Here is a 72,089-nt window from a genome sequence, read left to right as displayed (position 1 = left end):
CGAGAATCATGGGTATGTACATTCATATTGGAAGGATTAATTGAGCTATGTGTGTGAATTTGATACGAATCCTATATAGTATTATAAATAGGAGAGATTGTTATCATTTTAATCAATCAATGGAGAACGTCCGTGAAACAGTACCTTCGAGCACGCGAAGGTTCGATCACCTTATCACTCCGAGAAGTTAGTTAACCAGCCTTGTTACGGAGAACTCTCCGTCCGTAACAGAATTGGAAATGAATTGAAGGGTTTAATTATGCAGGAAGAAGAGTGGAAAGCAGGCAAGGCTGAGGCTGTGGACGATGCCGATTCTGGTGGATGGGGCGTTTGGAGTGGTGTCGGCGGGGGAGGTGATCGGAATCGCGGTGTTTACGACTTACGTAGTGTGGGCGATTTATGCAGAATTTGTGAAGAATTTTGAGGTGCTGCCCTTATTTCATCTGCCTAATCATGAAGAGAGGTAACCAATCTTCGATTTTTATGCAAAATTTTCAGAATAAAGTATGGCAAAAAAAGGTAAGTGAGTATGTTTTTATCAAAAGAAAAGATAAATCATTAAACGGTCCAACAATAAATATATGACTCAATACTATTGGAACAGATAAAGTATGAAATGTCAATATATGTTTCCAAATATAGTTCAAATACTATCAAATAATAAACGAAATATTTATTAAAATAATCAAACATAACAATATATTGAAAATTATCAACTTACAGTATGATATGCACTAATAATATATTACTTTTATTTCCAACTTGAAGATTACTGGAGCTCAAATCATCATTGTTATTTTAAAAAATTAAAAAACTTAAAAGGAACTCAAAAATTCAAAAACCTAACTGCTTAGCCATTTCACGATTGAACTGGCCAATTTTTTGGTTCATAATAGTCCATATGGTGAGCGGTCAGTTTGATTCGATTTTCAAAATATTGTTCCTCTGTTCCTTCATAAATACGCCATATTTTTTAATTAATTCCTTAATTTTTAAATACTTCATCCGTCGCAAAAAAAAGTAAAAAATTTGAAATTGACATATATTTCAATACGAAATTGGTAAAATACATAAAAATAAAAAAAGTGATTAGAGTAACAAAAAATAAAGTGCATCCCATAAAAAAGTTACTTTTAAAATTGGAATTGAACTAATTCCTAAAATAACAAAAATGGACTATATTTTAGGAATTCGAGTATAATGGAGAATAGTCGCCAATCTTACAATTGGATACCAACGTAGAATTAGAGTTTGCCTAAATAATGCTGTGGTTTTTATCATTTTAGTGCGTTTACCATGATTCTTTATAGATTTGCAATTTTTGAATGCAACTATTTCGTAACAAAAAAGTGTTTTAAGTGTTTATGGTCTAATTTTTTTTTTAAAAGAATGATAGAATATGAGGGACTATTATTTTATTATAAGAAATGTGATCTATTTTTAAAAATATACCCTTCGTCCATTATTAAATGTTCCACTTTTTCTTTTTAGTTCGTTCGCCAATATATGTCTCATTTTACTTTTACTATATTTAGCAAGTGACCCCCATATTTCACTAAATAATTCCATTATACTAAAGTAAGACTCTTAGTACTTTGTTGATGTATTCTATGCATATTAATTTGTTGATGCAAATCTGATATGGTTTTGTAGGATATTCATGATAGAACTAATGGGCCTAAGGTTGGGTGTGATCGGATTATTCTGCGTCGCCCTTCTGTTTCTGCCAGTTGCTCGAGGCTCACTTCTTCTCCGCCTCATCGACATCCCCTTCGAGCATGCTGCCCGATATCACGTCTGGCTCGGCCATCTCACTATGATCCTCTTCACTCTCCATGGCCTTTTCTACGCCATCGCATGGACCATCGAAGGCCGCCTTCTCGATCAAGTCAGTTTCTTCATTCCTTACAAAGTAGTGTAGTTGCAATTTTGGGCCAACTCACATATTTGATTTGATGCAGCTAATGGAATGGAAAAACATAGGCGTGGCGAATCTTCCTGGTGTGATCAGCCTTGCAGCTGGTTTGCTCATGTGGGTCACATCTCTTCCTGGTGTTAGGAGAGTCAACTTCGAGCTCTTCTTCTACACCCACCAATTATACGTCGTCTTTGTCGTCTTCATGGCCTTACACATCGGCAGCCTCAGCTTCTGCTACGTTGCAGCCGGAATATTCCTCTTCATGCTCGACCGTTTCCTCCGTTTCTGCCAGTCCCGGAGGACTGTCGACGTCCTCTCCGCCCGATCCTTCCCTTGCGGCACTCTCGAACTAGTCCTCTCCAAACCACCAAGTATGTATTTACAATGTCTGCGTTTACTGATACAGTAAAATATCAGTTGGCGTCACAAAACATATATGAGTCAGAAACTGATATTCATGAGTGAGGAAGTGATATGTTTTGTGATGTATTTGCAAACTGTTATGGTTCTGTGTTCTGACTTTAAGAAGAGTTCTGAAATTAACCGTCTCCGTGTACAAGATGTTTAATTATATATGCATGTGCAGATTTGCACTACAACGCGCTTGGTTGGATATTTCTCCAAGTCCGGGAGCTCTCTTGGCTTCAATGGCATCCCTTCAGCGTGTCGTCGAGCCCTCTCGACGGTGATCATCATCTGGCGGTGCTGATAAAGGTTTTGGGAGACTGGACTCAGAAATTAGAACAACGCATCTCTGAGAAAGATTCCAAGCTGAAGGTGTCTGTAGAGGGGCCTTACGGCCATGAATCCGCGTATCATTTGAAGTACGAGAATCTGATACTTGTGGCAGGCGGCATTGGGATATCACCTTTCTTGGCTATGTTGAGTGATATTCTGCAGAGGATGAATGACGGCAAGCCTTGCCTACCCACAAACGTGCTCATCGTTTGGGCCGTCAAGCAGACGGATGAGCTTCCTCTCCTGCAAACAGTTGTGGGCATGGACAACTTCAACCTATCCTTAAATCTTGAAATCCAGACTTATGTCACTCGCCAGTCGCAGCCTTCACTCGTAAGTGTTTTCAAGTGTGATTGTGCATTACAAAATGAGTATCTAGATAATTGCATTTTGATTGCAGGAAGAGGGTAAGCCACCATCATTAGAGGCAATTCATCCTGACTCCTTCTCCCCTGCTTCCGAGTCCAAGGGGTGTGGAATGTCGGTGCTGGTAGGAACCGGAAACATTTTATGGTCGGGGATGTACGTGTCGGTCTCGACAGTTGGTCTAGTAGCGACGGTGGCATTGGTGAACACCTTCTACGTCAATCCCTACAATGTGGAGTATACTTGGTATAAAGGCCTTCTATTGCTCCTCTGCATGACCCTAAGCGTCCTTGTTTTCGGTGGCGTGCTTATCATTTTCTGGCATTTTTGGGAGATGAAAACTCGCAGCCTTCAAAATGTGTCCGACAATAAGACAAATACAAAGACAAAGACGAAGAGAGAGGTGCTGCACAAGGCTTCGTCCAAGGAGCAACAATACCTCAGCACTATTCGTTATGGTCAGAGACCCGACTTTCCAGGAATATTTGGAGCAATGAGAGATCGATGGGGGTGTGTTGACATAGGTGTGGTTGTTTGCGGGCCTTCGACTCTTCAAACCAGTGTTGCTAAGGAGTGTAGGACGCAGAATCTCGGTCGACGATCTAACCAGCCCGTCTTCCATTTCAACAGCCATAGTTTCGACCTTTAAACCATCACTAACTATATGAAAAATACTGCTACATGTGTACTAGGTGATGTGGTGCTTTCCCTTGGTAAACATATTTCAATTTTAAATATGTATATCGGCTGCTAGCCTACAAGTACATGTAAACTAGAAGAAATATATTCATATTCATATATTTGTACAAAAGAAAAAAATATTTTTATCGTTGTCATGTACTAGTAGCAAAAGGATATCTGGCTTCAATAAATTGATTTCAATATGTGCAAAAATCTGACCGGCTATTCTCGAATCAAAGCCAACCTCCCATTCATAATTAAAATTTTAGAATGACATGAATATTATTCCCAAAACCATTCATCAAAAACGTTTAAAACAAAACAGCAAATTGGCAGTTCATGTTCAAACTCTATTGTTCAAAGAATACATGTTGGTGTTGATACATACATATACATACACACTATCACAATTTCCAAGTAAATTGAGTTGGCAAAGATTCTTCTTTTTAGATTTGGACAATTTTCCAAATAGCCAGCTATGTTCCAACTCCGATCTTCAGCCTACTTGTTCCTTCCTTCAAAGTTGAAGATTCTTCCCCAAAATTAGCAAAAACTTCGAGTATCCGAATCGTCCAGTCACACAGCAGAAAGAAAAAGATAGAAGTAGGATCTATGGCTTCCAAGGTGCTGGTGGTGGTGGTGGCGTCGGAAACATGGGTGGCACGGCCGAGAAAATCGTGTTTTTGTCAATGCCGGCAGTCTTTTCTCCAGACAGGGCCACAAGGGCTGCAACTAACCCAGCATTTCCTGCGAGCGTTGGCTCTGTGTAGTTGTAGTTAGAGCGAACATCACGGAAACCATCGTGTTTGTCAGGACCAGCAACCATAGCTCCAACAATAGTATTAGGGTTCGGCTTGGACGTGTCCCTCCATTTCCATCCTCCCTTGCAGCTATACTTAACCTTGTTCTTTGGAATGGAGGCACCTCTGTGGTGGACATGCTTCGGATAGTGATTGCCGAAACCCACAACATAACTCATCTTTCTAGGATTCTTACCAAGGATATAATTTATCTGGAGAAATGGGAGCAAAGATATGTACTAGTTGTTAAACCATCACCAATATTAAAGTCAAAACAGCACTCTTTGTATATGAAGTGAATCGTACCTGGGTCTCTGCAAAGTTACGGAGGATATCTGTTGAGTAAAATCGAGGCCCACAATACCAGCCAGGTGTATCAGCAGCTTTCATGTAGTCACTAAACAAGGTAGCCAGGAAAGCTGCATTGACTGCGTACTGAAGAGGCTGAGGGTTCCCGTGATTTAACTGGATCAAGCCACCTGCTCATGATTATCAGAAAAATCACTAAAGCATCCAACAGAAATAAACCACTTACTAGTTACTATGGATGAGATGCTATGTAGAAAATTAGATTACCTCTTGTTCTGTTAAAGGACGTATAATATGGCAGGAATGAGCACATGAATATGCTGGTCTGGTTGTGGTATGTTTTCAAAATCTCTTCGTAAGGATAGCCAGGGCTCAGGAATAACCTTAGACGACTCAGAAGCACCTGCCAGGGAAACAAAAGATGGTTGTGCAATTGATTAGCACAAATCCCACACGCAAGAAGTAGACACTAAACAGCAACACTGCAGAAAAGAGACAATAGTTTCCCATGTGACAATGGCCGATAAGAAAAAAAAAGCAAGTTAAAATGAAAAGCAAGACGGCTTTGGCATTTTGGGAGTACCCCTTAAGATCAATTAGGATAAAACACAAACTGATATTTGCTAATGTCAATCTAAGTAATACTCCATAAACTAGCAAACATAAACTTAAGTTGTAGCTAAGTCCGACGTCAGATAGAATATGTTAGCATTTATGTTGCTTACCTGGGCACCGGCAAGCTTGTTTTCCCAACTAAGCACACCATAGTAGGGGCCTCCCCAGAATGCACCTGCATTCTTGGCAATACCAGGATGTGTAGCAAGCTGAAGATATGAATTGTTGCCCGTGGCATAGTACAACCAAGCAGCTCCCCAAACAAACTCGTCATAGTAGCCAGTAGAGTTATAGAACTTAGCTGCCTCATTACCATTACTATATCTACCACGCTGATCCCTAGAAAACTTAAAGAGAGTCTTAGCGCCATGGACAAGCTTCTGTGAGTATGCCTTGTTGTCCTTGAAAACTATAGATGCAGAAGCCAACGAAGCAGCCATCTCTGCGGCCAGATCTGAGCAACTGTGACATTCCTCGACAGGTCTATCATAATCAATGTCCTCTGGCCGCATCCAACAGTAGTGATCATTTTCTGTCTCTGATGTTGTATCCCCTTTTCCTACCTGCATATAAGGAACTATAGATGCTCAATATTTTACTTAAGCCTATGACAATTCAAGGTATCTGGTGAAATCTATCGAGAAGTCTTTTAAACAACAGAAGCTGTGTAAGGGTGATCGAATGATGAGAATAACCAAAGCAAAAGAATAACTCGTGCCCCTTTCGACAGAAAGCTAAAGAGATGCAAGACATTAACGGAAGCACAGGATTATCCTAGCATGATATAAGTGAAGATTCATGGGATTGGATTTCCACAGTTCCGAGTTATACCTGTGACACAATTCGGTCTATAGTATCAGCTGTATGATTAAAAGTCTTGAGAAAATAATCAGTCCCCCACTTGATTATATCTTTGACGTGGTTAAGCTCTCCAGCTGCTTCGAATTTCCCCTTGTACTCAATTACACTCCAACTCAACATCGTCATGGCAAAAGCTTGCGGAAAGTTGAACTTAATTGCATCTCCGGCATCATAATAGCCACCCGACAGATCTTTAAACAGAGTATCAGGCTCGCCGTCATTCACACAAGAGTTGCCTCTCCACGATACATTATTGTGCTTCGGTAGTTTTCCAGCTGTGAACAGGAGCATCAATAATTAGACTGCGCATAACTTGATAATTAAAGACATACAATGAATCTTCAATTTATCAGTTTTCTACTGCAAAAGCTGCATCAAATTAGAACCTTCCTTCAGATCATACTCCAATTCATCTATCACAATCATCCAATGGATGAAAACTAGAATAAAATAACAACCTCCACAAATCAAATCACAACAACTCACTAATTCAAATCAGAGAAATCACCCCCAATTCTAAGGAAACTGATCAGATGCAAAAAGCATAAAAACAAATTAAGCAGCGAATCACGTTTGAAAACACTCACATCGCTGAGCATTGAAGAACATGAGGGCCTTGTTGAGCGCGAGCGTGTAATTATCCGGCGGCGGAGGTTTGTGGTGGTGGCGCGGCACCGTCTTGACGATCAAGGTGATAAATCCGGCTAGTAATCCGGCAGCTAAGATGGTCCCCACAGTCCAGATGAAGATCTTCCTGCTAACGATAATGCAGCCGAGATCCACATACCTCTTCTTCTTCTGCTCGCCGGGGCCGAGCAGCCAGCTCTGCTGCGTCTCATCGAGCGGCCGCGACAGCGCCGCCCGATCGTAATCCTGCAAGTTCCGGCTCCGGTCGTCGTCGGTGGCGGAATCCGCCGCTATCTCCAGAGGCCCTCCCCATGGATCCCTACCGTACATGCTCGCACCTTCTCTCTCAAACCAAAATCTTCAGCTAATTAAGAGGTAGGTTTTGGATCTGCAAAATCAATCAATAGATCCGGGATCTGATAACGTAAGTTTAGAGAGAGAAAAAGTGAGTGAAGTAGGGAGATTGGAGTGTAATTAAAATGGGGGGATGGATCCCCTGCAGTGCATGAAAAACACAGCACGGTGCTGTGCATTGGAAACGACACCGTTTCATGTTTATTTGCATTTAATTAGTTGTAATAGTTGAATGGCAATACTCCATAGGGAATGCGAATGCTTGGCCTTTTTTATTCTCTTTTTTTTTCTTTTACACCATATTACTTAGTAATTTATGTTCTTTATAATTTACTAGTAAACTTTAATTAGCAGTAATATTTAAATGGTACACTAGTAAATTGGTGATTTTTTATAATTAGAAAATGACGACGCATTTTTATATTTTGATGTTTCTTTTCCTCTTTATTAATTATTATAACTCAGTTTGTTTGATAATTCAATTTTTAATTAGATATTTGTATGCAAATATTTACATGTGTGTATTATTATAGTTAAGTTTACTTGACAATTTAATTTTTAATTCAATACTTTATTAATTATAAATTTAGTGGAATTTAAAAAAACTACTCATCGTAATAGATAGTCACATTTTCTTTTTCAATTTTTCCTGCAAAATATGTTATATTTTCTATTTTAGAAAAAGTTTTCTATTATATTAATTAAAAAAAATACTATTTTCTCTCTCAACTTAATATACAAAACAATATCTCATAAAATCTCGTATTATTGCCCAAGTGTGTCATCTTTTATGGGATAGAGGGAGTACTATTTTGCAGACTTGCATTTCTAAAAAAGGAAGAACATATATAATATACCATCTGTCCCATAAAAATATGTGCACTTTTTATTTTCGTCCGTCCCACAAAAATATGACATTTTCATTTACGAAAACTTGTCCTCAACTCATTACCTATGGAGTATATCAATTTATTTACAACTTATATATACTATTATAGTCTACCATTACAACCCATTAAACACAAATAATAATGTAGATTCAACTATCCAACTACATATATTTTTGATAATGCTCATTTCATGCATCGGTTTAGGGGTAAAATGTACGTTACTTGATCGGTTTTGTCGCGCAAAACAAGTGTTAAATGTGCAGAAATGCCGCTTGACCAAGGCAACAAGGCCAGACTGATCAAGCAAGTACAGTAGGCTATGAGCTGGATGGTGCGCAGCATTCTGTTATCAAGGACAACGTTCTAGAAGGGGACACGTGCTGATATATGAGACGCAAGGAAGGAGCTGAGTCACGAATCTGTTACAGAAAAGCATCTTCATTCTAGAAGGAAAGCACGTAGCAATCAATGAGTCGCTCACTCTCAGCATGAGCAAATATTCCCTGCCAAGATCGTTATCCAGCTGGAGGTCGTGTCGAGCCTATAAATGGAGGATGCGCCACCACACAAAAAGAATCCGATCCGTTACTTTCCATCTTTAGTTTAGTTTAGTTTAGTTCCCTAGTTTAGTTCAGTTCTCTAGATAGCTTAGCTTAGATAAAGTAATGCTTAGTTAGAAAGGGCGATTGAAGGAGCGCTGTAGAATACTTGATATCTGTCGGCGTATTCTTAAGTTTCCCGCCGAGGATCTCCTCAGTTTACTTGCTTTCGTAGTTCCGAAGTGTTAGCTTAGTTTAAATTTCACGTTGTACTGTTCTGAGTTTAGTTTTAATCAAAGTTACTTTCGTTTTCATCATCGTGTTTACTGTTCTAAGTAGTTAAATTTCATTCCTGTCTGAAATGCACTTGACCCAGTAGTTAAATTTCCCTTGAGCAAGTAGTTAGTTACTTTTCTGTCTAAGTTAAAATCAGTAGTTAAAAACTCCCAAAGTTAAAGCGTGGCAGCAGCCAACCCCCGTTCACTACTCACACACTCGATACACTAGCTTCTCTGTGGGATCGACCCCGAACTTACCGCTTTACTGTTAAAGTAGTGCAAAATTGGGAGTTTATAAATTACTTTGGTAGGAGACGAGTGCGAGCGAGATTGCATTAATCAAGTGGCAACGACATTTGCTAACTGATCCAACCGGTTTGGTTATCTTCCATATAACTTGATCCATGCTCTATTCGCGCCCCCTCTCGAGGTCCTTCCAATTTTTATGGGACTAAGAGAGTATAAAAGGAAGAAAAAAAATCCAAGTAAATATATAAAGTTGTAAGTAAATAAAATCATGAGATAACTAAATTTATAATTAATAAAGTATCTAATTAAAAATTAAATTATCAAATAAATTAAACTATTATAATACAAAACACATGTAAATATTTGCATACAAATATCTAATTAAAAATTGAATTATCAAACAAACTGAGTTATAATAATTAATAAAGAGGAAAAGAAACATCAAAATATAAAAATGCGTCGTCATTTTCTAATTATAAAAAATCACCAATTTACTAGTGTACCATTTAAATATTACTGCTAATTAAAGTTTACTAGTAAACTATAAAGAACATAAATTACTAAGTAATATGGTGTAAAAGAAAAAAAAAAGAGAATAAAAAAGGCCAAGCATTCGCATTCACTATGGAGTATTGCCATTCAACCATTACAACTAATTAAAGGCAAATAAACATGAAACGGTGTCGTTTCCAATGCACAGCACCGTGCTGTGTTTTCCATACACTGCAGGGGATCCATCCCCTTAAAATGGATGGAAATTGAGCTGTGAAGTTGCTGTATTTTTTTTTATTTTTTATTCTATTTTATTTTATTAGTACTATAATTATTGAGCGCACAAATATAAAATTGGTATGGTGAAAATGACCAGTCCACTAAATGACAGTGACAGTCTGTCAAATTCTTACCATTTGAATAAAATAATGGATTTAATACAATTTCATTGTGCTGTCGGCACAGTAAGTAGCTAAGTGAATACTGTTAATAAATGGAGGCTTGATTATTTTCCATGAGTTATTTATTGATAACAAAATTAAAGATGGTTCATTTATACTCTCCACACGCTAAATCAAAATGCAATAAGGTAAGTCGGGTTTGTTCATCATAGTTAGGGATGTCAATGTAACCCGAACCCGTGGGCCGGCCCGAATAACCCGATAAAAATACAGGGTTAGGGTTGTAATTTCGCAGCCCGAATTTAAAATCGGGCCATTCGGGCTGACCCGTTCGGGTTGTCGGGTTAGGCGGGCTGACCCGTTCGGGTTACGGGTCGGCCCGTCGGGTTGAAGGCTTCTGCACAGCGAGCAGTTTTTGTAACGGTCATAACTTTCTCTACAAAGCTCCGATTGAGGCGTGCAATATATCCACGCGAAGCTCTTTCGAAGACGAAGAGAATGATATGTATTAGAGGTTTATCAGACTTCAAAATCGCGAGAAACATTGACTCAAACAAGGCTGCTGCACATCCACATATTTTGTGTACATTTTCTAATCAATTTTCTATAATTTCTCAACAAACATGTAAACATACCAAAATATAGAAATATAATCAAAATCATCCAAGACAACCCTCTAAAACCATGCAAAATCTAAATACGTCAACCGACTATATAAGATCACAAAAAAAATCACCATGTGGTTCATGGATTCATAAATACGCGTATATAAAAGCTTTCTTTTAGTATATTTCCAATATAATAGTGCAAAGTGTTTTGACGCCGCTTCGTCATTGAATTATGTGTACTTTGATGATTCTTAAAACAAAGATAAATTATTATTTGACTTATTTACAGCTGGAATAAATTAAATTTGACCAATCATAATTCAAGAAAACTTAGAGTTACTCCAATTAGCTAGCATCTTGATAATTCACTCTTTAACAATTCAAAATATTTTTGTTACATCTACGATGTACCTCTCACGTTATGAAAATTTTATTTAATTTTCTACGAATTGATTTTTGTTTGAATTTTGAAACAAAGTGTTGATTTATGTTTTAAATACATAAACATAAACATACTATTGATAGATATTTTTTAAATAATTATTTAATGAATAAGTTATTTAAATTTAAATAACTTAATATTTTTTAAAAATATTAAAGAAAATTAAAAATATGTATTTCATTATTGAATGATTAATTAAAAATATGTATATAATTAAAGAAAATTTAAAATACGTATTATTTTTTAAAAATATTAAAAGAATTAAAAATACGCATTGGCCCGAATAACCCGGTGGGTTAGCCCGAAACCCGAAGGGTTAGGGTTAGGGTCGAACTTTTATAACCCGAAAAAATCATAACCCGAATAGCCCGTACCCGAATGGCCCGACAACCCGAACGGGTTGGCCCGAACCCGAACGGGTTGGCCCGATTGACATCCCTAATCATAGTGATAGTATAATTGATACTCCAAGAAGTCAAAGGTTTTGAATTTTTAGTTATCGTAATATAGCCTTTAAATAAGTTAATTATTCATTGTTTTACTATGCTATTTCGTTTTCTGTTCATACACCTTTTAATAAGTAAAGATAAAATATTACTTTTCAATTAAAATGATTTATTTTTCTTTTTAATTTGTCTCATGTTTCATTATAAAAATAAAAATATCTCTATTTTATTTTTTCTAGTAATATTACTTTATTCTCTCTATTTAACACATAAAATAACAATGTACTACAAAATTTCATGTTATTCAAAGAAAGGAGTATTTTTTAGGATACAAGGAGTAATATTTTTTATAAAAATTTCGTGTGCTATTCAAAGGAGTAATATTTTTTATAAAAATTTCGTGTGCTATTCAAAGGAGTAATTTTTTGGGATTGAGGGAGTAATAGTATTTTTTATAATTACACCGATAGTCACAATTATACATATAATCACATTTTTTCTCTCTTGAAGGTGGCATGTCAACATCGTTTTATGTAATTCGGTGATATAGTGTAGGTGAAGACTTTGCTTACATTCCACTACAATTTTCTACACTACCCAACGCTATCTTATTAATTAAGTAAATAAAATTTAAATGTTAAAAAAAATTAAGTTAATTGTGATTAATTAAAAGGTGGCTAAAGAGAACCTACTCCTTTTGTCCACCGACATAAAAAATTTACCACATCTCAAAGTCATATATTTATATTAAACAAACTATAAATTGGGCCCCACAAAACATAATTATTTTGACTCATTAGTTGTAATGCAAGATGTACAAATTATGACAAAAGGAAGAAAACATTGACAGATAAGGTTGAAATACGATATTGTGTCATTAACTAATAATTAGAAATTTAAATTAAAGTAATTGCTTGCTGTCGGTGGAACAATGGTGCCTCTATTAAATACCTAATCAATCGGATGCAATTATATATACGCCATATTGAAAGATTCACCCGCGTGCATAGGATCATTTATTTATCTATTTATTAATAATTTGTGGGAATTAAATAATTAGGAAAATGTTTTGGAGACATAATGTCTAAGACATAATGAGGTTAAAGTAGTCATTTTAGCTTGTTTTATATTTTTATTTAAATAAATGTTTTGTATATATACCATACTACCCTTATGCATATAAAAACATTTATTTATATATAACAATTACTTGATTAGGAAAGTTGTGTGTATTTATTTGGATGGCTTGATTTAAGCAAATTATACTCAAATTGTATGAAGTGTATTAAATACTCCTATGATGCTAAGTCACGAATTTTATTTTAAAATATAATTTTAAATAATGAATTTAAACTTTATTTAAATAGTACATTATACAATTATATTTTTAAAATTCTAAACTTATATGTACTTAATAAATTTAATACTCAATCTTAATTTTATCATTACAAAACATTATTGAATATAGAATTTATATGTATAAAATTAATAAATCAATTTAATTGCTTGAGTTCTTAGAGCATCAAAACTAAGATTTGAAATTTATACATGTTTTAATTTATTAATGGACAAAATGTTAGGGAACAACAATTTAAATATGTATACTAGAATTAAATTGTCAGATGGTGTCAAAATAATTTAATTAAGTAATAATTTCTAAAGCTAAAATAATTTAGCTATATAAATTTAATAGTCATATTTCACAATTAATTTTTTTCATTTTTATACACAACCCTTTCTTTCATGAGATTATAACAAGTAAAAAATTAAGTATATATACATACATCTATTTACTAAAAGTATTTTAAATTTAGAATTTTAAACATTATTAATAACAAAAAAATTGGACGTTAATAACTATTACTATTTCGTTGGATGATAACACTAAAAAACTAAGTATGTATATGCATGTAGTCATTTTTATGATTCAGAATTTAAATAATTATTTAATACTAATAAAATAATTTGATGAGAATGACTATTACTATTTCATTATACTAGTCTTTTACAATTTAGAACTTTAACGATTATTTAATAACAAAATACTTGGATTCGAATGAATATTCCTATTTCGCTGGGTAATAACACTAAGAATTTAAGTATATATACATGTAGTCATTTTATGACTTCAAATTTTAATAATAATTAATAAAACAATTTGATGCAAATGACTATTATCATTTCACTAGATGATAACTAGTAGAAATTAAGTCTATAACATATTTATACTACTACTATTTTACAATTTAGAATTTTACACATTATTTATAGAAAAAAATTATTGTATATGAATGACTATTATTATTTTGTTGGACGACAACACTAACAAATTAAGTATGTATATGCATCTAATCATTTTTACGATTCAGAATTTTAATAATTATTTAATACTAATAAAATAATTTGATGAGAATGACTATTACTATTTTGTTGGATAATAACAATTAGAAATTAAGTGCATATATACATGTAATTATTTTTATGACTTAGAATTTTAATAATTATTTAATACTAATAAATAATTTGATGCGAATGACGATTACTATTTCGTTGGACGATAACACTAAGAAATTAAATATGTATATGCATGTAGTCATTTTAATGACTTAGAATTTTAACAATTATTTAATATTACTAATAAAATAATTTGATGAGAATGACGATTACTATTTCGTTGGACGATAACACTAAGAAATTAAGTATGTATATGCATGCAGTCATTTTAATGACTTGGAATTTTAACAATTATTTAATACTACTAATAAAATAATTTTATGAGAATGACTATTACTATTTCGTTGGACGATAACACTAAGAAATTAAGTATGTATATGCATGTAGTCATTTTTATGACATAGAATTTTAATAATTATTTAATACTAATAAAATAATTTGATGCAAATGACTTACTATTTAGTTAAAGAGTGTAATTTGATATGAGTTGACTTTGATAATAATTTTATTGATGTATATTTAGATAAAAGATAGTAATTTGATATGAATTGCCTTTCCTTTTATGATTAATTGATATATATTTATTTATTCAATTATTATTTAATTCAAAATAAGGGTATGTTAGTCTATATAATAATTTGGTTTATGTCAAATTGACATAGGGGTATTATGTCTTGGAGACATTATGTCTCTAAATCATCACCCAAATAATTAATACTGCGCATCAATGTTATAATAATAAATTAATAATAGCACTTGATTAACCGAAAATTAATGATGCAGCGGTGGCCACGTCAGTAAATATAAAAAAAATATCTACTGTATTTCATAAAAATTCAACTCATAATTAAAGGGAAAATAATGAAACATGAATTGAAATCTGGTGATATGAAATTGGAATGCGCTTATTTGGTTCTGATCTCAAAAGTGTCACCTTTGGTTGTACATTTTATTAGTGGGCAATAATAAAATGCAAACTCTAAATATTGTGCAAACTCCAAATTATAATCTAGATCGTCAAAAAATGTCAACAGATGATAAAATAACAGCAACAGACAATGTCAACACAATTTCAATACAATATCAACACAACATCAACCGTTTACACTGTGTTGACATTTCTATTGTTATTATTTATTCATCTGTTGACATTTTATGATGGTCCAGATCATAGTTTGGAGTTTGTACAATATTTAGAGTTTGCATTTGATCACATGTCTATTAGTGGAGTATAAAATTCTAAAATCTTGTTAATTTCACAATTGATTTGGTTGTACATTTTATTATTTAGAAACTCAGAATTGTTACTTACCGAATTAATTCCATCAGAAATATGTCACCTTTAATTTGGAGTTCGGACAGTATTCATTTAATTTTTTCAATAAATATACGGTAAATTTATGTAGTACAATATATCCAAAATAATAAATCTATGTTACCAACTTACCATGGACAACCACATAAAAATCTATGTTAAAAACAAAATATAAATCTATGTTAAATCTATGTTACCATGGACACTCACAACAAAATATAAATCTATGTTAAAAGCATTAAAGTTGGTAGTATTGCTCTAGTGTTTTTTACCGGTAAGGATCACCTCCTCCACTAATTCTAATTCATTCCTACTCCACACTCACAACAAAATAAAATGGACTCACCATCACTTATTAAAATTGCTCATATTTATAAAATTATTTTATTTTGTTGTGAGTGTGGAGTAGGAATGAATTATGATTAGTGGAGTAGGTGATCCTTACCGGTTTTTTACTACGCTCTAAATTCTTTTATTTTCATCTTTCCTTTCAGATTATTTCTTTTCAGCATCCACAATTATAGTTACTAAATGAAAAAAATCATTTTGTTCAGGGTCCTACATCAAGAGCTCTTCTCTCTCTTTCATAGATCCGGCTGACCGGCTCGGACCGCCTCTCTTTCCCATTCGTCGGAAAAATCTGTTCCTATCACAAATGATCAGAATTGGTTAGTATTACTATATTAGTAAGGCCTTCAAAACGGAGTATTGCACAACCAACAACAACTCTCAAGTGTTTGGAATTATGATCTGTGTACACTCAAATATCACTACAATAACTAATACAGGTTTGTTATTAATCTAATGTGTCTCTATATAGACTATCGATCCATACATTAATAAGGATTTTAATATTGGAAAACAAGAGAACAAATGTTTTAAACACCCTTGAAAGTACAAGCTACCCCAAATCATATTTTTGAAAAACAAAAAAATAATTAGCTTCTAGTTCTCAAACAAATAAAATTATCTAGATGATGATATTCTAATTTATCTAGGTTTTTCAAACTAGAAAATTTCTACGTAAATCTAGGTTTTTCATACTACTACTAGAATAGTAATTCTAGATTCTTTCCAACTATAAATAGGAAGCTTTCAACCCATGCATAATAATCAAAAATTCTTAACAACAACTATTAAGTTGGACATTTGTAAAAAGGATAGGATATGTGGCAAGCACAATCTCCATGAATTATCTTTCTTCTTGACAAAAACAATGGGCTAAGGCTAATGTTTGGTCTATAAATGCAGAAAACATGTCCCTAATGACGTATTTTTGTTGAGCAACATACCTATATGGTCTGATATTAATGGGATGGGATCCCCTGCTGTGGTGGGAGCACAGCAGGGGCTGCTGCTCCTCACAAAAAATATTTTAAATTTTTTTTTTTTTTTTTTTTAATAATTTGAATTAAATATTAAAATATTTGTATGGGAGAGGCACAGCAGCCCCTGCTGTGCTCCCACCACAGCAGGGGATCCCATCCCGATATTAATAGGTGTAGATTCCTCCTTAAATGGTTAGTAGGATCAGGAGTAGTTCTTCTTTAATTCCATAATGCTGAGCAAATAAACATTTTGATTTCACAATGTTGGCCAACCTCACACTTGTTGTGAAATTAAAGCTAGGCAGTCGAGTTGTTTTTCTCTCAAATTTCATTTTTGTATAGAAGTTCCATGCAATGTTAATGTTACGACTCCGTTGACACCACAGCAAGAGACGGAGCAACATCAAGCTGAAGACCAACCAAATGAAACAGAGTTGAAAGGTAACGATGAGAACCAATTAAGTAGAGACTCGTCAAGTGTTCGAGACTAAAAAGGCAAACGCAGTTGTCGGAGACATTCCAAGATTCCAAGGAACGTCGACTAGGGATTATTTCTCATCCGCAAGTCCTTATTTTATTTTTGCATGTTTTATTCTATTTTTGAATGATTTGTAGTTAAACTATTTATTTAAATTATTGTTGAGTCGAGCGTAATTATAAGTCCATTTCGGGTTTTTTTGTTGGTTCTTTCCTGAGATGATTAGAAAAGATCTACCATTTCAGGATTTTTTTAGTTGGTTCTTTCCCAACCCACTTTAGGATCCTAAATAGTGAGCTAGTCATATTTTTCGAATTAATGAATGATAAGAAATTCCCTAATTTAGGTGCCGCCAAAATCTGTCCACAAAAGAAACTGTTGCATGCATAATTAATAGGCGTGGTAGCGCACCGTGCATGCAACGAACGCACCCTTTGGTTGGTGAAGAGGGTGGGATATCGTAGGAGTATTATTAAATCAATAAGCTGACATGGATTAATAAGGCACATGAAGGCACATGATCATCCAATCCAACTTGCCGAGATGGCATGCTGAGGTGGCATCATGAGGAGCACGTGATTGAGGAGGGGTATAAAAGGAGGAACTACCACCTTTTCGAAGCATGTTAAGTATATGGTTGTTTGTGTGCATTGGGTCGTGGATCCATCGCATCTAGCTCTTCATTTCCTTCGTATTGTGATTGTTGTTTATCGTTTGTAATTCCGATTAATATAGTTCCTATTTACGTTCGATCTTTTCGGTGTTACTTTCTTTGTGTGTAATTTTGGAAATCTACGTGATATCGATCAAAATTGGGAAGTCTCGAGCTCGGATCGTATCAAGTGGTATCCAGAGCCCTCGATTCCGGACGGGTTCAGTCACACGTGGGTTGGAGATGGAGAAGAAGGTGGTCGAATTGGTGTAGAGTCGAATGAGTGAAATTTTGGATCAGTTCTCGGTGAAACATGGGGAGAAAATGGCGGAGATGATGCAGGCTATTGCTGCGATCAATCTGCAAAATCAACAATTCCAAACGCAGTGGGTTAAGGGTGAAGGATCGGGCGGCGGTGGGGACGGATCGGGCAGTGGTGCGCCGATTATTCCTGGGTCGGCTGCGAATTTAGGGGATGTGCAGGAGGATTGGGGTAGATCTACTAGATATGAATTTCCCAAATTTGACGGGAGTGGATTTGAGGGATGGGTGATGCGTGCAGAGTATTTTTTGAGGTTGCTAAGGTACCGGTGGCGAATAGAGTAAGGGTAGCCGCGATTCACCTAGAGGGAAGGGCGTTGCAATGGCATCGGGGCTTCGCTATCTTACATGGGAAGCTCGCTTATGCTAGCTGGGAATGCTACACCTCGGCTCTTGCAGCCCGTTTTGGAGCCCACGCTTTTGATGATCCGCTTGCCGATCTTAGAAATCTGAAGCAGGCAGGGACGCTGCAGCAATATAAGGATGAATTCGATGAGTTATATCTTAGGACGGGCATCAGAGAGGACCAGGCGCTTAGTTTTTTCCTATCCGGACTAGTGGATGAGTTACAGATGCCGGTCAGGATGTTTAAGCCGACAAGCTTAGCAGAGGCTTTCTCTCTAGCAAAACTCCAAGAACTAACGGTGAGGGCTCTTGGGGGAAAATCGAAGGGGGCACAAGGTGGGAGTTCTTCTGCAGGGAGTTACTATTCGACCAACAAGCCTCTTACGTGACAGCAACTAGCTATAAGCAGGCAGTTCCTTCAGTTGGTTGGAACACTATGAATAACAGAGAAGGGAACCGCATGAGGGTCAGAGCTACTACCCATTTGACTCCTAAGGAAATGGATGAGAAGCGAGCTAGAAAAGAGTGCTTTTGGTGCACCGAGAAATTTACTCCAACTCATCAATGTACGAAGAGGAGATCCTTTGTGATACATATGATAGAGCATGAAGTGAGGGAAGAGGATGCGGACCAGCAAGGTGAAGAGGGTGAAGAGGCTGATACGGATACTGATCTCCAACTCTCACTACATGCAGTATGGGGAAAAGATGGACCACAAATCATGAGAGTAAGAGGAAAGTGTCAGAAAAGAGCTTTAAGGATATTGGTAGACACAGGAAGTACACATAACTTCCTTAGCTCCAAAGTGGCTGAGAAAATCAAATGTGATAAGGTGCAGGTTTCTCCTCGATCTGTGGAAGTAGCTAATGGACAAATACTAAAATGCTCTTACAAGTGCATCAATCTTGACTGGAAAATGCAGGGGTTTTCTTTTACTACTGAGGTCTATATTATCAACTTGGAGTCATATGATTTGATTCTAGGAGGTCAATGGCTTTCTACTTTGGGTGAGATTAGGTGGAATTTTGATAAATTAAGCATGATATTTACACTTAAGGGAATGGAGGTGACCTTACTGGGGGAAACTTGGCAGACTAAAGAGGACCAGCTACACACTCTGCACATTTTGAATCAGCAAGAGGCTGATGTTGAAGACAGAAAGTTGAACTTACTAATGCCTACTGTGGAAAATTTTGTTGGGAGATGTTGGGAGCTTAAGGCAAGGGATGGTTGGCCGAAGTTGAATCATATTTTAACTAAGTTTGAGGATGTTTTTGAGGAGCCAAAAGGACTACCACCACCTAGGGAACAAGATCACAGAATCCCTCTCAAAGAAGGTGCAGATGCTGTGAACATTCGGCCCTACAAATATGCGGCCAAACAAAAGGATGTAATCGAGATAATGATCAAAGAAATGCTGCAATCTGGAGTGATCAGACACAGCAGCAGCCCCTTCGCAAGCCCAATTGTTTTGGTGAAGAAGAAGGACTCGAGTTGGAGGCTATGTGTAGATTATAGATCCTTGAATGCTATTACTATAAAAAGATAAATATTCAATTCCTATTATTGAAGAGCTTCTTGATGAGTTGGGAACAACCACATGGTTTTCAAAGATTGACCTATGCTCCGGGTATTGGCAAGTGAGAATGGCGCTCGAAGATATACCTAAGACGGCCTTTAAAACTCATGCGGGTCACTATGAGTTTTTAGTAATGCCGTTCGGCTTAACAAACGCGCTAGCCACGTTTCAAAACCTCATGAATACTGTGTTTCACAAATTTTTAAGAAAGTTTGTTCTAGTCTTTTTCGATGATATATTGGTTTATAGCAGTGATAAGGAAGAGCACGAGCAACATCTAGCCACTGTGCTTGGTGTTATGAGGAAACACAACCTATTTGCTAAACGTTCTAAATGCTCATTTGGCTGCAGGGAGGTGGAATATTTAGGGCATGTCATATCTCAGGCTGGTGTGGCGACTGATGAAGGTAAGGTGGAAGCTGTCAAGAATTGGCCGAGACCAAGGTTAGTGAAACATGTTCGCAATTTCTTGGGTCTCACCGGTTACTATAGGAGGTTTGTCCTAAATTATGGTGTAATAGCACGTCCCTTGGTGAATGTAATCAAAGGAGAGGGGTTCACTTGGACAGAGGAAGCTCAGTCCAGTTTTGAGCAGTTGAAAACAGCTATGGTAACTGCTCCGGTTTTGGCTCTGCCCAACTTTGCGAAGGATTTTACTGTGGAAACAGATGCTTCGGGGTGGGTGTAAGGGCAGGCTTGGTGCAGGAAGGGCACCCCATAGCATATATCAGTAAAGCCTTATCACAGAGACATCAATCACTATCGGTTTATGAGAAGGAACTTCTTGCTATCTTGATGGCTGTTAAGAAATGGTACCACTACCTTCAGTGTAGAAAGTTTATCATTCTCACTGACCACCAAAGTTTAAAGTACCTTTTGGAACAAAAACTGACGACCCCAACTCAACAAGCTTGGATGGCTAAGTTAATGCATTTTGACTATGAAATCAGATACAAAAAAGGAGTGGATAATTCTGTAGCGGATGCTTTATCTCGGGTCCCTGAACCAACACTGTATGCCCTCACTTCCTACATAATTCCCTTGGAGCTCATTGCAAAAATCAAGGCCTCTTGGCCTATTGACCCCTAGATACAGAGGGTGATAACTGAGAAGCAGCAGCAGCCAACCTCTCATGCTAAGTTCAGCTGGAGTAATGGAGAGTTGAGGAAGAATGGCAAACTGGTTGTGGGAAATGCCTTGCAATTGAAGGCTCAAATACTCTCCTTGTTCCATGATTCTGCCATGGCTGGCCATTCAGGTGCTCTAGGAACTTACAAACGGATTTCTGCTCTATTATATTGGCCTAAACTTAGGAAGGATGTAAGGGAGTTTGTGCGGATGTGTGTGACTTGTCAGAGGTATAAACCGGGAAATACACCAGTCCCGGGGCTGCTACAGCCATTGCTTATTCCAGCCGCGATCTTCACGGACCTCACTATGGATTTCATAGAGGCTTTACCCGCATCTCATGGCAAAAATACTATATTTGTGGTGGTCGACAGGCTGAGTAAATATGCCCATTTCATGGCATTGGCACACCCATTTACGGCCAAGGATGTTGTTGGGGTATTCCTTGATAACGTGTTCAAGCTACATGGAATGCCAGCCAAAATAGTAAGTGACCGAGGGGCCATATTTGTGGGGACTTTCTGGAAGGAACTTCTCCGTTTGCTTGGTGTGTGAAGACGGGGTTTTTGCACGTGTGTCGTGTGCACGTGTCCCTACTTCAACAAGATTTATAGTTTCCCACTTTTGCAACTAATATTACAAAGTATAAGCGGCAAGAGCGGGGTCGAACCACAGAGACTAGGGACCTACTCGAGATCGATTCTATGACACCGGGTTGGTGTTAGCCACCACGCCTTAAGGATTTGAACATCGACCACGCACTAAAGTGGGAAACTTGGAAAGCATGAAAATTGAGATTGAGAATTTAAACTAAATCCAACTAAAATGAGCATGAGTGTTTTGAAAGCTTTGAGAGAAAACAATTAGGGGGAGACCAGAGACTTGGATTTTGCTAAATATGTGAGCTTGAAACGAGAAATAGATCATAATAGCTGCAAGAGAATATAGTATACTACTAGAAAACTTAAACTAGGAAATTTCTAAACTAAAGCTTGAAAAAAAAAAGAGCTCCATGAACTTAAAGCTTACTGCAACTAAATTAAAGACTCCAACTAAAATCATCTCAATCTAATAGCTCACTTTGACTAAGAATTAAATAAGCACTTCACTAAGCTAAGCTTGTAAATAAAGCATCACAACAACTTAAACAGAACAGTAGCAACAACTAAGAACTAAACAATCAAGACAAGAACTAATCAGTCATAAAAATAAACTAAACGAACCAAAAGCAACCAATTTCAAACATTTTCAAGAACACTTGGAATTCAGTTGAGCAACAAGATTAATGAACTTAGGAATTTGAAACATGAGCAGAATAGTTCAAATGTAAATTTTGAGTAGATAAAACATAAGAACTTAACTAAATACTGAATAGCTTGATCCTAATTAACCTAATCTAACTACTGAAAATGTCAATAAAAATGAGAAGATGGAGAGTTTTGGGGTGAGCAACGTCCCCATTATGCTCAACAGCAGCTTCCGGTTTGCCTAACCCATGGCTGAATTGTGCAACTTCAAATTTTGATGAATCCTCGGTGTGGCTTTGATCGTGAATATGCAACTGGAATCCCCCCTGAATCTGCCCTCCTTTTTTCTTAAGTGGCGGCTCCTTCTTGAGCTAGGTCACAAGACTCCCATGAAATGAGTCTTCAATCCTTCCTTTCTTTGCAAATTGCAGATTAGTCCTTCAATTTTCTTTTTTTATGGTTTTTTTGCTCCACATTTAGCTATCATTGCTCTCCCATGCTTCCACTTATATTTCTTCAATTTTCTACACCAAAACATACAAAAAGTGTATATTAAGCTCAAAATGATCCAAAATAAAGTGCAACAAATACGAGCGATCAGTGTGGAATTGCTATATTCTACCGCACATCATCCTGAAACGGATGGACAATCTGAGGTTGTCAACCGATGCTTACAATGTTATTTGCGTTGCTCTGTTGGTGAAAAGCCACGATCATGGGCTTAATGGTTGGGACTTGCTGAATATTGGTATAACACCTCATTCCATTATAGTATAAAGATGTCTCCATTTGAAGCTTTATATGGGTTTGCACCTCCTCTCCACGTCCCTTATCTGCCCGGGGATTCTAATGTTGAGGCGGTGGATATCGCTCTCCGAGACAGGGAGGCTATGATTGAGGTGTTGAAACAAAATCTGCAGAGAGCTGCTGAACGTATGAAACGGCAAGCTGACAAACATAGGAGTGATAAGGAGTATGATATTGGCGATTGGGTATGGCTGAAACTACAAGCTTATAGACAAAAATCCATCCGCGGGAACCACCAAAAATTTGAGCCTAAGTTTTTCAGCCTATATCAAATTGTAGATCGGGTTGGGAAGGTCGCGTATAAACTGAACCTCCCATCTTCGGCGGTTATCCACAATGTGTTCCACGTGTTTCTGTTGCGACCAGCATCGGCCCCTTCCGGCCCTGTTCCGGACCTGCCACCTATATCCCATATTAAGGATGATGTTCCTCAGGCTATTCTGGAGAGAAAAATGGTTAAACGCCACAACCATGCCGTTACGCAATGGTTGATCCATTGGGCAGGCCATTCCCCAGCTGACGCTTCGTGGGAGTTTGCCAACGTTATCAAGGAGCATTTTCCATGGTTCCTTGGGGACAAGGAACCTTAAGGGGAGGGGATTGTTGCATGCATAATTAATAGGCGTGGTAGCGCACCGTGCATGCAACGAACGCACCCTTTGGTTGGTAAAGGGGGTGGGTGATAAGGCTAATTTCATGCATGGGTCTAGGGATTTAATTCGTGATTTTACTAGGACTAACGCACGTTTTAAGCCAGGTGTGTGAAGGAATTCGCCAGGTCCAGGAAAGAAGACCAAAAAATCACAAGGTCGAGGAACTGGCGATTTAGTGAACGATTATGAAGAGAATTGCTCGACGGAGGAAGCTCCAGAGTTGAAGGGTAGAATAGGGATTTCTACGAAGACTCAAGGGCTATGTCCGCGTCTATAAAAGGCAGAAGCATGCAAGCTGGAGGGATCTTCTCGGTGGAGACCTCACCACAGCCTGTTGCTTAGTTCACTTTCCCACACACACACTTGATACTAGTTTTGAGGAGATCTCAGTTCGCACGTTCGGGTTTCATCTTAGCTTCCGATATGGTGTAACACCGCTCTTGTTAGGAGCGAAGAAACAATTTATTTTCCGCTTTCCACATTTTACTTACTCTGCCGAGCTTCGTTGTTCGAAGCTCGGTTCGCTGTTTTCACCGAATAGTTTCTGGTTTAAATGCAAGTTTGATTTTCCGTTATGGCGATTGTGTTGATTTCTGGTTTGATCGTTTCGCTTATTGAGATTTTGGAGTTTTTAAATTGTCTGAGTTGGATGCGTTTCGCAGCTGTTTACTGAGTTATTGTAGGTTAATGGTCAGATCTGGGAGATTGGAGTTGGATTGTGGAAGAATTTTGGTTGGATTTGCTGGATTTGTTGGTTGTTGGGTTCGGATGTCTTGGATCCGGAGTGGATCAAGTATTCTGACGTGAATCTGAGTAGTTTCGATCTGATTTTCATGCTTAGTTTACGTGTTTTTCTTTCATTCCGTCTAGTGTACGCAGATCTGATGTGTTTCCGAGTTGCAGCAAGATAACGACGACCAAATCTCTATATTCTGTTCGAATCTCGCTTTTTGCTCTGTTTTGTTCATCTGCAAGTTTAATTTGGTTGAGAGGATGCATTTTGCTGCGAGCTAGCGTCAGAGTTTGTTAATCTGCAGTTCTTTCCGTACTTGCCATTTTTGGAATTATGGTCCCCACTTTCAGTCATATTCTGTTTAGCTAGATTAGGTGGTTGTTTACACTGTCTAGGAAGTGGTTATGTTTCTTGTTGTCGAAGTCTGAATTTACAAGTTTAACATGTCCTAGGTCTAGCATTTACATTTTCTGTCTCGGTCTAGAGTTAGTTTAAAATTCTCAACCCTTTTGTTGCGTGGCAGCAGCCGTTTGTCTGTCCAAAGTCTCTGAGCACTACTTTGCGAGTCCATCTCTGTGGGATCGACCCCACTTCCCTATACTAATTCATAGTATTCGGGTTGAGGGATTTATATTTTTTGAAGGGGAGTCGATGTGTGTCCAACGACCAAGCACTTTATGTTCTCTTAAGTTCCTAGACCTTGTGCTCTAGTGGATTTAAGGAGCGTGGTGTCTTGACCAAGCGCTTGCAGTGATCTATTTCTGTGCACACGCGATATAAAAAAAAATCCTCGTTTCAAATGGCGCCGCTGCCGGGGATGGATGGCGTACTTTGTGTTAGTGCCTAGAGTTTTTGGTGTGAATAATTTTAATTTACTTTTTCTTTCCGTTTTCTTTGTAGTACATGAGCAGGAGCTTCCACCGGAGTAACTCGTCTGGTTGGAAATACGGTCAGTTCGTTTGGAAGATCAAGGATACAGCCTCCACCGTGACTACCAGATCAGGGTTCACGACGGGAGATCCGTTCCCGACTGAGTTTTTGAGTGACGAATCCTGGGAATCTTCAGGACGAACAGATCCGGAGTCCCCACCAGAATCGGAAACAGAGTCAGAAACAGGGGAGGAAGAGGAAGTTGAGATGGCACACGTAGCGGACCCAGATCCAGAAATAGGGTCACTAACGGATCATCTCGATGGAGAGCCAGCACACGCAATAGTGATGAACCCACGTCAGAGATCTATTGAGATCAAAACGAATGTGTTAGGTGTCTTGCCAACATTTTCTGGGCGAAGGAGTGAATGCCCGTACGAGTTTTTGAACGAGTTTAGCAAGTTATGTGGCATTCAAAAGAGGCCTAATGATGCGACAGAGGAGGACTATCGCTTGCGCGCGATTCCTTTCACTCTAAAGGGGGAGGCAAATACATGGTTGTTGAGATTACCCCCGGATTCTATCCGCACCTGGAGGGACTTTAAATTGGAGTTCCTAGATTACTTCTTTCCATCCAACAAGACGAACGCTCTGAAGAAGGAGATAGTGGAATGCAAGCAGGATTACGATGAGTCATTGAGCCAATACTGGTCAAGGTTCAAGGGATTGCTGGACGCATGCCCGAATCATCAGATGATAGAGGCAGAGACCTACTCTCTGTTTTATGAAGGGGCAACTCCCGAGTCTAAGGATTTGATGAACTCCTCGAGCGGGGGGAATTTTACAAGAAAGAGAGGAAGTGAGGCAAGAGAGATTTTGGGAAGATTAATCGACGCCAAGAAGGCGTATGACAGTACGAGGAATGCTGTGAGAAGAGGCTCTGTGAATGCATTGAGGGAGCAGGAGGATGACAAAGTTGAAGCAAGGATTGATAGGCTGGAGAAAGCCTTGCTGAATGCTATCGGAAAAACTAATACAGCCGCACCAAAGGAAACGGCTAAGTTGTTAGGTCCAGTAGATAATCAACTCCAGCAATATTACGGACCTCAGGAAGGTGATTACCAGGCCCAGGCGAACGCGATGGGAAGTTGGAATCCTGATGGAAGTTGGAACCAAGGAAGACAAAGAGATGCACCCTGGAGGAATCACCCGAACTTTAGATGGTCTGAAAACGAGCAAAGCCAGCCAGCACCCCAACTGAGTATACAGTCCGCACCGCAGCCCGAGAGGCAGGGTAACTGGAGAAATCATGAGGGGCAAGGAAATTGGAACAACCGTAATCAAGGAGATCACTCGACCTGGGGAAACAAGAATCAAAATTATCAAGGGAATTCTTATGTACCACCACATCAAAGGAATTTCCAAGCACCTTACCCAGGTCAAGGAAGTAATTTCAACAACAATCCAGGAGGTCAAGGGCACATTCGCCCAGGCCAAGGAAGTGGAACAAACCAAAATATAGGGCCAGGCCCTAGTCAGCCAAGCTCTAGACCAAGGAACCTTGATGAGATGGTTCACGACCTCGTTAGTTCCCAGCAGCACATTCAGAACAATTTACAGTCGAACAATGATGTGGTCCACAAGCTTCAGGATGCGCAGCAAGAACATAAGGCGGCAATGGATATGTTGGCCAAACAGTTGTCTCAAATAGCTACTTCCTTGAGTGATATGCGGGGAAACGAGGGCAAGATTCCTGCATCGGTAAGACCACCTGACAAAGCCAATATTAGCCAGATCACGCTGAGATCTGGGAAGGAGTACGAAGGGCCGGTCATGAGGTACAGAGAGGTCACGACCCCCATTAAGGATAAGGAAACAGAGGAAAAAACCACTGAATCAAGAAACTCGGTTGAAAGCAACCCTGCAGTTAGAGATGAACTTCAGGCAGGAGATTTAGAGAAACGGCTGCCCAGGACAATCGAACCATTTTTCCTAGATCCAGAACCGGAATTGGTAGAGAAAAAAGGAGTCGATGAATCTTCAGCAGGTGAATGTTCCGGAACCGGGAAACGACCAAAACCTTTCCCAAACCGAGGAGAGGCAAAGAAAAAGAAGGATGAGCCAGTGGATCTTATGGATATTTTCGGGAAACTGGAGATAAATCTACCCTTCTTACAGGCTTTGAAAATGCCAGTTTTCAGCAAGTTCATCAAAGAGTTTATAGCTGGGAAGGCTAGACCTAGTGGAAAAATCTTGATAGGCGAGAATGTGTCCGCGGTAATTCAGAAGCGGAGGATGCCTTCGAAATGCAATGACCCAGGTATGTTCACCTTGCCTATTTCCATCGGCGATGTAAAAATTGAGCATGCTATGTGTGACTTGGGAGCATCCATAAATGTGTTACCCCTGTCCATATACAAGAGGTTAGTGGGAGTAGGAATGGTGGATACGAAGGTTGTGATCCAATTGGCGGACAGGTCATGCATCTGCCCTGAAGGAGTGCTCGAGAACGTAATAGTCAAGGTACACGACTTCCTGTACCCGGCTGACTTCCATGTGATTAAGATGAGCGATAATGAGTCTGTAGAGTCTGGCGGAGTATTATTGGGGAGACCTTTCCTGCGAACTGCTAAGACTATCATTGATGTCTTTGATGGTACTATCTGTCTCGATTACAATGGGGATAAATATACATTCAGCATAGATGAGGCAATGAAGAAGCCACTTGATGTTGAAAATTTACATTCTGTAGATATCATTAACCCCTTGGTCCAGGAATACCTCGAGACTGAATTAATGCAGGGACAGATTGAGAACTCAGAGATGAGTCATGCTGTTGATAGGGAGGTGGCCAGTTGGTGCCAAGCAATGAATACGAGCAAGTTGTCAGATGAAGAGCTAGCAGAAGCAATTCTGGAATTTTGCACCAAGCCCGAGCTAGCCAGATCGAGGGAGACACTTTATGGGGCAAGCAAGGAAGATCTTCCTGGATCGACTAAGGGGATGACGACTGGAGCAGCAGAAAAGAACCCCCTGCCCCAGGAAAAAGATGTTCCCAAGAAGGAGTTGAAAACACTTCCGCCAGGCCTAAAGTATGCTTACCTTGAGGCGAATGAGACTTTTCCGGTGATTATCAACAGCAACTTGATTAAGGAACAGGAAGAGGAGCTGCTGAAAGTCATCCGAAGGAACAAGAACGCTATTGGTTGGACACTTTCTGACTTGGTAGGGATTAGCCCTGATCTGTGCATGCATCACATTCGATTAAATGAAGGAGCGAAACCCTGCAGAGACCCTCAGCGCAAATTGAATCCCAATATGAGGGAAGAGGTATTGAAGGAGGTATTGAAGTTGTTATCCCTAGGAATCATTTATTCCATACCAGACAGTGAATGGGTTAGCCCAGTACACATGGTACCCAAAAAGTCGGGAATCCAGGTTGTCAAGAACGACAAGAATGAGTTGGTACCGACCAGGCTAGTCACCGGTTGGAGGATGTGCATTGACTACAGAAAATTGAATGAGGCAACCAAGAAAGACCATTTTCCCCTTCCGTTCATTGACCAGATGCTGGAGAGATTAGCAGGCAAGCAATATTTCTGTTTCTTGGACGGATATAGTGGGTATTTCCAAATTTACGTGGACCCCGAGGACCAGGAGAAGACAACTTTCACGTGTCCGTTCGGAACGTATGCATATCGAAGAATGCCGTTTGGCCTTTGCAATGCACCAGGCACTTTTCAACGATGTATGATGAGTATTTTCTCAGACCTGCTGGAAGATTGCATCGAGATCTTTATGGACGACTTCACTATATACGGGGATTCATTTGATTCATGTCTGGCGAGCTTGGATGTAGTGCTGAGAAGATGTCAAGAGAAGCACTTGGTTTTGAATTTCGAGAAATGCCACTTCATGGTCCCTGAAGGAATTGTCCTGGGGCATGTAGTATCGGAAAGGGGCATACAGGTGGACCAAGCAAAAGTGGACGTGATATCAAAACTGCCCCACCCGACAAATCAAAAGGAAGTGAGGGGATTCCTAGGTCACGCAGGATTCTACAGGAGATTTATAAAGGATTTTGCCAAAATTGCTCAGCCACTCACTCATCTGTTGCATAACGATGTTGAGTTTGTTTTTAATGAGGGGTGCATTAAGGCTTTTCAGCTGCTGAAGGACAGATTAGTATCTGCCCCCATCATCAGAGCACCTGATTGGGGTTTGCCGTTTGAAATCATGTGCGATGCGAGTGACTATGCAGTAGGGGCGGTGCTAGGTCAAAGAGTTGATGGAAAAAGTTACGTGATTTTCTATGCGTCAAAAACGCTAAATCAAGCCCAGAAAAATTACGACACCACGGAGAAGGAAATGTTGGCAGTCGTGTACTCTTTTGAAAAATTTCGACCATATCTGCTCGGGTCGAGGGTGATAGTCTTCACAGATCACGCTGCGATAAAGTACTTACTGGCAAAGAAGGAGTCTAAGCCAAGGTTGATCCGATGGGTGTTACTGTTACAGGAGTTTAACTGGGAAGTCAGAGACAAGAAGGGGACGGAGAACAAGGTGGCTGATCACCTGAGTCGCATTTACCAAGGTGAGACGGATGAAGCAATACCTGATGCGTTCCCGGAAGAACATCTTTATTATTTTAACGATTCTCCTAGACCTATCAATTGGGAAGAAGTAATGGCAGCAACAGGTCCAGGAGATGCTGAAAAAAGGAAATGCCAGGCGAATGCAGAACCATGGTTCGCTGATCTAGCAAATTACTTGGTCACTAGAGAAGTGCCCAGTTCCGACGAAATTTCCCGGGCCCAGAAGATGAAATTAAAAAGTGAAGCCAAATACTACTTTTGGGACGATCCGTATTTGTGGAAAATGGGAGCTGACCAGGTAATTAGGAGATGCATTCCGGAGTGGGAGCAAAGGGATGTGCTGAATCATTGCCATGCTTTAGCTTGTGGGGGTCACTTTGGACCTAGGAAGACTGCAAGGAAGGTTCTAGACAGTGGTTTCTACTGGCCTACATTACATAAGGATGCATTCGAATTCTGCCAGAATTGCGAAAGGTGTCAGCAGATTGGAGGAATTTCTAGAAGGGACGAAATGCCACAAGTTCCGGTGATTGTTTGTGAGATTTTCGATGTTTGGGGTATGGACTTTATGGGTCCATTTCCATCTTCATATGGGAATACATACATACTTGTGGCGGTGGACTACGTTTCGAAATGGATAGAGGCAAAAGCTACGACCTCCTGCGAAGCTGTGGAAGTAGCCAAATTTCTGCGGTCTAACATTTTCAACAGGTACGGGATCCCTAGGGCTGTCATCTCAGACCAAGGAACCCATTTTAAGAACCGTACAATAGAGGCTCTCATGAAGAAATACGGAGTCCACCATAGGTTGTCTACACCTTATCATCCTCAGTCCAACGGCCAGGCAGAAATATCAAATAGGGAGATAAAGGCCATTCTCGAAAAAACGGTGAACCCGTCTAGGAAGGATTGGAGTAAGAGACTGGATGATGCATTATGGGCTTATAGGACAGCTTATAAGACACCTATTGGTATGTCACCATATAGGTTGGTATTCGGAAAAATGTGCCACTTACCCGTGGGAATCGAACACAGAGCATACTGGGCGGTCAAAGAGATCAACATGAATCCGCAGGCTTGTGAAGAAGAGAGGAAGATGCAGCTCCAGGAATTGGAAGAGTTACGGCTTGAGTCTTATGAATCTGCCATGTGGTATAAGGAAAAAACTAAGCTTTGGCATGATAAAAATCTTCGGGTCAAGGAACTCAGGGTAGGACAGAAAGTCCTTTTGTTTCAATCCAAGCTCAAGTTGATGCCTGGAAAGTTAAAGTCTAAATGGATTGGGCCTTACATCATCATGGGACTTCGAGCAAACGGAGCAGTTGAAATCCAGGGAAGTGCACCAAATTCCATACCTTTTCTTGTCAATGGACATAGGATAAAGGTCTTTAGGGATAGCTCAGAGTTGTGTGTAGTGGACGAAGTGCCACTACGCGCACTCTTTGATATCACCTAACCAGTCTAGGAAGGAAGTGTTTTTAAAATATCTCCTGGGTCTAGTAATTAAAAGTTTGACCATACCCTGATCCAGGAAATTTTGAGAACACTTGACAACAATTTTGTAAATATTTAATTGCTTTCTTTAAATCAAGAAAAATCCAAACAAATAAAAAAATTTTATTCTTCCAAAAATATTTTCGAAACACCAGACCCATCGGGAATGTTTTTGATGCTGTCATATCCTAGACCCGGGGAGTTTGGCGTTTCATATTTGTTTTTTTTTTAGTTTGATGTTTTCTTTTAGTGTGTTTTGGCAGAAGGAATTTACTTGAGCAAGGAATTGTGGGGTAAAAGAGTTTTGGAGGGAGTTGGCACCGGTCCGGATTTCAAAGAGCACTTTATGGGGAGGCGTACGGTCGCTAACGTCACCACCTGCACCCGCCTGCAAAAGGAAACTGTCCTCTCCAATGCCTACACTATGATCGGTTTTGGCCTTCTTATTTTCTCATTACTCATTCTCTCTCCAAATATTCTCTCTCCCAAATCAAAAACCCCAAATTTCAATCTCTCTCTAACCCTAATCTGAAAATTTCGCCCAAGTTCTTTTCAAAATTTTCTGCAGAATACCATGGATAACCAACAAGGAACCAGCAGCGCTTCTGGATCCGCCGAGAAGAGTGCGGCGGAGTTCATGAATGAACTATTTCAGAAGTTCGGAGGGGCCGATAAAGCGATGCAAGCGTTCGCGATGTTTGCAATGGGACAACCCATGCCAGCCGTTCCAACAACCACCGTGACACAACCGGAGGTTGTCGAGACACCACCCACTGCTGTACAAGAAACCGCGCCGGAGGCTGCTACCATTATTCCAGAAGAAACCACCTCTGCCCAGGACACAGTCCCAGAAACCGCCACCAGGCCGGAGGACGATGCAGTGCCCGACGTTCCAGGATCACCCATTGCGGAGATTCGCGAAGTAGAGACAGATCTGGCCGCGGGACTGACGTTATTGGCCGTAAGTGAACCCAGGTTAGGTTCTGATTCTCAGAAGGAAACCCCTGTTTTAAAGTTTGGAGGTGATGGTGTTTCAGAGGGAGTAAACCTTGATATTTCTGCTGTGAATTTGGTGGAGAGTGTTGTTGGGGGGGTAGATGCTCTTGTTGCGGTAGTTGAGGACACCGCTATTACTGTTAGTAGGGTTGAGGGGGAAACCCCTGCTCTGGAGGAGTCTGTTGAGAGGGATGCCGTTGTTGATGATGATGATGTTCAAGTGGGCGGAGAAGCCCTAAATTCTGAGAAGGATGTAGAAAAAGAAACCCTAGACGTAGTTGGGGGCGATGAAGCCCAATTTACTGAGGAAGATGTTGATGCGGGAAGGACTCCCGAAAAATCTGTGGGCACTGAAGCCCAACCTGAAGGAAATCTTACGGGGTTAGAAACCCCTGTTTATATCACGGGGGCAACCCCATTGTTAGCAGAGGAAAGTGGAGCACTCGATTCTGAGGGTGCTCAAGAAACTGTCGATGCAGGACTCAACATGATAGTGGATTTAACTGAGGTCTCTGAGGAGGCCGATTCGCAGCTTAATCTAAGGGAAACAAGGAGACGGACACGTCGGAGTATTCTTGATGACATTGACGTATCTGCCCAAAAGGAAAAGGATACGCTGGACCTAGCGACAGCCGTGTCTGCGCAGGAAGACTCCCCCAGGCCGAGTGGAAGGGAGAGTGATGAAGAGGGGCGCCGCGCGAGGGCTAAGAAGAGGAAAGGGAAACAAATTGCTTCCTCCTCGACCGAGAAGGAGAGGGGGAAATCTACTGAATCCCCACTTCCTCCACCCGCCAAGGTACCATACGCCACAGAGCCCGAGAATCCTGCCAGGTCCAGTGATTCAGAGGAGGAGCAAGACGAGGATGTACAGAACTTTGAGCCGACGGAGATTTAGATTACAAAAGAGCTGCTAGACGATATGAGAAGATTTGACGATCCAAAACGTGTGGCCATATACAAGGAAAAGAGTGCTGAGGGAAAAGTGGCGAAGTCCGGAAAAATGTACCACCCGGCGGAACTCAAACATATTAGCTCTAACGATGAGTTCAGGGGGTATATAGATGCAATCGGTTTTGATTGGTTACTAAAGCACAGCACTTTCGAAGTTCCAGTCGACGCGGCCCGTGAATTCTTTTCCACCTTCCGGTTCAAATCCACCGCCGATTTGGATACGGATTCCATAGCTTTCAGGCTTTTTAATGAAGAACATAGGATGAGTATCCGGGAGTGGACGCTGCGGATGGGCTTGCTAACGAGAACAGAAGATGATGAGGGCCTGTGGAACGACAGAATGGTTGGTCCGCCGAAGTTGACGCCAGGATTTCAGGCACAAGGTGCGTGGGAGTTCTTGACTCACTCAAGAGTGGGTCAATTTAAAACAAGTTTTTCGAAGGCACACCATATAGAAAATCGGGTCCTGCGATTCGCCCAAACTTTTGTTAGCTACAACTTGATGGGCACTGCCAACAACGCCCTGACGACCGCCGACCTATACTTTACGTGGTGCATGGCCACAGGAGTACGAGTTCATTTGGGTTATTGGTTAGCCCAAGCCTGCCATCAAGTCACCTCCAACCCGTCCAGGCATCTGTACACGTGCCATCTTCTCGGGGCCTATTTGCAGCGCAACATTGTAATTAAAATCAGCAAGGCCTGCCGTGTAGTAAAGATGTGCTCAGCCCCGGAAGTCTTCAATTTCGACTTTTTTTTCAACAAGGGGTTGCTGATCGCCCGAGGGAAGGAGGTGTGTTTTTATGAGGTCGGTAAGTCAGAGGCACAAGTCAAGCAGGAACCCGATGGTGTGGAGGTAAAGGATCAAGCCACTGAGGACGAAGTCAGGCTGATGGTTCAGGGAGTTCAGAAAGAAGTTGAGGAGGTAAGGAAAGGAATCGACGGGGTACGCAAGGAAATGACTGAGATCCGAAGGGAATTCGGAAAAAGCAGGGAAGAGGCCGCAGTTCTGAGGGGACGTATCACCGATTGGGTGGCTTCGTCAAGTGAGCAAACCAACAGGATGGCGGAGGGTGTTGCTTTGATGACGACCATGCTGAAATGGCTGCACAAAAAGTTCCCGGATGCATCAGAAACTATTCCTGGGTCCAGCGGCAACATTACAACGCTAAGTCCAGGAAGTGTATCCGCGCAGAAGCCATCACAAGGCCCGAGGCCTCACATCACCCCCTCTTCCGCTAGACCCGTGATCCTGAGGACAGCCATACCCCGACCTACTGCTGACAGACCAGAGAAGCCGGAGATGCCGGCCAGGAAGAAAGCAAAGGTGACCCAGCCGACGGTGCCACCAAAGTTTGGCTCCCACGGGGGCCAGACACCGAATTGAATTTCCCCTCAAACCCAAGTAACTTTTTCTTTCTTTTATTTAACAGTTCTTTCGTTTTATTTCTGTTTTACCTGCCAGCATGCTAGGTTCTGTATATATGTGTTGAACCCTTCCACTTAGACCAAGCATTGGTCTAAGTGTGAGAAGGGGTTCTATGTCATAGCATGTTTTGTGTTGTATGTTGTTCCTTCTCCCACTTAGCCCAATGCTTGGTCTAAGTGTGAGAAGTTTGTGTTTTGTTGAGTTCGTTTCATGTCGCCACTAACTGGCCTGCTTTCCACTTCATACGGATTGCTTGGGGACAAGCATAAATGAAGTGGGAGGGGGGACGCAGTTAGTGCAGTTAGTGTCTTGTACATATTCTGTTAGGTCTAGGAGTTTGTAGAAGTTTTTTTTTAGGTTTCGTGTTTGCATAACTGGTAAAATAAATAGCAAAAAGCCCCTTAGGGAGAGTAATTGAAGAGAAAATACATGCTAAATTGTGAATCCTTTTCTCTTAATAAATCAAAGTCAGTTGGATGAAGTAAGAACGATAGAGGATGCCTTAGATAACCCAGTTGTGCAGCCCTACTATAAGAGCGAGTTATAAGCCTATACACTTTGAGCTAACTTGTAAAAAGAATGGGCTACCACTTGATGCTTAGGGAGTAGAGAATAAAGGAGGTATAAGCTGGACGAAGTCCAGGAAAAGGAGGTATAAGCTGGACGAAGTCCAGGAACCGGAGGTATAAGCTGGACGAAGTCCAGGGGAGGAGTTAAAATAATAAAACCGGAGGTATAAGCTGGACGAAGTCCAGGAAAAAAAAAAAAAAAAAAAAAAAAATTTAAGGGCAGGAAGCAGTAGTAACCAGACCCAGGAATAAAAAGGAGACGGTAGGAAGGAGAAACTCTCATAACCCGATGCATCAGTGGAGTAACTTTAACTTAAGAGCGATCCGATCCTAACATCCCTGGTGAGGAATGAGTGATCGAGTGAATCTAACAATTGGGAAGTCAAAAGGCTATCTTGACGAACTGACAACTCGACTAGATAGAAGAAGGGAAGGGGAGGAATCTGAGGCTGTAAACGCTTGGATTGACCTTAAACTTGTGGGGATGGCTGCTAGGAAAATACCAGTTTATGCGCTTATGTGTTTTCTTTTCTTTTGTGATTTTTATGTGTTTCGTGTTGTAGTTGTCTAGGTCTAGGAGTCTGTTTTGTTTGTAGAATAGTACTTGGGGGGGGCCGTGCATTGAAATTCGCCTTATTTCTTTTTCTTGTCTTTCATACTTGAGGACAAGCATGGTTTAAGTGTGAGCAGTTTGATAAGGCTAATTTCATGCATGGGTCTAGGGATTTAATTCGTGATTTTACTAGGACTAACGCACGTTTTAAGCCAGGTGTGTGAAGGAATTCGCCAGGTCCAGGAAAGAAGACCAAAAAATCACAAGGTCGAGGAACTGGCGATTTAGTGAACGATTATGAAGAGAATTACTCGACGGAGGAAGCTCCAGAGTTGAAGGGTAGAATAGGGATTTCTACGAAGACTCAAGGGCTATGTCCGCGTCTATAAAAGGCAGAAGCATGCAAGCTGGAGGGATCTTCTCGGTGGAGACCTCACCACAGCCTGTTGCTTAGTTCACTTTCCCACACACACACTTGATACTAGTTTTGAGGAGATCTCAGTTCGCACGTTCGGGTTTCATCTTAGCTTCCGATATGGTGTAACACCGCTCTTGTTAGGAGCGAAGAAACAATTTATTTTCCGCTTTCCACATTTTACTTACTCTGCCGAGCTTCGTTGTTCGAAGCTCGGTTCGCTGTTTTCACCGAATAGTTTCTGGTTTAAATGCAAGTTTGATTTTCCGTTATGGCGATTGTGTTGATTTCTGGTTTGATCGTTTCGCTTATTGAGATTTTGGAGTTTTTAAATTGTCTGAGTTGGATGCGTTTCGCAGCTGTTTACTGAGTTATTGTAGGTTAATGGTCAGATCTGGGAGATTGGAGTTGGATTGTGGAAGAATTTTGGTTGGATTTGCTGGATTTGTTGGTTGTTGGGTTCGGATGTCTTGGATCCGGAGTGGATCAAGTATTCTGACGTGAATCTGAGTAGTTTCGATCTGATTTTCATGCTTAGTTTACGTGTTTTTCTTTCATTCCGTCTAGTGTACGCAGATCTGATGTGTTTCCGAGTTGCAGCAAGATAACGACGACCAAATCTCTATATTCTGTTCGAATCTCGCTTTTTGCTCTGTTTTGTTCATCTGCAAGTTTAATTTGGTTGAGAGGATGCATTTTGCTGCGAGCTAGCGTCAGAGTTTGTTAATCTGCAGTTCTTTCCGTACTTGCCATTTTTGGAATTATGGTCCCCACTTTCAGTCATATTCTGTTTAGCTAGATTAGGTGGTTGTTTACACTGTCTAGGAAGTGGTTATGTTTCTTGTTGTCGAAGTCTGAATTTACAAGTTTAACATGTCCTAGGTCTAGCATTTACATTTTCTGTCTCGGTCTAGAGTTAGTTTAAAATTCTCAACCCTTTTGTTGCGTGGCAGCAGCCGTTTGTCTGTCCAAAGTCTCTGAGCACTACTTTGCGAGTCCATCTCTGTGGGATCGACCCCACTTCCCTATACTAATTCATAGTATTCGGGTTGAGGGATTTATATTTTTTGAAGGGGAGTCGATGTGTGTCCAACGACCAAGCACTTTATGTTCTCTTAAGTTCCTAGACCTTGTGCTCTAGTGGATTTAAGGAGCGTGGTGTCTTGACCAAGCGCTTGCAGTGATCTATTTCTGTGCACACGCGATATAAAAAAAAATCCTCGTTTCAGTGGGGTATCGTAGGAGTATTATTAAATCAATAAGCTGACATTGATTAATAAGGTACATGAAGGCACATGATCATCCAATCCAACTTGCCGAGATGGCATGATGAGGTGGCGTCATGAGGAGCACATGATTGAGGAGGGGTATAAAAGGAGGAACTACCACCTTTTCGAAGCATGTTGAGTATATGGTTGTTTGTGTGCATTGGGTCGTGAATCCATCGCATCTAGCTCTTCATTTCCTTTGTATTGTGATTGTTGTTTATCGTTTGTAATTCCGATTAATATAGTTCCTATTTACGTTCGATCTTTTCGTGGTTACTTTCATTGTGTGTAATTTTGGAAATCTACGTGATATCGATCAAAATCGGGAAGTCTCGAGCTCGGATCGTATCAGAAACCCTATCTCCACCGAGCGAGCACTCACGCTTAACAGACAACCAATGTAGAGAGAGAGTCATTATACTCCTAAAATCATCAGGTCATAAGTTTCCAATCTAACCTTATTTCTCTGCATCTCCCATTATTCACAACCCTGTCATTAAGATCAGTCTTGGCTATAACGCCCACAAATACTATTCATGTCGCTCGTTGCATGAGGCAAGCATGGGGCATTATATTTTCATTTTTTATTCGCCCATCAAAAAACACAACTGCATTTTTAATACTAAAATAAAATAAAGTTAAGATCTTGATTCTTGAGCGACAAATCATTGTTTTTAAAACATACTATCATTCTTATTTATCGTTGGAAACATTTACAATAAGTAGTAGTAGTAGTAGTTAAAATAGTGTTTTTTGACATCAAAATTGAAGTCATTTTTCGATAACGAACAAACCCAACACTAAGTAATGTATTACTATTAGAAAGATATCATTGAGAGCTTTCCAACTATATGATCATTGTTTTTTTAACTTCAAACTCCATTGGAAAACATACTCCAATAGTGCCTTAAAGAAACTCTACATCATGACCTCATGCATGCCAACAATCTGAAGAACGAAACTAGTGTTTCAACAAAATCAGATATGAGGATGGCGCGAAGGAGGCAGTTCGATATGAGATGGTCTGCTCCACCTATCACGAGCCGCTTGTTGAGAAAGGCTAACAGGATTCATAATGTCGATTGCAAGTCTATCCGCACTCGCATTCACTCCAGAATTCCTATCTTTGGCCCAACCCTTAATAATATCTTGTAGGAACTCGTTGAAAAGCGTCTGCTTGAACTTACTCCCCATCTGCGTCGTAACACCATATACATAATTTGTATAGTACTTACTACATAAATGAGTCTGTGTTGTTTTTACCTGTGAGACTAAAGCATATAAAGGTAAAGTGCTGTAGCTGCATAGAACTTGCACAATGACCCTGCATAATAAGATTTAGTCACACTAAGAATTGATTGATGATCAAGCTTGTTAGTCTCTGGCTAGCGACATTACCCGATAACGAGCCTTGGAATGATGTAATCCAACCCCTCCATGATGCAAGAATTGAATCCATATGTGGTCTGACAAGTAGGTAATAAAAGAGGAAATTGGATTGAGATTGTTGTTTGATGAATGAATATGAATACGAATATGATGTGGATTCACTCACCCAGATCCAAAGGAAGAAGGCGATTTCGAACGAGTTTTGGAAGAGAATGAAATGGATCAAGTAGAGGACGAGGTCGGGGCTGTGGAACCAAAACAGTTCGTCGGAAAGCCTCACTGTTACTTCACCATGATGACTCTCAGCAGCATCCTTGGCTAGTTCACTTATTATGTGCTCCAGTTTTGCTCCAACTATTAGCAGAAGCTGAAATACTCCCAATATTTTATTAAAAACTTTTTTTTCCTAATTCTCCATTTACTATGAAAAAATTGTAGATTTTAACTTACTGCAAGAGGCAAAAATGACATCCAAAAATATGCATGCCAGCCTGCAGTGTTTACACAAAAAATGAAAAATGAAAAGAGACAGTAATAAAAAAGATTGGGATGAGTGTTGAAAATATAGGTTGGTAGTTTTACCTGCTATGTTGAGAAGCAAAAAGATGACCACAAACAGCCATAAATACCAACTGATTCCAATTATTTTCTTGAAATCCTTTTCCAATGTCCTGAGCATATACTTGTGGAAATCATAATTTTGGTTGTTTGGACAATGCTCCTGTATAGTAGTACATAAGTGATCATCAACATTTTCAATTTACAAACGGGATCAATATTTGTAAGGGCGAGAAAGTTATACACGTATAAAACCAGAGCGCAGTGCTATGTAGTCCGACTTTGTGACTGAGCCATAAAACTGTTTGAAGAAGGCAACCTACATACAAAATATCAAATGTAAAATCAATTTTCTTAAGATATGCTCTTTGATAATGATACAACATTCACATTTCTCTTCAATGTATGTTTTTAAGCAATGTATCACATTAGAACGTTTTTCATTGAACTTTTGAATCATAAATTTTCTCTGAATGCAACTTACCACCCAACTAATAATAGTAAATTTTCTCCAATAGTTGCCTGCTCGTTCCATGAACCCTTCGAACTGAGCTCGTGCATGACCATGAACTGATTACACAAATATTTCACATTATTTCCCTAAAGGCATAGAAGTTATATTCAAAAACATGTACTGTTATATTTATTTATTTATTTAATATAACCTCTATGGGGTCTTGTTGCTTCATTCCTGATTGAAAGCTCCCAATGTCTCCATTGCCTTATCTACAAGAAAAATATATATACTTCTCATGTATGGAATATATTGAAACTGTTAGGGGTTAATTGCAGTTTAGAATATGCTTGTCGGCAAAGAGAATGCAATCAATCTATAGGTGTACTAATACTTGAATTATAAGATAAGAATCTTATAATTTTCAACATATCTCTATGTTTATAGTTAAAATCTAATATTTTTAGTTGAATTGAGGAGTAGAATAAGTGAATGAAAGAGGTAACAAATATGGTAAAGGTACCTTGATTCCTCCGAGAGCCATAGTTGTGGCACAGAAAAACACATAAACGACGGCCATAACAAATATGAAAATGTGGAGCTGATGCAGAGCTTCTAATGACAGAAATTGGGTTTGTCCCTGCAACACATGCACACACACATAAATATATATATATATATATATATATACAGAGAAAGAGAATGATGAGAAGAAAGTAGTTAGTTAAGATTCCTTTGGACAGTTGGGAGGGGATTCTTGAGCCAAAAGCCTCCTTTGATGAACAGAAAAGTGGGAGTTTTCTTGTTTTTCGGGTGCCATTTTGCAAGGAAGCATGATATCGGAGAGATGTTGGGGCATGCATATCTTGCTTATCGGACCTTGAAACACCGTCAGCAACAGCGATATGAACCCCAGAAGCATCAGCTCTGCATCACAATTCACAATCAATCATTGTACTTATTTAACTCTCACAACATCATATACTATTATATATATAAATCCAACATGTTCAAACCTTCCTTGAGCTTCTGCAGCGACTCAAGCATCGGTTCCTGGTTTTGGTGCTTGAAGAACTGATAAGAAGCAAGTTGAGTTAAATTAACAGACAGACAGACAGACAGACAGACAGACAGACAGACGACAAAGAGGGACAGAGATAGAGAGTACTCGGCCGAGTTTATGAAGAGCACGCTCAGCGATAAATGAGATTGAAACAATGACGAAACAGACAACAGCCACGACCCAAGTGGGAGTGTATTCAAAGGCGCGTCCAGACTCGCCCCCCGCCATTCTGTCTCAAGAGCTGCAACTTACGAAAGTTGAAAATGACAAGAATATATATATATATACAATAAACTTGAGAAGAAGATGAGGAAAGGAATACTCATCATTCTAGGAAAAGTGTTTTGGTGGAGCAAGTAAAGAACAACTCTGTTTCTATTCATGCATATCAACACATGCTGTTTTACCCTTTTTCTGTCTTCTTTTTATTCTAAACGGGAAAAAATGGATGATTGCCTATTATTACAAAGTTTCGAAATTTTGTTAAGTGGCATATTATTACAACATTTGAAAATTCATAGTAAATTAAAATTACATGAATAAAAATCTTGAATTACGCTTTATAGATTTCGTTCGTGGCCACAAGAAAAGACTTTTGTGAGACAATTAGAAAATAGTATTGGCAATGGTGTGTTACTTTCGAAAATAACTGGAAAAGTTTAGTAATTACAAGGCATTATTGGCCTTCAATTGACAGCAAAAGGGAATAGCTGATTTTTTCCATTTACAATACAAGGCATAAAACGTGTTCCCTATTAAATTATCTCCACTTACAGCAGTTGCCTATTTCAGTACTAAACAACACATCATCTATTCTCCAAGGATACAAACAAATGATTCATACAACAGAAGCCTAAAGCATCAGATCCTACTCCTACATACACCAAGTCCTACTCCTAAATCCTATTCTTTTGGCTCTACCCCGAGTTCGGAGCAGAACCAAATGTAGAGGAATTGTGTTCTCTTATTCAATGATGAGCTGAATGTCGAGGCCCTGGTGGTACATACAAACTGTCACCGCAATCGATTGGAGTATGCATAAGAGGATTCCATCTGTCAAACACTATCCTGCCCCCTCGCCCAATCCTTCCACGGAAATTAAATGAACGACCAGATGTGCTATTTGCAGTCGAAAGATCTGATGGCGGCATGATGCCAGCAGCAGCTAGCTTATCTGGATAAAGTGGCTTTGTGAACAGCATAAGTGGCTCATTAGGATCCTGCAAAAACATGTATAATCATTTTCATACAAGATAATAGCTGGGTTCATATGACATAGTAATATATTGCCATTCTTTTCCCTACTGTAGGAATCTTCATGTAAAGTAATAAGGTCAGCTAAAGTTACTTATTTCTTATGTGATTAGCCTTTTTAGTTAAAATCGAAACAATAATAACTAAAAAACATTACTACATAATATAGCTAAAAGTTTGTGAAGACCACAGAAGTTGAATCTAATTGTGATTAACCAGCATATGCACAGTTCATAAGTTCCAACTCAAAAAAACTACATTCAATAAAAACATCTAGCCCAACCTAATAACACGAAGGAGAATATAGTTAGATTTTCCTCTATAAGAAAAAGAATAGAATCTTACCAGCTTAGGGAGCCGCACATGAGGACCACGCCTTCCAGCCTCCCTCCTCATGTTCCCAGAAGGTACCATCACCAGCTTTGGTTCAGTGAAAGGTGAGTTTTGGACAATAGGAGATCGGCCTGGTGGACGGCTGTTTGCCACATCATCAGAATCAAAGAACTCATCATCACTTGAACCCACTTTGCTGGGAAAGGATGGCAATCCTGGTATGGCCAAAGAATCCTCAAGAAGATCGGTTTCATGCTGCAATGTACCAATGGTAGTTAAATACAGCTAAACTGCCTTCTTAAGAGGCCTCAAAGAATATAAACGTTAAACAACATAACAATAAACAAGGGTTACAGCATTTTCATTTAGAAGTTAAAACCACAAAATTTTTTGACAACTCAGCCCAAAGAGCATCAAAGCCCTTTCTTGGAGGTCATAAAAATTATCTAAAGGAAAGTACTATTGAAATTAGTTGCATAGAGATAAAGGGCTGCGAATACCGTGATAGGTACAAAGGGGATGCAAAATTCTATTTCTACGAGGTAAAAGAAGACTGGGAAAAACAGGCAGACTCCAATCAGAGAACTAAACAAAAAGAATATGATGCTGGACTCTCTTAAACAATGTATCCTCTAGTGGCTAAAACACTAAGAGAGAATAGGAACACCAAATACATATAATAGAAATTACTCCCGTTGATGCATCCACTCAAAAATGTCCCAAAAATAATAATATTCCACTAACGTTTTGCCTAACCATATCAGCTTCAGCACCATTCCTCAATATTGGATTCATCACAAGACAACTTATTCTATTTCCATTATTCTAAAGAAGGTACCATTACATTAATAGTTTAATCCACCCAGTTTGTTACTCTGTATCTTTTATGTATCTTCTTTATTTATTTAATTTGTTTATAGCTTGTTTAGTGTTCGGAAATACATTGATGAAGTACACATGTGGTTTAGTATATTCTGGATGGGTCTCTAGAACTGAACCACGGAACCAGTGATTTAGGATCAGAAAAGTAGTTTAAATCTTTTGAAGATTTTAGTATATATTGCAGAGCTCAAAGGATCTAGATTAATTCTAGTAACCATGAAAGGAGAATTTGTTAGTTTAGGCACAACACTGAAGCTTGAATGAAAATATAAACCCTTACAATGAACCATTACTCATTGTGATAGACTTAGCCTTAATTTTCCATAACTTGTTGACTCCTGATATTTTTGTATTGAAGCTCAAGTTACAAATTACAGCATTTAGTTACAGGTCATATCAAATTAAGGTTATATAATCAGCTAGCTTATTGCAAAAGGAATGAGTTTTCAACTAATTTAAGAGACCATATAAAGGGAGGCAGTTCTCAATAAATAAATACTTGCACAAGTATCTGCGCAAACCTTGTATGTCATCTGAAGTCTTTGAAGACTGATCTCACTCTCCACAACTTCCCGTTTCTTCTCTTCTCTCTACATATAACAGACAGTAAAGAAATGGATCATCAAACAAGTTTCTAACATTATACTCCCTCCGTTCCGCGGTAGTTGAGTCATTTCATTTTCTGCACTCGTTTTGGAAAATGATAATAAATGGAGTAGTTAAAATGGAGAGAGAGTAAAGTAAGTGTCAGAATAAGGTAGATAAGAGTCTTACCTACATTATTCTCTCTCTTACTTTACTTTTTCTCTACTTTAACTATGTATTATCATTTTCTTAAAACGAGTGCAGAAAATGAAATGACTCAACTACCGCGGATCGGAGGGAGTATAAAGGAAGAAGCCAGAAATAAATGGAGCTGCTGAACCATGAGCAGTGATACCTTGATCAAAGCTTCAAGAATAGTCTTTGCCTGATCGAGATTGCGCCTCACCTATAAAAGTGAAATGAAAAAACAGAGCCAAGTGAATAACTGCAATTACAAATTGACATTCCAAAAAAAGTACTTCCATGCATTCATAAAAGGTGGAAGTTTACTGAAAATTAGACAGGAACACAGATAACAAGAGTGACTTAGATATGCAGCACACTTAATGGATTGACCACCAAAAGCAATGGCTCGAGAAGAAAAGTCAAAGCCTTAGACCCCCAAATAGAAAAGAGAATATTTGTATCAAGCAATCCTCAACAAACTATCAGATGTTATGGAACACACAAAAATCGACTGAGGGTTTTGCCCATTGCTAAATACAGGTGAGAGATCGAGAGGGAATAAGTACAGTGAGAAATGAAAGAGGATTCTGATAAGAAAACAAGATTGCTTGACGTTGTCAGAAAGAAGCAGATGAACCACAGATACTGTACTACAAGCATAATAATATACATTGGTGCTACACAATAAATATTAGGTTTTGTCTGTTGGAACGGATAGTATTAAACTGCTTTATAAAACCCAATAGACCACAACTGTAATTGTAATTCACTTAGGTCCAAAAACTGTTCCATTACAGGAAAACAAAACACAAATAAAATCCCCTAAACCCCCAATTTATATTAATGTCCACTAGCAATTATTCCATTTAGTTTCCATGTTATTCTCTATGTTGTAAAAAACAAAGTATCTTAGTTATGTTGTAAAAAACAAAGGATCTTAGTCATCCATAAAGGTGGATCCAGTCTCTAGCTAAACCTGATGCAAACTGATTCTGCATCAACTATGTGATGCTTAGTTTCCTTAAGCAGGCATACAACAATAACATGAAGCAATAGACAGACAAATTCCGTGTCAAAACAAATATCAATGTCAATTATTCCTTATAGGCAGAAAGCAACACAAAATATTGATTTCCTCTGGAAAGCACAACAGTAAAATCTTTTCAAAAAAATGATGTAATTTCCTACTCGTGGTTTTGAAAATCTATTATCAATATTATTATTCATTCAATCTAAATTTTTTATAAACTGCCGAGCAAATAAATTAGGAAAACAGTGATTTAAAAGTTGAACAGAAGTTTGGATCACCTGGCGAAGCTTTTCAAACGACTGTACATTGTTCTCCCTCCTTTGCATCTGTCCAAAGGGACAATATAAGTCCAACAAGCATGCAACATAGAATATATTACAAAAGCACATGCCAACATGTGCAAACTATTTCAAAATAAACATCATACCCTTCGTGTGTGAAGCTTGTGAGCTTTCTCCCTTGGCCTAAACACATTATACGGATTGGTGTCATTGGATGGTGGGGGTGGCTGTCAAGCACGTAAACAACAATTAATAGGAGCTCAAACTATATGCAATAGAATATAAGTCATCTACATGACTAGGGTAAGGGCACAAAATGGTTGAAGAGTGCAGCTCAGAAGGCAAAATGGTAAGAGAATTAAGGGGGAATACGATTGATCCTAAAAAACTTTGCAGATCATCAGCATCTAAGTTTAGTTGATAAGAGGCCGAAAGTAAATGAGCTCATGTACACCCCTTTCGGTTGTATAACAGCACAGGCAACAATTACAGCACTAGAGTACCAGGTCTTAATGCATTCATGTAATAGATAAAAGCATGCAGCATTGAATACGTATTAGAAATGGTACAAAATCATTGCCAAATATTTTTATAATAATCAGCTACAGTTGATCATGTCTTCACAGTAACAGAAATAGATAAATGTAAGAAAGAAGTCTAACCTGCAAACGTCTGAGGATTGGTTTTTGCCATCTCTCACGCTGGCAGAGATAAAGATGGAAACAAAGGCAAATTAATTGAATTCAGGACTCATTTCAAGCTAAACCTTGCACTTTTTGGGGAAAAGAGGGTCACAAAACAGCCAGCTGAGTACAAAAATCAAACCACTAGCATACTGAAATTTGGCAGTTGCATTTTTTACACTAAATTCATTCTGGGACTTAGTTCTACATTCATAATTCTTAATCTGAATGAGAAATGTGCTAAATATTGCATAAAAGACTACCTCTCTTTTTCACTCACTCACTCACTGTGTGTGAGCTCTCTTATATATCAGATTCTTCCAAAAGACATTTACATAGGGAGTACTTCACAAGTTCAAAAAAGGCCATAAGATATGTAGTCATCAAATCGGCCTGGACACTTGAATTTGCTTCAAGATATGATACTTTTACCAAAATAATAAAGTTCAATTTATGATCAGTTTATGCAATTTTCCCCTCACCTTTTCTTTCCAGTAACTGTAAATAGCCCGGAACACTCCATACTCAATTGAGAGTGATTGCAATGCCTAGCATGTTAATTGACAAAAGATTAGGATCTTAAACATTACATGTCAATGAGATAACAGAGACACGAAACAAGCATACTTCATCAAAATATAATTAAGAACCAGAATTACTTCCATTACCCAAATTTGTATTTATATATCATTAAACCGGATGAAACGCAACCACATCAATATTTCATAAGTCATAACATTACAAAATGCAAATAAACAATTCAATATGGCACTGGAGTAAATCATGACACAAGCAAACTACAAATATTAGTCAACCTGGTACTCACTGATGTGAAGGTCCTGTCTCACTCGGATTCATAAGATCTAGGGTAATGATAAGTATCATTATTCCTTGATTACCATCAGTTTATTTTATACCACAGGGCCTTTCACAGAATCCCAGAAACTATTAGGACTTTTGAACAGTGAGATCCATACTTGAAATAATGAAATGAGAATCCTTCATAACAGGACGGCAAGCCTCTTTTGGTACAAAGATAAACCATCTTAAACATTAGTATGTACATTTTCTCCTAGTCTTGCTACGAAAATGAAAAAGAATCTAATTGCCTCATCAAATCAAAATCTCTTAATAGGCCAAAAGCTATAGATAGCAGTGTGATATTAGAACGAAGGCAAGGCTGCAAATGCAGAGTCTAACAGATGGTGGGGTTGCATTTGTCTACATGACTATATTCATGAAGAGAGTGAGACAGATGACAAGTAAACAAGTGCAATGCCTTTCTCGCAGCCAGTGAAATTTACCATCGAGAAACACAATAATGAATAACAAAATCAACACAGTTAGAACCACAGGATCAAAATGATAATATAAACATTGAATCACTAAAAAGAACTGGAGCATTCACCTCGACAGCAGCATCAAAAGTTAAAAGCACAGGAATAGGTGAGCTAAGTGTGGGAGTAATAACCCCTGCTTTTTCACGAGCCCTGTGATCTAAAACCTCCAACTTAAAAATTATTGTTTCCAATCTGCACCAAAATCCAACAAGCCAAGCTAAGCAAAAATGAGTTCATAAAGAACCCTGAGAGAAATAGAAAATTAATTAAGTGATATTTTCTTAACACCCTTAAATCTTTAGACACCTCCTCTCTATACCTCTAGTATGACAAATATGATATTACAAGCAGCACAAGGCAGTAATAGTTCAGATAGACTCAAGTGGTGAAATGAAGCTCGGAACGAAAAGAAAATATTGGCAACTTCGTCATATCAAATGGAAACTTTTAATTGTCCTGGACAGATTTGAAACGAGTCTAAACCAGCAATAATCTAAATAGGGCTAAGAATGTGCTAAGAGTACAAACACATCATAATCCAAACAGCAATTCACAGAACTTGCGCCACAATTTTCAAATAAGAAGCATCTAATAACAGACGACCTGTTACAAGAATAGTACTCCCTTTGTCCCATGTTACTCCATTTTCATTTTAGGTCGTAAATTTGGGATTGATTTTTTAGTGTAGTTAAATTAGTATTTTAAGTGTAATGAGAAATCATTTATTAAGAGAACACTTAATAACTCTATTACATTAATTAAATACCCTAATTCTTACTATAAATAGAAATATTGTAGGTAGTCTGGGATGAGCCGAAATAGAAAAATTGCAAGTAACTGGGAATAGAGGGAGTAGTAATCTTCAAACTTTTAGTGAAGTTACAAGTATAACAGAACTCGATACAAACCTCTTAAATTCTTAATACTAGTAATTAAGCATAGGGGCTTCCTGCAACTGCATCCCAGATAATATTACGAGTATGCCCGCGACAGGTGAAGAAAAACAAAAATTAAATTGAAGGATTGAACAAAGATAAATAATACTGACTACAAAGGGATTATAAATACGAAGAGATGATTACTTTTCAGCTACAAGATTTTTTCTTTCATTGTTGAACTCGTCAAGCCAATCTTCATCCTCATTATCAAGATCATACTCAACAAACTCTCCAATTTCAGCCCAAGCTGCCAGTAATTAACAATGCTATTATGCATAAATAAGCAAAGAGAAATGTTCAAAACATCAGCAGCCTACGCAGTTGACTTACCTCCCCTTGCTCGCAGATATGACATGGGTTGACTAAATGTACGAGAGTAGTCCCGTTCATATGTATCCACAACCACAAACTCAGGAGTTGGTATTTCTGAAGCAAGTTTCTTGGAAGATACTTGTTGGACCTATTCAGTTATACTAGTGGCATGATTAAATAATCCATATATCCTCTCATAAAAATCTATATAGTATAACATTATATACAACAAACATAGTTCATTTGTCTAGCAAATTGTACCACGCAGTTTAAAATAGCAGATAAAGAACCTTGATTTGTCAGTTACTGTTAATAAAGAAGCAAAGCCCATATTCCTCTGGAGCATCCTCATAAGAGTATCACCTAAACATTGTTCTTTCACGACTTACAAAATGGGTGGTCTTGCCTCTTAATTGGGAGGAAAGGATAGGTTATATTATGAAGAAATTCCTCAACCATCATTGGATATCTAGTGATTCACTAATTTGCACGAATACAATTCTCCAGTCAGGTCCTACTATTCCTTCAGTGATATGGCAGAATGCCATACTTGTGAGTGTGCTTGATTATCAAATTTTATTAAGATTAATGCAATTAGATTCAATCTATTAAGCATCACTCAACCAGGTTTACACCATCCCTACATCCATCAACTGCAAGATCCAGAAAGTTTTATCTCCTCCAGAGGTCATCCTGGTACCATACAATTGAATCTAAGAACCTCATCCCTGAGATTCAGCCCCAGTGACATGATCTAACTTCTTGCTTGGATTGAGAATATCACACTCACAGAAGCGGAATCTGAAGAATTTGCGATCTATGCACTAATATAACATTTTCTCTATTTAGGACGACAGAAAATTCAGCTGATCTTGTTCTGGAAACAACACTACCTCAAAATGCAACCGAGAGAACATGACCATAACGAACTATAAATCCTAATCTTCAAATTGAACCTTTAAGTTCTCCGATCATCAAATCTGTTCCACCCATGTGAATGTGGTAGACCCTCATGGCATAGATAAAGAAAGGGGAGCATTATTGTAGTAGGATTGCTTGATATACAAGTACTCTAAGAACAATAATAGTTTTCCGTTCTTCGCAATGTGACGAGTACTGCTAATAATAATTTTCAAAAGGTTAACAGAAATCTATCTCATAGAAAATTGTATACTCCTGCATATTAACATATTAGCCGCATAAAACATACTATACATTATAATCAGTCAATGAATCAAACTAGAACATATTTCAGCTTTCAATTAGATAAGTCACCTCATTATCAGCTTCAGCGAGACGGAGTATCTGGTAGTTACGAGTGGAAGTTGGAACATCATCATCCTCGAAGTCCTTAAAAGATTTTACAATGGGAAGCTTCTTGTTAATGTCGAGGGGTCGTGGCCTAAATGAGAGTCTAGTCATAGCATCAACTCAATCCCAACTTGGCCAGTTACTCTTTTCTCTATATGCCACCACTCGTCCCACTGAGACCACAGAATTCAAATATGACAAAAGGCAAGAATTGTGATTACCAATTTCGGCTAAAAGCATACATGGCAATCAATTGCCATGCCCCATAGTAAACAGCCAGAGTTACAATGAAGTAAAAGGAGACAGAGGACTACATAAGCTCGTCAAATTGCAAAACCCTAATTAGTTGCAACCATTACTACATTAATACAGAACAACAGAAAGATGGAAATCAACATTGGTGTTTGGTGATGTGTGAATTGAGTGTTTCACTGTTCAATTCCCACTTCCCAAATACGTTACAACCGATTTAAGTCATAAGAGCATATTTTCACCCACGTAATAGCCATGAGTTTGTGTTCCCCCAGCGTGATGAAGGAGACAGCTATGATATTGAGGCAAACAGCAACTTAGCGAGCCAATAGAACGAAAACATAAAATTCTCGAGAACATTGCCTCATTAGAAAGCCTAATTAAAGATTTTCTCAATCACAGAGCAAATTCGATGCAAAAGAACGTTGTCTAGGTTTTCACGATTCATACTTACAAGCTGAATGTGGGAGTAACTATGTCGTTGGCGGAACGCTCAGCGGCTTCGAGACCAAAGGCTGAATCGTCGGCGGCGGCCTTCGAAACGATGGCGTCTCAATCGGGAGTGAATTTTTGATCTGATACGCCTGCGACTCCGCTTGCAGAGTGTGATTTTAGGGTTCAATTTTTTGTGGTATTAAATTATATATTAAATATTAAATTGTTCCTTGTAAGCGTATAGAGATATTAGGCTATCCACAATGGCGCCTAGCGCACCGCCTAGCCGAGCGCCGGCGCTAGGCGGTCGCTAGGCGAACCATTGCAGCCTCCGAAAACCGCCGAGAGGTTTTTTGGAATTAAAAATCGCCTAGCGCTAGGCGGTCGCCGGGCGCTGGGCGATCCGCTCGGCGCCATTGCAGCGTCGGGATCGCCCAGCGCATTGCCCAGCGGTTTTTTTTTTTTTAATTTTCCCGACACTATATATACGCGATTTGCACTTCATTTTCATTCACACCACTTGTATTAACGAGTACTCTCTATCTTAATTTCTATACAAGATCAACACCGAGAAATGAGTAACGCGGGTGTTGGTAGTGGAGGTAGTGGGGGGGACGCTGAGGAGTACGAACGTAGAATGGCCGAAGCGTTTGAGGCATATACCAACCGCGGGATAGACCAATGGATGCAAAGAGCCTTGCAGCCGGCGGTACCTCGACCTCGACCAGTTGTCCATCGCCGACAAGCGATTGATCGTGATCACGTAGCTGCACATCAGCGCCTATACGAAGACTACTTCGCAGAGGAGCCGCGGTTCAACGCCATCATTTTCAGGCGACGTTTTAGGATGAGCAGAGCCATGTTTATGCGTATTGTTAACGCCTTGGAGCAGCGATATCTGTATTTCCGCTTCAGGCACGATGCTGCTGGCAAACCCGGCCACACACCAATTCAAAAGTGCACTGCGGCAATCCGGCAGTTGGCTTACGGCGGCGCGGCAGACATGTGGGACGAGTACCTCCACATCGGTGAGATGACTTCCCTGGAATGTTTGAAGTATTTCTGTCAAGCCGTGATTGAAGTATTCGGTAATCAGTATCTCCGCAAGCCTACCCGCGAAGATTCCCGGGATCTGCTGAGGATGCATGGGAAGCAGCATGGGTTCCCGGGAATGTTAGGCAGCATAGATTGTATGCATTGGGAGTGGAGGAACTGTCCCGCTGCCTGGAAGGGGTTCTACACGACCGGCTACAAGGGAAAGAATCCCACGATGATCCTCGAGGCCGTAGCTGATTACCGGCTGTGGATTTGGCATGCGTATTTTGGGATAGCCGGTTCGAACAACGACCTAAACATCCTCAACTCGTCGCCCCTATTCAACGAGCAGTGCCAGGGCGTCGGTCCGGCCATCAGTTTTGTCGCCAACGGCAACCGGCATGATATGGGCTACTACTTGGCGGATGGGATATACCCTAGGTGGCCCGTCTTTGTGAAGACGATCCGATGCCCAGGAGATGAGAAGAAGGCCTACTTTGCGGCACGGCAGGAGTCCGCGCGCAAGGACGTGGAGCGCGCATTTGGTGTGCTCCAGGCTCGATGGGCGGCGGTTAGGGGTCCAACGCGTTTGTGGCACGTCGACTGCATTGCTGATATAATGTACGCCTGTATTATCATGCACAACATGATTGTCGAAGATGAAGGTGTACAACTGACGGATTGGGCCAATGAAGATAATGAAGCCGGTCCAAGCCACGGCGTGGCCGTCCCCAACGCACGGAGTGGGGTACCTCACGATGAAGCCGGCCTCCTCCAAGCACATGCCGACATGCGTCAAACGGAAGCTCATATTCGACTTCAAAATGATTTAATTGAAGAGTTATGAGCGCGGAGGACTGCTCGGAGTTAGTTTTTTTTATTTATGTAATTTTGTAAAATGTACTGAACCCTAATGTAAATTTTATTATTAATGAACTTTTTTAAAATTTTAGTACTTTTCTAAATTTATTGTACTTTTTTAATTTATTGTACTTTTTTAAAATTAAAATAGTATTATTAATGTTTCCCGTATATGTCTCGTAAATTAAATTCTGTATATTGTGTTATTAGTGATGTGGCTATTGATGTGGCTGGGCTATTTATGATATGGCTAGGCTATGACTGGGCTATTTCTGATGTGGCAGGAGGATTTTTAGTATTGATGACGTGGCAGGAGGAGTTTGTGGCTGGGCTATGGCTGGGCTATTACCACTGTGGACACCCTTAGTATTCGACAAAACTAGAAAGATAATTTTGTATTTTAATTTATAATTAAAAGTCCAAAAAATAATGTGCATGAAAATGATGATTCAGTCACTAAACTCAGTCTAAAATTTATATACTTGTACTCATTCACGAAAATATGGAGTAATTTATATTTTCATACTATAAAATAAAAAAAGTCCACAAATAATGTGCATGTTGATTCAACCTTCTCAAATTACGATAGCGAAGAAAAATATGATTCAATCACTAAACTCTGTCTAAAACATATACTTCTACTCATCCAAAACAATATTTTATATTTTAATATATATTAAAAGTCCAAAAATAATGTACATATTGATTCAACCATCTAAAATCACGATAACGAAGAAAAATACGATTCAATCACTAAATTCGTCTAAAAGTTATTATATAATGAAGAAACTAGAATAGGTAGTTTGATAAATATGTTTCTTCATTTCATTGTGTGCTAGGGTTACAATTCTTATAGATACAATCAATCCTCCATATGGTAAGGAGATAATCTAGCTATGGTAAGAATCAATTTGTGATCAATTGTCTTAATTACATGATTTCTTTTCAACACTCCCCCTCAAGTTAAGTAACGGGATTTCCGATCCTTAACTTGCTCAATACTCCTTTGAATGACTTGGAGTTCACCGTCTTGGTTAGAATGTCTGCTAACTGATCCTCTGACTTCACATATGGAAACTCGACAATCCGAGCTTCAATTTTCTCCTTGATGAGTGTCTGTCCACTTCAACATGCTTAGTCCTGTCATGCTGGACTGGATTCTCGGAGATGCTGATCGCAGCTTTGTTGTCGCAGAACAATCTACAGGTTTTGGTACGTACAAATCAAGCTCTGTCATGAGCTTCCTTAGCCACAAAACCTCAGTGAGGCCACTTTTGATTCCACGAAACTCAGCTTCTGCGCTTGAGAGAGCAACCACTTTCTGCTTCTTACTCCTCCAAGTGACAAGGTTTCCTCCAACCAGCGTAACGTACCCTGCCGTGGATTTTCGGTCATTCGGGTTTCCGGCCCAATCTGCATCAGTGAAACCACTAATGTCCAAGTGTCCATGTTTTTCGAACAAGACCCCATGCTCCGATGTACCCTTCAAATAGCGTACAATTCTGAGAGCAGCTTCCCAATGATCTTCTTGTGGTGAGTGCATGAACTGGCTTACCACTCCCACAGCATATGCTATGTCGGGCCTAATATGAGCTAGGTAGATGAGCTTACCTACCAGCCTTTGATATCTCCCCCTGTCTGTGAGTTTAGCTCCTTCAACTATCTGCAATCCGTGATTCTGCTGGCCTGAAGTCTACCATTCCCTTTTCCGCTAGCACATCAAGGATGTATTTCCTCTAATTGATGAAGATTCCTCTTCTTGATCTTAGGACTTCAATTCCTAGAAAGTATTTGAGAAGACCCAAATCCTTCATCTCAAACTCTTTGAACAGGTTCTTTCTCAATTCCCGGATTTCTTCTTCATCGTCTCCAGTGATAATCATGTCGTCCACATAGACGATAAGACACGTGATTTTGCCTTTCTTCTTCTTGATGAACAATGTGTGATCCGAGTTACTCTGCCGGTAATCATACTTCTTCATCACTTCAGTGAATCGACTGAACCAGGCCCTCGGAGATGCTTAAGTCCGTACAATGTCTTCCGTAGTATGCACACCTCTCCAGGCTGAAAGTTATCTCTAAATCCTGGGGGAGGAACCATGAAGATTGGCTTGGGTAGTTCCCCATGTAGGAAGGCATTCGTCACGTCAAACTGATGAAGTGGCCAATCTCTGTTGGCTGCAATCGAGAATAGCACCCTGACTGTGTTGATCTTCGCTACTGGTGAAAAAGTCTCAGCATAATCAACTCCGTAAGTCTGAGTGTATCCCTTGGCTACCAGTCGTGCCTTATATCGTTCGATCGAGCCATCAGGTCTTCGTTTGATAGTGAACACCCATCTACATCCCACGGCTTTGACTCCTTCTGGCAGTCTTCCTTTCACCCATGTCTCGTTCTTCATCAATGCTTTCATTTATGTTTCCATGGCCTCTCTCCAGTGTTTGTGCCTCATTGCTTCTTCCGCAGTTTGCAGAATTTCTTCTTCCTCATACAGCGCTGCCTCAAATGCGCGTGCCATCTTGCTCAAATTCCCTTGCACAAAATTTGCAACCCCATATCTGCTTTTGGCACCAATCTTCTCGGGGGAGTACCGCTTCGGAGGGATGCCCCGAGTACTCCGATTTGGGAGGACATATCTCCCAGTGTCACTATCAATGGTATTATCTTCTTCTTCCTCTTCTGCAGGGTTAGTATTAACCATAGTATTTTCTTCAGATGGTGGTATAGGAGATATCTGGGATATCGGTTGAGGTTGATCTTGAGGTGGTTGAGGAGACTCTGGTGGGGAGGCCTGTTCGGCGGCAGTGACCGCTACCGTCTCTGGTGGATCCTCAATTGAAGGACTTGGAGGTGACACAAACCAACTTAGACAGTCCATATGATTAATTTCAGGATTTTGCTCCCCCTGACTGCTAAGGTGGTGGGTGTAAAAGAACTTGGTTTCTGAGAAGGTGCAGTTTATGGTGGTGATAACCTTTCTGGTACTTGGGTCAAAGCAACGATATCCCTTCTGGTTGATTCCATACCCCACAAAAACACATTTGGTAGCACACGGAGAAAATTTTGTTCTTTCATGTTTGGGAATATGGGTATAAACTGTGCATCCAAAAACTTTTGGTGACAAACTCTGGGATTCAGGTATTTTGGCTTGTTGGGAGAGGACATCAAGGGGTGTTTTTTTGTTGAGGATTTTTGTGGGTAATCGGTTTATGAGGTAGATGGAAGTTACCACGGCTTCTGGCCAAAGAAAGGCTGGGACTTTGGAGTCAATCATGATAGCTCGGGTTACTTTTAGGATTGTTCTGTTCTTTCTATCGGCTACCCCATTTTGTTCGGGTGTATACGCACACGAAGTTTGATGAATAAGGCCGTTTTCCCGGAAAAAATCAGACATATCACTGTTGACAAATTCTCTCCCATTATCGGACCTAAGGATTTTTATGGTGGTTTGAAATTGAGTTTGAATCATATGGAAGAAAAGAACAAATTTTTCAACCACTTCAGATTTGTGTTTCAAGAAATAAACCCATGTCATCCTAGTGCAATCATCAATAAAAGTTACAAAGTATCTAAATCCCTTTCCCCCAATAACTGGCGCATGGCCCCAAACATCAGCATGCACAAGTTCAAACATAGATTTCATACGAGAATTCGAAGGTTTAAAAGATTGTCTATGGCTCTTGGCCAAAACACATGTCTCACAGGAAAAATCTTTAGGAATTTTAAAGTTAGGAAACAAAAGTTGAAAATAACCATAAGAAGGATGTCCTAATCTTTTGTGCCACAGCCAAGCCTCTTCTCTTGTAGATCCGTGAGCTAGCATTGCACTGCCATGTTGAACTACCCCATCCACGTAGTAGAGTCCATTGTTCTCAGTGCCACGCCCAATGATCTTCCTCGTCCGAATATCCCGCAAAACACAACAATTTGGGTGCATCAGAAGGGTGCACTGTAGTTCCCGTGTGACATGACTAACCGACATCAATCTTTGAGACAAGCTTGGCACAAATAAGCAATTTGACAATCGAAGACTCAGAGAAACTTCTATGGTTCCTGCCCCTGCTACTTTAATTAACTCCCCATTCGCAGTTCTAATAAAGGTTTTAGTGACTTCACTAAAATCGCTAAAGTCCGTTCTTTCAGGGGTCATGGTATCTGTGGCTCCACAATAAAAAATCCAACCTCTTTTATCAATCCTATCACTATTTTGCACGTTGTATGCAGCGGAAATACTTAACAAGGGTGCAAAACGGTTTTGGACATTAATTTGGTCAACTTTTGGGGTCAATTTCGGATTTTTAGCAAGTGTGGGGGCTTTTTCGAAATAACAAGAGTCTGGGGGTTTCATTTTAATGTGGTGGGGTTTATTTTGTAATTTTTGAGAGTGTTGGGGATAAAAACACAATTGAAGAGACTTATTAGGGTTTGATCGAAGATCAAACCCTTTACCTCCTCCGCCGCTCCTCCAATTCTGACTCTCTGTCGCTGCTCCGGTCCGTTCCATGAAATTCCCGATCCGGATGCCGCTCCCGCCGCCGCTGCTACCACCTCCACCGCCGATTTCTAGCTGGGGAGGGTTACCGGTTGAATTTCCTCCATCAATTGCCCCTTCCCGATTCTGATTTGGGGGCTGTCGCTGACTGATTTCCATGACTCCGACGGCGGCGAGGTTTCCTTGGGCTCGTGCTCGCTGTTTTTCATCCCACCATTCCCGGTAACCTACCCGGAGAAAGCAGGTCTCCCTCGAATGCTTGTTTTTCCCGCAATGGGAGCACCACAGTTTGCTCTTGTCCGGTCTCCCTCCGGTACCTGCGGTCTGGTGGTGGTTTCCGGCTGGTGGCGGACGCTGCTGGCTCCCTCAGTTGTTCGGTCGATATCTCTGTGCCTTGAATCCGTAGTCTATCTCCCCCGATGATGCATCGGCACTTCCAATGCCAGAGGGGTCTCCGGTGGGTGGAGTTGATGCCGGCGGCATGATCCTTTGTCGAGCCGCCTCCTTCTTCACCCATCCGTAGGCCTCTTCGACTGAGGGGTACGGCTGTTCCTTGAGGATCTCCCGTCGGATGTGGTCGTATTCTTGATTTAGGCCCGTGAGGAATTTGATGAGCCTCTTGTCATTCGCGTGTTATCGATACTGCCCGATCCCCTTATCGCAGCATGTGACCGGTTGTTTCTGGGTTCGATCAATGCTAATCCACAATCCGTGGAGACGACGGTAATATGTTTCTACGTCGAGATTTCCCTGTCTCATATATGTTATCTTGTCCTCCAGGTCATATATCTGATATGGATTCGCCTTTCCTTCAAACGTAATCGCAAGATTATCCCACAACGCCTTGGCCGTTTGGTGGTGGGCGAAGTCGGCAATGATATCGTGCTCGACGTTGTCGATGATCCACGAGAAGACCACGAGGTCTGTCTCTTCCCACTCGCAGTAACCCTTACTGCCGGGTTCCGGCGATTTGTCTTGGATATGCGTATATCCTCTCCTGCTTCCTATCGCGACTTTCATTAAGCGCGACCATAACGGGTAATTCTTCCCGTTCAATTTGAACGCCACGGTAACGTTCTTGTTTGTCCTCAATGTTGAGGTTTGTGTTGTTGGCTTCTCTTCTGCTCCGTCTGACATTTTGGGTGAGGTTGATTGTGTTTGATTTTAGGTGAAGGCCGAGAGGGGTATTACACGGCAATGATGAGATTTCTCTGAGCCAGAGATCTTTTTCCTGCTCTTGATGCCATGAAGAAACTAGGATCGGTAGTTTGATGAATATGTTTCTTGATTTCATTGTGTGCTAGGGTTACAATTATTATAGATACAATCAATCCTCCATATGGTAAGGAGATAATCTAGTTATGGTAAGAATCAATTTGTGATCAATTGTCTTAATTACATGATTTCTTTCCAACATATAGTAGTACTACTCATCCTGGATTCAGTTCAAAAATAATCCTTAGTTTTTATTGTAGCAGTAACATATAAATATATTATAGTAAAACTCATATTTTATGAATATATATTTTGTTGTGCAATGATAGAAAAATTAGCAGAATATGAATTACATTATAGTATATTGATTAATGGTAGAAAAAATAGTAAAAATACATATTAATATATTGACTAATAGAGATAAGTATAATAAATTAATGAAATGCGAGATATATTTATTTAAAAAATAGAAAAATATAAACGAGATATAAAATCTTTAATTGAACATTTCTTGTTATTGTGAGCGGATGGAGGGAATTATATATTTCTCACACTATTCACTAGTAGAGTATTAAACTTTTGTAGTGATTTGTGGCCAAACAAAATCTGGAAAAATAAAGAGACAAATCAGGTATTTTATTGCACTTGTATATATTTTGGTTCCTTTCATTATTTCATAACGATGGTGACAGATCCTTGAACGTTGGAATTCAGTTTCCTATTTTCAGTTAGATCACTCAATTCCGCAGGAAATGCTCCCGTGTTCTTCAGCAACCAAAAGAGCTTGCTTATCATCACTTCCAATCTCTTTCTCTCTAACTAGACGCATGTATCAACAATGACTCAGTAGATCAACCAGAGAATAGAATGATGCGGTTAAGGGCGTTCCGCCCGACCAGCCAGAAGATCGAGTTTCACCCAACACACCCGTGGCTCGTCTCAGCCGATGATGACGATCACGTCTCCGTCTGGAATTAGGACCACCGCCAGGTTTATTATTCATAAGCAATGAATGAATTTTTTATAAAATTTCTCACCATTATTACTTTTATGTCACTGGTAGGTGATCTATGAGCTGAGGGCCGGCGGCGTGGACTACAGTCGTTTGGTTGGAGCCAAATTGGAAAAGCTGGCCGAAGGCGAATCAGGTACGGCCAAGGCTTTCAATTCAAACTATTATAACTATTGCAAAGATCATCTATTTTCTAAGCTGGATTTGATCAAACATGGATTAATACGACATCGTTCTATCTATACACTTCAGAGCCTAGAGGCAAGCGTGCAGAAGCTTTACGAGGTGGGAGGTATTATTTCATATCTAAATTACAATGCCTTCATGGAATATATTATTGTCTGTTTGTTAAGCTGAAGATAATTCCATATGATTGTAGTGTTAAACAAGTTAGCTTTTACGATGATGATGTAATTTACTGGAAGTTGTGGCATAATCGCGCTGCTGCGTCTGAAACTCCAGTAGCTGTCAACAATGACTCTCCACCTTTCAGTTCCCCTGCCCCATCAACAAAAGGGAGGCATTTTCTCGTAGTATGTTGTGAGAATAAAGCTGTGTTTCTAGATTTGGTGACAATGCGCGGCCGTGATGTACCTAAGCAGGATTTGGATAATAAGTATTTCCTATAATTTGTATCATAAAGTGCTTTGTTGTTTTTGAATTTCCTCAAGTAGTCAAGTGTCATCACCAGTGATAACAAGAATTTCCAAATTGTCAATTTAGAAGTTTGTTTGATTTTGTTTTCCTATTTGAAAATTAACTGACAGTTATTATCAATGAAAGGCCACATATTTGATCAAATAAATTTTTTACTGTATGGAATTCCTTGCTATATCAATTTCAAATGACGGTCCTTATGTAGCCTTTGGTGGGCCAGATGGAGTGATTAGAGTTCTTTCATTGTTAACTTGGAAGGTTTGTCCATATAAATCTTAACTTTTTTCTTGTGAAATTACTCCATCTATGAGAGTAAAAGTGAAGATTAGTATAACTGTATTAGATTCATGGTTTCGCTGCAGCTTGCTCGAAGATATACAGGAGGTCATAAGGGACCAGTGTCTTGTTTGATGACTTTCATGGCTTCATCTGGCCAGGTTGTTCAAGAGTTGCAACATTTGAAAGCTATTTTGGCTATTTATTTGTATATTACGCTCTTATGTGCTTTTGAACCAGGGGCTCTTAGTTTCTGGTGGTACCGATGATTGACTTGTCCTATGGAATGCAGACTGTCATCAAGATTTAAGGGAACTTGTACCAAAGCTAAGTGTAAAGGTAAACATCATCATATTCACAAATCTTTTTCTTCTTTCCATACTTGTTTTTCTTAGTAGTATACATCATTAAGGTAAAGTTTTGTTGCTTCGTGCTACACTTATTTGACAATTGATACTAAGGCATGTTTGATTGCCCTGAGAGGGTGAGATGAGATAGGGCACACTATTGGGTTTTGCCGGATATGGCTGATTGGCCTTATGTCAGTCAGATGTTTGATGGCCCGGATATAGTTCCGCACACATATTATGCTGTTTTTGATACGGCATAGAAAAACGTATGATAACGGGATTGTTTGTCTGTTTTGTCCCTAGCAACTATTAATATTTCCAAATTCGCCCTTGCAACCCTAACAAGAACTCGCCCAAATTAATCTTTCCCGCGCCAGCCATTTTGTACTCCTACGCCAAGGCTAGCACCCTCACAGACGCAAGACTTCTACGAATTCCGTGAACGGATTCTCCCTACAGTTCCAGACGGGAGGTATGTAATCCTTCAACTCCATATTCTCGACTTATCAATTTTGATAATTTATGAAATTAGGGTTCTAACGGATACGCGAACTGTGTATGATTTTTCCGGCCATCGGTTAGGGTTCACTCCCAAATGTAATTTTAGATCATAATTGTTGAAGCTAATCATCTCCTAAACTTGGAATTCTAAAATTTTGTTGTGGAGGAACTTGATGTATGTTTTTAAGTGTATGTAAATTGCATTGTTATCTCTGAATTTGTGTAGATTTTGGGTGGTATGACCTCTCAACTGAATAACGCTAGCGACAACGAAGGAAGTCCTGAGGGTAATACTGTATTTGTTTCCCATAATCGATAATGTCTTATAACAATGAAATTTATCAATTCGATAGTGAGATGATTTGTGTCTTCACGCAATAGGTAGCAACGATTTGTATTCGAACAGGAACTCTAAAGCTGACAGGTCGAGACGCATATGGTCCGTCCGTGAAGAAGAGATACTAATGGCAACGTTGAAGGAGTTGGCAGCTAACGGATGGAAATCCGACAACGGCTTTCGCTACGGTTACCTCGTTCGCGCGAGGGAGGCGATAAAGCGTGAATTTCCAAACACCGATATCCTGCCACACCCCCACATCTACTCGAAAATAACTACATGGAAGAGGAATTATGGATCACTAAATATGATGCTTAACCACAGTGGCATTGGCTTCAATTCGGATGGTTCATACCGAATTGAAGCCGATGATGAGCAGTGGGATCTATTTTGCAAGGTTTGTATTCTGATGATTGAACTGATTTAGAAAACCGATTGTCTAGCATGCGCACATACGGTTTAGGGCATAAACATTACATTCGTAAGTATGCGTGTACAAATGTTGATTTGTGTTCTGTGACTGTTTGTATCCAGAAAGACAGGCATGCGAAGTACATGAGGAACAAACCGTGGCCGCAATATGAAGACTGGAAGGAGGTTTTCGGGCAAGACCGTTCCGATGGGGAACGTGGTGTAGACGTCCCTACTGCCGCGAGCACAATTTACGGGCATGAAAATGATGTTGTACCAGATGAGGCCATCTCCCCCCACATGACCTTTGCGGAGTTATTTCCTGATGAGCCAATCCCAGACGGGCTACCACCAGCCATCATCGATGACAGCCAGTCTGTCACAGAGGGTGGAGTGCATGGTTCTGCTGCTAGTGTTGATGCCGGGCCAGTGTCGGGATTCGGGGTGTGTCCAGTACCCGCGGTGGGGGCTGCATCTGGTCCTGGGACGGGGGCACGCCAAAAAGTTACCAAGAAAGTGAACAAGAAACGAAAAGTCGAAGACAAGATGGACGGCGTGCTAAGTCTCATGGGACAGATTAACAGCGACACAAATGATCGTCTCACCGAGATTTCCAAGAGGATAGGATACGCGTTCGATCTAAGCAACAAGAGGGCTGAGGTATTTGAGCAACTGAAAGGTATTCCAGGCTTATCTCTTAAACTACAGTTCTATGTCTGTAAGAAGCTTGTTAAAGAACCCGAGCTTCTTGACCTGTTTCGGGGTTTGCCTGAGACCGCTCGTGCAGCGTTTGTGTTCGACCTTTTGGAAACCGACAACATGTTGCACGGCTGATTTTCGTGTCGATATGGTTGCCGATGTGTTATGTTTTGTGGTGCAGTGGTTGGTTGTTTCGTTTTGCTAATATTAAAGCCACATGTGGAACCTCTTGTATATTTCTATGACTGAGACTATTCTGCCCAAGCTTTTTTGTATGAATCATGGTTATTACTCTTTGATTAACTCTTGTATATTTCTTTGCCAACTACTATTCAGCTAATGATTGTGCCAATATTTGGGTCATTTGCTTCAACATGGCTCTTTGATTACCCTATTTTTATGTGAATTCATGGTCGCAATTCAACGTGAAACGAGACAAAAAAACCCGAAACCTAAATCGGTGCTAACAACATCACCTAAATGAGCTGATCCACATAAACAAAATCATTAGTCATAAGATCGACGATAGGTAGTACATTATAATACTTGAACCATTCCCATTGTAGTAGTTCATCCACATAAACACAGACATTACACCTCGGGTCAAAAGGATGAGACACTGATGGCATGTAGGAGGCTTAATCAACTCAATTTGGAGAAGGACTCCATGAACCACACGACTCTCCTTTCGGCGAAGTGACGTTGACAATGTTGCTTGTGGTATAACGGGTGGGTTTTGGAGAACTCGGCAGGGCATGGAAGCTTGGAATTGCCGGGATCGGTGATGTCACTTCATCAGACTCGGATGGTGAGTGCATTGGGCGTTCTTGATTAGGCGCGACCGGTACGTCGGAATCAGAAATCACTATGACCTCGGCACTGTTGTCTGAAATTTGTATTACGTCATCGGGGATTTCGACCTTGACGTCGTATGCGCCAAAGAAGCTCGCGAGAAGGCTGAAGTCTGGCTCGTCCCGGTAGAAATAGGCCGCAGCCGAATCATCCCTCTGCCATGCAAGATTACGCAAGGAATACGTAGTTAGGGATTCTACAACCGCTCCTGTTTTGGACATACTGAAATTTATTTTGTATTACCAACCTTGAATATTAATTTCCACGTCGCATCAGAGGCGGACACGATTTTGTCTTGAGGATTCCAGTGGACACCGTCGGTCTTGACCAATTTTTTGAAACACATGTACCTCCTCTTCAACAATTTAACGCGAACGACTATGTCTTCGGGTGTAAGATCCACTCCAAACGGATGCTTAATCACATCACGCACATTTCGGAGCACCTTGTCAGGCAAGTTGGCATCTTCCCATTGCCGTCCGCTCCTCAATGTGATCAGCGTCGAAAGGAGCATGGCGTCCATCTCCTGCGTCCACTTACCCCTATAGAAGAACATTGATTGTGGAGGAACTTTGAAGCTCATTATGTTTGAGAGTTTCAGGGAGTACAATGGATGATGTTAATGTTGTAGAGGCTTGTTCTAAAACTTTCAACACAAACTAAAGGGGATCAACTGATTTTTTACATCCACAAGCATTAATTATTTATGGTTGAGCAGTTAATATTTTCTAGCTTACCTATCTTAGGTTATAGAGAAGAATTGATGGTGGCAGGTAGAGCATACATTGAATCCACATACATTGAAACTGATTTTCAACTTGTACAGCTTGATTACCGTGACTCCATGCTCCTGTGTTACAGTCAACTCGTTCGGCAGAAGTAGAAAGAAGACTTATTACATTCTACAAGCAAGTGTTATGTATATACAGCCAAAACGCTGCCCACCATTGTCGTGTATAGGCAGATGGCAGTATTGGTCCAGTGTTGTGGCTAATCAACTCCAATCAGGTGAACAGTCACAAGTGTGTAATGTGCATTTAAAATGGCCGCTTCAGATAACGCTAAACACAGCCAAATAGCAACAGATTCGATTCCTTCAGCAATGGATTACCTCAGACTCCCTTCGTTCATGAAGAAGATCTCGATAGAGCATTGCTTGAATGAGCTGGTGAGTATTTTTTGACAGGCATGTTTTAATTTTTTGTTTATATTGTCGCTGATTTAGAACCATATTTCTGAGTTTTATCGTATATTTGTAGCGAATTCCACCAGAATTTGTGGCTCTTCATGGAGCGCATCTCCCTTTCGACTATCGTCTTGTCACCCCCCGAGGAAGGTCTTGGCCTGTGAGAGTGTTGAACATTGCGAGTGGTTGCCATTTCCACACTGGATGGGCCGACTTTCGTCTCACTAACAATATCATTCACGACGACGTACTTACATTCACTATGGTCGACGCAGGCATATTTCATGTGAAGCGATATAACCCGAGGACGGGCTGTCCTCGGGTTAGTGATTTACAAGGTGCGTTTACGCAGCCCTCGTTGAAGCATCTGAATTAACCTATGTCCTTGGCTCTGTCTTTAACTGTTATGATACATTAACCTATTAGGAGATGATGTTTACGGAGACGCCGACCACAGTGATGCCCCGGATATCGAAACCTCAGACGACTATGTGCCGTCAGACACGGAGGTTGTCGACTCATCAGATGAGGACGAGTATGCGCCGGACCAAGGAGTTTTAGCAGATGATGGTTGCCCAACTTTCTCTGTAACATTGGACAGCTCGAACATATCTCGTACTTTAGAGATACCGATGGCATTTTGGCGCCGCCACATTCGGATGATCAGCCTGCAAGACCCGGTGTACTTCAACGTGAACGGAGACTCTTGGTTCATCGTTCTCGACCACAGTGATACCAAGATTTGGGTGAAGCGCGGCTGGAGACGTTTCAACGCTGCAAATCATCTCGTGGTTGGTGTGCGTTGCCACTTCAAACTCATTGATCGCAATGATGTCCAGTTTTATGTGTGGTTCGATCGGCCTTAAGTATTGGGAATGCTTTGTAAATGTAATAACTATGTAGTAGAACAATGGTGGTGTGTAATGTGCGTTGCAGGTTGTTGTAAGTGAATATATTTCACCAAATTTTCAAGTCTTTGTTGGTAGTATATTAGATGTGTTTGTAATATGCACTCGGTTATGGTAATCATCTTTTGGCTTGCTTCAAATATCACAGTTATTCCAAAAACTCCATAAGAATCGCTATAATACAGGCAATCGTTTCAATGGAAAATTGGATGTCTCCATTAATAAAAAAATTGTTCGTAAAGAAAACAACAATGCAAAGAAGAATGAATTCAGTCAAGGAAAACAACAATGCAAAGAAGAATGAATTCAAACTTCAAATTGAAACTATGAGAGCAGGTTTAGCAGCCATGTTCAGAACAACCAGAAAATTATCAATGATTTCTCTCGGCCCACATTGCACTTGCAAGATCATCACTTTTTGTATTCCACGCTGCTGATGGTTCGACGCTGCTGATATTATCACAACCTAGCACAGGTTCATTATCACTATCATCATCAAGATCAGCCTCGTTTACCAACTCAGCCTCAACGGGATCGACCACCATCTGACTTCGTATGTAATTGTGAAGAAGAAAGCATGCGATTATTAGCCTGGTTTGCACATCAATCGGATAGAAGCTAGCTGATCGGAGTATACCCCGTCTCATTTTCAGCACGGCGAATGATCTTTTGATGACGTTCCTTGCCTTAGAATGTCTAAGGTTAAACAGCTCTGCCGGATTCTGGGGGGGGGATTGGCGGCCGACGCCCCACTCCTTGAGATGGTAACGGACTGCTTTGTATGGCGTAAGGAAACCTTCAGCGTTGGGGTATCCATTATCACATAGGTAGTAGCAGCCTGAAAGTTTAAACCATGTTTATCAGTAAACGGGACTCGATTTTATTAGGTGTTATAAACTGAACCAACTAAACTCAACTTTAGGAACTTTGAGGCCTAATGGTCTGCTTACAGCATCTCTTAAAATCCTCGAGTCACCCGCTGAGCCCTCCCATCCGGAAAGTAGATAAATGAATCTGAGCTGGGGGTCACATACGGCCAATGTGTTGGTTGTGATGTGGCCTTTGCGATTATGGTAACGGGGAACATCACCAATGGGCACACGCACATTGATATAAGTACCATCTAAAGCACCTAGGCAACCCTGCAAATAGATCACAAAACACGGTAATACATATATCGAAGATTTGTGGCAGCATGTTCAATCTATCTATACCTTGAACCATTTCCACCTATGGTCGGAGCAAGCTTCATCTATTGGTGTCGACTTCACCAAAAAAATACTATGCAATGAGAGAATTCCTCGGAGTACAATATGTATATATTTTGAAACGGTTTGAGACGAGCGCATGAAATTATGCCCAACTATGCGCGATTTCTTGTGATGTGCTAGCACACATAGGAACATGGCTACTTGTTCTTCAACACTTACTAGTCTTTGATCAATTAAGCCTACCCGGTCCCGGAGAATGCGACATAGATGCCCAAAGGTGTTCCTATCCATCCGTAAATTATCCACACATGCCCTATCGGTTATACGCACTAGTCTATCCAGCTGGCGCACATGAGCCGGAATAGAGTCAAGGACCGCTGACTGACCTAGACGATCCCAACGTTTACGCTTACGGTTTTGAGGGCAGAGCAATGAGATCATAAAAGAGATGAGCAGCAAGTTAAGTTGATAGTTCCGTATAACCTCTTCAAGCAAAATCAACAAGGTCGTCATATCATTCTGTGTACATGAGACGAGATCAAAGATTGCAATACAGAAGCTGCAAACTTCAATTCGAATATTTACATTCCTAGATAACTCACACAGTGAAAATTTATTTAGCGTTCTCTGTAAGCAATTGAGGCATAACAATAACCCACCACACAGCAATGTAAAAATCGGCATATGGACAACAATTTTATCAGTACAGATCTTTAGATCTGTAAAGCGAAAACAATTGTATGCGTAGCTAATTCGCATACCTCACGGGAATCCTCTCCGTTATCCATTCAAATCCGATTATGCTTACAGATGCCCAAATTTGAAGGACCCAATCCAAAACGAAGCCGCTACCAATTTTTGAGAGAAAATAACATCAGCCAAAGTTCCAATTCAACGTAACTCAACGTATTAATGGAAAATTGATAGGCAATAAATCACAACCCACCTGGAATCGGGACTGACGACGAGACTGGCCACAAAGCACAGCCGGTGGTGGTGACTCCAAACAAAATTGTGCCAATATCCACCAAATTTGATTAAAATCGAGATTATGAGGGGTCTTTTAGACAACTATGCAATCGGGAACTACAGCATAAGGCTTATCGGAGCCAGAAACCGTGATACGCATACACACGAAAACTGGGGTGGTATCTTTATGCGGCCCGGGTTGGTGGTTGTATCCCGGGTCGTCGTGCAACCGTATCATGGCAAGCAAAGGCAATATAATCCATGATAAAGAGGGTTTAGCCTTATTATGCTATTCTAAGGCGCATGATGGTGGGGTTGTTGCTATTGAGCTTTCTCGTGTGGCTGGTGCTCCATCAAACCTTATCACCATTGGTGCTGACAAGACCTTAGCTATCTGGGAAGCATCTTCATTTAAGGTTTAAGTGAACTTTGCATGTCGTTTCATTTAAAAATTAGTCCAGCCCAACATATTCTTCTCATTTCTAGGAAATTCGAAGAATAAAACCTAACCTGTCTCAAAGTTGGCTTGCCATAGTGTGGCATCATGGTGTCACCCTCGAGCACCAAATCTAGACATCTTGACCTGCATTAAAGATTCACACATATGGTTAGTATACTATTGCCAACATTGCTCCAAATCCTGAACAATACAATTTTTCAAATTGTCTTAATCGTCTTTTATGCGCGTTTCTGCTCATGAGCATCCTACTTATTCAGCTTTGGCAAGATCATTATGCGAACTCTCTTCATTAGCCCCACCTCAGTTGCTTGCATCTCACAAGAAGCTTCGGGTATGACTTTAAGTTTCCCTAAATATGGTCAGTAGTGAGTTGGATGGCTGGAAATTCGATTGATGCTAAGCTTGTATGCTTCAAATTTATGATGTAGGTTTATTCCGTGGTTGCACACTCTTTACAACCTCATCTTGTTGCAACTGGAACCAATATCGGTGTCTTTGTTTGTGAATTTGATGCCAAATCGCTCCCGCCAGTTGCTCCACTCCCATCGCCACCAGGAAGCCGAGAACATTCAGCAGTCTATGTAGTAGGAAGGGAACTGAAGGTGCTACAGTTTGAGCTGTCTAACAATCCATATCCAGCTACTGGAAGCAATAATTTACTACATGAAAGACAAGAACTACTACATGTGAAGCAATCTAAAAAGAATATCAGTACAACTGTTCCGCATGATTTTTTCTCAATTCTTTCTATCAGTTCTTCGGGGAAGTAAGTGAAATTTTCTTTCTAGCATACACGTTAATCTTGTAACTCATGGCTTATTTCATCCTGCTTTGTCATATTCTCCAAGTTTTCACTGTGTTGTGTGAATGAACTGTGATAAGTATATTATATTTTTCTAAATTACTCCCTCCGTCCCACCGAACCAAGATGACCCCTTTCTTATTTAGTAAAAATTTAAAATACTCAATTATTTATTTTCTTTCTTAATTTATACATCTCTCCTACTTTTAAACACCCTACAACCTTTTCTCTCTCTCTTTCTTTTTGCATCTCTCAATATTTATGCTTTAATTTTGTCAATTTGAATTAATCTAGAAATTCTTTTGCTTACTCATGGGTATTTTTCTGTTATATGAAGCTGATATCACATACTTTTATTTTGTCAATTTTGAAGGTACATGTCAATTGTTTGGCCTGATATTCCCTACTTCTCGGTTTATAAAGTTAGCAACTGGTCGGTTGTTGATTCAGGTAGTGCAAGGTTTTTGGCTTGGGACTCTTGTAGAGATAGGTTTGCGTTGTTGGAATCTGCATTACCAAGAAGGGTGCCTGTAATTTCTAAAGGTAGCTCATCAAAAAATGCAAAGGAAGCTGCTATTGCTGCGGCACAAGCTGCTGCTTTGGCTGCAGCTACAGCAGCGTCGTTTTCTAGTGTTCAAGTTCGTATATTGCTTGATGACGGAACATCAAACATATTAATGAAGTCAATTGGTAGCCGAGGTGAGCCAGTTACTGGTTTGTATGGGGGCGCTCTACTGGGTATTTCCTATCGGACATGCAGAAGATTTTCTACGTCAACAAATCATTCTATGCCAAATCAAAAAAAGTAAATCCGCTTCTTCTTTTAACACTGTGGATGATGGAGAAAGATTATCTGTTGATGCATTACCTCACAACTTCCAATTATATAGCTGGGAAACCTTTCAGCCTATTGGAGACCTTCTACCTCAACCAGAATGGACAGCATGGGACCAAACCGTTGAGTATTGTGCTTTCGCCTATCAACAATATATTGTCATATCTTCCCTACGCCCTCAGTTTCGCTACTTGGGAGATGTGGCAATTCCATTTGCTACTGGGGCTATGGCACAGGAGACAGTTATTTGTTGCCACCCCAACCACAGTTGAGTGTGTCTTTGTGGATGCTGGAATTGCTCCTATTGACTTAGAAACTAGAAGAAAGAAGGAGGAGATGAGGGTTAAAGAGGCACAAGACAAAGCTGTTGCTGAACATGGAGACTTAGCTTCTTTCCAGCATACCCCTTCGATACCCCCTTTCTTAACATTGCCTAAACGTGCTGATAATGATACATTTGATCCAAAAGAAATGGAAGTTAAAAAAGTTAATGAGGTTGCTGTTGGTGGTGGTGGTGTTGCAGTGTCTACTACTAGATTTCCAGCTGAACAAAACCGACCAGTTGGAACTATTGTTGTTGCAGGGGTGAGAGATGGTGCACTCTGGCTGATTGACAGGCATATGTGTGTTCATGCAATATCACTTAGCCATCCTGGTATTCGTTGTCGATGTCTTGCAGCCCATGGGGACGCTGTTAGTGCAGTAAAATGGGCTAGTAGGCTTGGTAGAGAACATCATGATGATTTAGCACAATTTATGCTTGGCATGGGTTATGCGACGGAAGCACTTCACTTGCCTGGAATATCAAAGAGGTTGGAATTCCAGCAGAGTAATGATCTTAAAAGAGCCCTTCAGTGTCTCCTTACCATGAGCAACAGCACAGACATAGGACACAGAGTCCTGGGGTTGGACTTAAATGATATTATGAATTTGTCATCAAAAAAGGAAAATGTTGTGGATACTGTTCAGGGAGTCGCTAAATTCGCCAAGGAGTTTCTCGACCTGATTGATGCTGCTGATGCTACTGGAAAAACTGATATCGCACGTGAGGCTCTCAAGTGATTAGCTGCTGCTGGTTCAGTCAAAGGAGCTCTACAAGGCCATGAGTTGAGAGGTATTGCTTTATGCCTCGGAAATCATGGCGAGTTGACACGGCTAAGTGTAAGTACATACTTTCTATTTGTTCAGGAAGAGAAGCGGCTTTTGCAGCAGCTATTTTGGGGGACAATACATACGCTCAAGGAAAAGGCTTGGCATGATACAGGGATGCTTGCTGAGGCTGTGTTGCATGCTCATGTATCATTTATATTCTTGTCCAAGTCGTCCCATGAGACAGCTATATTTGTTTCCTTCATATACCTAATTTACAAAGAGCTAAATGTTCTATATAATGTGACACAATCGAAAGGGTTAAAGCAATATAGTTTAATTCATAAACAAATTTTATATAAGATGATGATGTATGGAATTGTGAGTGCTAATTACAACATTTAAAAATAAATGTGACATACTGTATCGTGTAGGGCTGGGAATTCGGTCATCGGTGTTAGTCGGTTAACCGATAACCGAACCGAAAAATTCGGTTAGTCGGTTAACCGATAACCGATAAATTCGGTTATCGGTTCGGTTTCGGTTCCCGTTTGAAGCCATGATCGGTTATCGGTTAACCGATAACCGATCGATTATACCCGAAAGAACCGAGGGAACCGAAATTAAAATTCCCCAATTTATATTATTTATTTTCCCTCAAAAATTCTTTTATTATTTCCCTATTCAAAACATTATTTTTAATTTATAATACGAAATAAAAACATAATTATTTCTACAAACATAAGAAAAACAAAGAGCATTGTAGCGCAAGTGGTAGGCTGACCATTTTTCTCACACATTGACTAGGGATCGAATCCCGGCAACAACTTGTTAACTTTGTTTTCCAATTC

At 40.0% G+C, this 72,089-nt stretch overlaps 4 protein-coding genes and 1 pseudogene across 6 annotated transcripts in view; 2 read left to right on the top strand and 3 right to left on the bottom strand.

Annotated features, from left to right (window-relative positions):
* Positions 1-3,843, top strand: part of LOC121758632 (ferric reduction oxidase 7, chloroplastic-like) — a 4,349-nt gene extending 506 nt beyond the window's left edge. The window contains exons 2-7 of one of the 2 annotated variants that reach the window (XM_042154010.1): positions 1-12; positions 266-463; positions 1,654-1,888; positions 1,962-2,289; positions 2,505-2,989; positions 3,057-3,843. The exon at positions 1-12 is cut by the window's left edge and continues 85 nt beyond it. In XM_042154010.1, the coding sequence (XP_042009944.1) occupies positions 1-12; positions 266-463; positions 1,654-1,888; positions 1,962-2,289; positions 2,505-2,989; positions 3,057-3,671 (1,873 nt within the window). In that variant the 3' untranslated portion in view covers positions 3,672-3,843. Of the gene's footprint in view, positions 13-96; positions 161-265; positions 464-1,653; positions 1,889-1,961; positions 2,290-2,504; positions 2,990-3,056 lie in introns of those variants that run through there. The other variant, XM_042154011.1, reaches the window with a different exon arrangement.
* A 123-nt stretch (positions 3,844-3,966) lies between these two features.
* LOC121758633 (endoglucanase 25-like) lies at positions 3,967-7,396 on the bottom strand. Its single transcript, XM_042154012.1, has 6 exons — positions 6,876-7,396; positions 6,259-6,563; positions 5,538-5,990; positions 5,080-5,215; positions 4,810-4,982; positions 3,967-4,715 (listed from the first exon to the last, which is right to left on the bottom strand). The coding sequence occupies exons 1-6, from the start codon at positions 7,243-7,245 to the stop codon at positions 4,314-4,316; spliced, it is 1,839 nt and encodes a 612-aa protein (XP_042009946.1). The 5' UTR covers positions 7,246-7,396; the 3' UTR covers positions 3,967-4,313.
* A 31,069-nt stretch (positions 7,397-38,465) lies between these two features.
* Positions 38,466-41,498, bottom strand: LOC121758637 (MLO-like protein 13). Its single transcript, XM_042154015.1, has 13 exons — positions 41,364-41,498; positions 41,212-41,269; positions 40,929-41,122; positions 40,719-40,835; positions 40,407-40,467; positions 40,226-40,311; positions 39,986-40,060; positions 39,766-39,904; positions 39,634-39,674; positions 39,350-39,550; positions 39,193-39,260; positions 39,058-39,118; positions 38,466-38,988 (listed from the first exon to the last, which is right to left on the bottom strand). Exons 1-13 carry the CDS (start codon positions 41,484-41,486, stop codon positions 38,773-38,775), a joined length of 1,440 nt encoding a protein of 479 aa, XP_042009949.1. The 5' UTR covers positions 41,487-41,498; the 3' UTR covers positions 38,466-38,772.
* A 450-nt stretch (positions 41,499-41,948) lies between these two features.
* Positions 41,949-51,266, bottom strand: LOC121758638 (enhancer of polycomb-like protein 1). 2 transcript variants are annotated; one of them, XM_042154017.1, is made up of 13 exons: positions 51,096-51,266; positions 50,358-50,566; positions 49,101-49,230; positions 48,915-49,017; positions 47,901-48,024; positions 46,975-47,040; positions 46,472-46,510; positions 45,956-46,036; positions 45,807-45,854; positions 44,668-44,718; positions 44,249-44,317; positions 42,858-43,100; positions 41,949-42,478 (listed from the first exon to the last, which is right to left on the bottom strand). In XM_042154017.1, the coding sequence occupies exons 2-13, from the start codon at positions 50,502-50,504 to the stop codon at positions 42,227-42,229; spliced, it is 1,353 nt and encodes a 450-aa protein (XP_042009951.1). In that variant the 5' UTR covers positions 50,505-50,566; positions 51,096-51,266; the 3' UTR covers positions 41,949-42,226. The 2 variants fall into 2 exon arrangements, with proteins under 2 accessions (XP_042009951.1, XP_042009950.1); XM_042154016.1 differs by having other exon boundaries at positions 51,100-51,266.
* Positions 51,267-59,550: 8,284 nt separating this feature from the next.
* Positions 59,551-71,211, top strand: LOC121757813 (annotated as a pseudogene).
* Positions 71,212-72,089: the final 878 nt, after the last annotated feature.

Source organism: Salvia splendens, chromosome 12 (genome assembly GCF_004379255.2).
Source record: "Salvia splendens isolate huo1 chromosome 12, SspV2, whole genome shotgun sequence".
In the NCBI taxonomy this organism is placed as follows: domain Eukaryota; kingdom Viridiplantae; phylum Streptophyta; class Magnoliopsida; order Lamiales; family Lamiaceae; genus Salvia; species Salvia splendens.
Note: the sequence above shows the minus strand (reverse complement) of the source record. Positions and strands in the feature narration are given on the sequence as shown.

Coding starts and splice junctions, on each gene's coding strand:
- LOC121758633 (XM_042154012.1), bottom strand. CDS start 7,245: ATGTACGGTAGGGATCCATGGGGAGGGCCTCTGGAGATAGCGGCGGAT. Junction 4,983..5,079: donor GTCCTTTAACAGAACAAGAG/GTAATCTAATTT, acceptor AATCATGAGCAG/GTGGCTTGATCCAGTTAAAT. Junction 4,716..4,809: donor GTAACTTTGCAGAGACCCAG/GTACGATTCACT, acceptor CCATTTCTCCAG/ATAAATTATATCCTTGGTAA.
- LOC121758638 (XM_042154017.1), bottom strand. CDS start 50,504: ATGACTAGACTCTCATTTAGGCCACGACCCCTCGACATTAACAAGAAG. Junction 47,041..47,900: donor CTTTTGATGCTGCTGTCGAG/GTGAATGCTCCA, acceptor TTAACATGCTAG/GCATTGCAATCACTCTCAAT. Junction 44,719..45,806: donor CGTTTGAAAAGCTTCGCCAG/GTGATCCAAACT, acceptor TCACTTTTATAG/GTGAGGCGCAATCTCGATCA.
- LOC121758637 (XM_042154015.1), bottom strand. CDS start 41,486: ATGGCGGGGGGCGAGTCTGGACGCGCCTTTGAATACACTCCCACTTGG. Junction 39,675..39,765: donor TTTGCTTCTCAACATAGCAG/GTAAAACTACCA, acceptor TAAACACTGCAG/GCTGGCATGCATATTTTTGG. Junction 38,989..39,057: donor TATATGCTTTAGTCTCACAG/GTAAAAACAACA, acceptor GTTACGACGCAG/ATGGGGAGTAAGTTCAAGCA.